General features: G+C 47.8%; 1 long non-coding RNA gene across 1 annotated transcript; it reads right to left on the minus strand.

The window, feature by feature from the left end:
* Positions 1-29,326: 29,326 nt before the first annotated feature.
* On the minus strand, positions 29,327-46,714 carry LOC119958364. Its single transcript, XR_005459017.1, has 5 exons — positions 46,429-46,714; positions 46,083-46,187; positions 40,106-40,210; positions 29,903-29,975; positions 29,327-29,441 (listed from the first exon to the last, which is right to left on the minus strand). It is a non-coding gene; the product is annotated as an uncharacterized LOC119958364 (long non-coding RNA).
* Positions 46,715-65,437: the final 18,723 nt, after the last annotated feature.

The raw sequence follows: 65,437 nt of genomic DNA on the forward strand, positions 1-65,437 counted from the left end.
AGGTGGGAGTGGAGGTGGAGGAGGCGAGAGTGGAGGTGGAGGAGGCAGGAGTGGAGGAGGTGGGAGTGGAGGTGGAGGAGGCGGGAGTGGAGGTGGTGAAGGCGAGAGTGGAGGTGGAGGAGGCGGGGAGTGGAGGTGGTGAAGGCGAGAGTAGAGGTGGAGGAGGCGGGAGTGGTAGAGGCGGGAGTGGAGGTGGTGGAGGCGAGAGTGGAGGTAGTGGTGGCGAGTGTGGAGGTGATGGAGGTGGGAGTGGAGGCGGGGAGTGGTTGAGGCGGGAGTGGAGGAGGTGGGAGTGGAGGTGGTGGAGGCAAGAGTGGAGGTAGTGGTGGCGAGTGTGGAGGTGATGGAGGTGGGAGTGGAGGTGGAGGAGGCGGGAGTGGAGGTGGAGGAGGCGAGAGTGGAGGTGGAATAGGCGAGAGTGGAGGTGGAGGAGGTGGGAGTGGAGGTGGAGGAGGCGAGTGTGGAGGTGGAGGAGGTGGGAGTGGAGGTGGTGGAGGCAGGAGTAGAGGTGGAGGAGGCGGGAGTGGTAGAGGCGGGAGAGGAGGTGGTGGAGGCGAGAGTGGAGGTAGTGGTGGCGAGTGTGGTGATGGAGGTGGAGGTGGAGGAGGCAGGAGTGGTTGAGGCGGGAGTGGAGGAGGTGGTAGTGGAGGTGGAGGAGGCGGGAGTGGAGGTGGAGGAGGCGGGAGTGGTTGAGGCGGGAGTGGAGGAGGTGGGAGTGGAGGTGGAGGAGGTGGGAGTGGAGGTGGAGAAGGCGAGAGTGGAGGTGGAGGAGGCGAGAGTGGAGGTGGAATAGGCGAGAGTGGAGGTGTAGGAGGTGGGAGTGGAGGTGGAGGAGGCGAGAGTGGAGGTGAAGGAGGTGGGAGTGGAGGTGGAGGAGGTGGGAGTGGAGGTGGAGGAGGCGAGAGTGGAGGTAGTGGTGGCGAGTGTGGTGATGGAGGTGGAGGTGGAGGAGGCAGGAGTGGTTGAGGCGGGAGTGGAGGAGGTGGTAGTGGAGGTGGAGGAGGTGGGAGTGGAGGTGGAGGAGGCGGGAGTGGAGGTGGAGGAGGCGGGAGTGGTTGAGGCGGGAGTGGAGGAGGTGGGAGTGGAGGTGGAGGAGGTGGGAGTGGAGGTGGAGAAGGCGAGAGTGGAGGTGGAGGAGGCGAGAGTGGAGGTGGAATAGGCGAGAGTGGAGGTGGAGGAGGCGAGAGTGGAGGTGGAGGAGGTGGGAGTGGAGGTGGAGGAGGCGAGAGTGGAGGTGGAGGAGGTGGGAGTGGAGGTGATGGAGCTGGGAGTGGAGGTGGTGGAGGCAGGAGTAGAGGTGGAGGAGGCGGGAGTGGTAGAGGCGGGAGTGGAGGTGGTGGAGGCGAGAGTGGAGGTAGTGGTGGCGAGTGTGGAGGTGATGGAGATGGGAGTGGAGGCGGGAGTGGTTGAGGCGGGAGTGGAGGAGGTGGGAGTGGAGGAAGTGGGAGTGGAGGTGGAGGAGGCGAGAGTGGACGTGGAGGAGGCGGGGAGTGGTGGTGGAGGAGGCAGGAGTGGAGGTGGAGGAGGTGGGAGTGGAGGTGGAGGAGGCGAGAGTGGAGGTGGAGGAGGCGAGTGTGGAGGTGATGGAGCTGGGAGTGGAGGTGGTGGAGGCAGGAGTAGAGGTGGAGGAGGCGGGAGTGGTAGTGGCGGGAGTGGAGGTGGTGGAGGCAAGAGTGGAGGTAGTGGTGGCGAGTGTGGAGGTGATGGAGGTGGGAGTGGAGGTGGAGGAGGCGGGAGTGGAGGTGGAATAGGCGAGAGTGGAGGTGGAGGAGGTGGGAGTGGAGGTGGAGAAGGCAGGAGTAGAGGTGGAGGAGGCGTGAGTGAAGGTAGTGGTGGCGAGTGTGGTGATGGAGGTGGAGGTGGAGGAGGCAGGAGTGGTTGAGGCGGGAGTGGAGGAGGTGGGAGTGGAGGTGGAGGAGGTGGGAGTGGAGGAGGAGGAGGCGAGAGTGGAGGTGGAGGAGGCGAGTGTGGAGGTGATGGAGCTGGGAGTGGAGGTGGTGGAGGCAGGAGTAGAGGTGGAGGAGGCGGGAGTGGTAGAGGCGAGAGTGGAGGTGGAGGAGGCGAGAGTGGAGGTGGAGGAGGCGAGAGTGGAGGTGGAGGAGGCGAGAGTGGAGGTGGAGGAGGTGGGAGTGGAGGTGGAGGAGGCGAGAGTGGAGGTGGAGGAGGTGGAAGTGGAGGTGGAGGAGGCAGAAGTGGAGGTGGAGGAGGTGGGAGTGGAGGTGGAGGAGGCGAGAGTGGAGGTAGAGGAGGCGGGAGTGGAGGTGGAGGAGGCGGGAGTGGAGGTGGAGGACGCGAGAGTGGAGGTGGAATATGTGAGAGTGGAGGTGGAGGAGGTGGGAGTGGAGGTGGAGGAGGCGAGCGTGGAGGTGGAGGAGGTGGGAGTGGAGGTGATCGAGGTGGGAGTGGAGGTGGAGGAGGCGGGAGTGGAGGTGGAGGAGGCGAGAGTGGAGGTGGAGGAAGTGTGATTGGAGGTGGAATAGGCGAGAGTGGAGGTGGAGGAGGTGGGAGTGGAGGTGGAGGAGGCGCGTGTGGAGGTTGAGGAGGCGAGAGTGGAGGTGGAGGAGGCAGGAGTGGAGGTGGAATAGGCGAGAGTGGAGGTGGAGGAGGTGGGAGTGGAGGTGGAGGAGGCGAGAGTGGAGGTGGAGGAGGCAGGAGTGGAGGTGGAGGAGGTGGGAGTGGAGGTGGAGGTGGAGGAGGCGAGAGTGGAGGGGGAGGCGGGAGTGGAGGTGGAGAAGGCAGGAGTGGAGGTGGAGGAGGTGGGAGTGGAGGTAGTGGTGGCGAGTGTGGAGGTGATGGAGGTGGGAGTGGAGGTGGAGGAGGCGGGAGTGGTTGAGGCGGGAGTGGAGGAGGTGGGAGTGGAGGTGGAGGAGGCGAGAGTGGAGGTGGAGGAGGCGGGAGTGGAGGTGGAGGAAGCGAGAGTGGAGGTGGAGGAAGCGAGAGTGGAGGTGGAGGAAGCGAGAGTGGAGGTGGAGGAGGCGCCAGCGGTAGAGGTGGGAGTGGAGGTGGAGGAGGCGCCAGCGGTAGAGGTGGGAGTGGAGGTGGAGGAGGCGAGAGTGGAGGTGGAGGAGGCGCCAGCGGTAGAGGTGGGAGTGGAGGTGGAGGAGGCGCCAGCGGTAGAGGTGGGAGTGGAGGTGGAGGAGGCGAGAGTGGAGGTGGAATAGGCGAGAGTGGAGGTGGAGGAGGTGGGAGTGGAGGTGGAGGAGGCAGGAGTGGAGGTGGAGGAGGTGGGAGTGGAGGTGGAGGAGGCGAGAGTGGAGGTGGAGGTGGCAGGAGTGGAGGTGGAGGAGGCGGGAGTGGAGGTGGAATATGCGAGAGTGGAGGTGGAGGAGGTGGGAGTGGAGGCGGAGGAGGCGTGAGTGGAGGTGGAGGAGGCGGGAGTGGAAGTGGAGGAGGTGGGAGTGGAGGAGGCGAGAGTGGAGGTGGAGGAGGCGAGTGCGGAGGTGATGGAGCTGGGAGTGGAGGTGGTGGAGGCAGGAGTAGAGGTGGAGGAGGCGGGAGTGGTAGAGGCGGGAGTGGAGGTGGTGGAGGCGAGAGTGGAGGTAGTGGTGGCGAGTGTGAAGGTGATGGAGATGGGAGTGGAGGTGGAGGAGGCGGGTGTTGTTGAAGCGGCAGTGGAGTAGGTGGGAGTGGAACATAGAACAGTACAGCAAAAGGTGGTGGGAGTGGAGCTGGAGGAGGCGTGAGTGGAGGTGATGGAGGTGGGAGTGGAGGTGGTGGAGGTGGAGTGGTTACGTGCTGAGCCAGATTTCCAGATTCCTATCGTGTCCGATGAGGTCCCTTCGTTGGTTTCTGGGGTCGGGAATGAGATGTGACTTGTGGTTCTTGTCATCCTTGTTGGGTTTTCAGGCGTGCCTGTATATATAAAGAGAGATCATTTCCCTTTTAATGCAGAATTGAAACAATTGTTATCCCATTCACCTTCCTGTATGATACACACCAGCTTTTTGTGAGGATAACGTGTGAGAGGGTGGTCTAAATATTAGACATGTATCGATGGCAAAGGACACAATAACCCCTTCAGACAAAGGTGTTTAACTATACTCAAATTCCAGTGCAACAAATTTACAATACACCACAAAGTACGTTTTCTTGGACCAAAATAACAAAGAATTAATCAAATATAAAACAAACACTTCACCATCTGGATTTGCAGGCATGAGCTACAGTCTCAGTTACAAGTGTAAAAGCACAGTCGTTTCCTCCCAACTTCCTTCATTTCTCATCCTGACCAGGTATCCATTTATCTTTTCCACAGCGACTGCTTGCATGGAGTATTTGCCTGAGGACAGCAGCTATTCCGCCACCTCTTCCAGCACCACCTTTTTTTGCAGCCCAGATCCCACTTGTGCACCTCGTTGATCCACAGAGTCAGGACCTGGACATTATATCTTAAACTCTTGCTGATGATGCATTTGACCCCATTGACCTTTTCTCGTTTTGCCCCGATGTATATGCGCTTGTGTCGATTCCACCATTTTTTTCTGCAGCTCTCCGGCTGTTTTCATATCCCCCAAATCTCTCGCCAAACCTCTCACTCAGACATTCCCATCAACATTTTTTGAATATTTGCATGTATCCTGACCATTCATAGGTCAAATATCCGGTTGAGGGTGGGCACAGGTTTTTAAATGTGCACCAGGATGCCAGTGACGGGGCTGTCCATCACACTCTGCAAAGATGTGGAGATGCCGGCGTTGGATTGGGGTGAGTACAGTAAGAAGTCTTACACACCAGGTTAAAGTCCAACAGGTTTGTTTCAAACACGAGCTTTCGGAGCACTGCTCCTTCCGGCTTCACCTGAGGAAGGAGCAGTGCTCCGAAAGCCAGTGTTTGAAACAAACATGTTGGACTTTAACCTGGTGTGTAAGACTTCTTACTACACTCTGCAAAGGGATGGGCTGTACTTACATTAACCCCTTGTGTATCTACAGTGATGCATATCACCACATCCCTCCTTTTTTCGTGTTACGTATTTTCTGTACACTTAAAGAAAATTGAAAAAAAAACAGGTAGATAAGCGATGTTCTGTACAAGTGGCGGCAAGGTAGCATGGTGGTTAGCATAAATGCTTCACAGCTCCAGGGTCCCAGGTTCGATTCCCGGCTGGGTCACTGTCTGTGTGGAGTCTGCACGTCCTCCCCCTGTGTGCGTGGGTTTCCTCCGGGTGCTCCGGTTTCCTCCCACAGTCCAAAGATGTGCGGGTTAGGTGGATTGGCCGTGCTAAATTGCCCGTAGTGTCCTAATAAAAGTAAGGTTAAGGGGGGGGGGGTTGTTGGGTTACGGGTATAGGGTGGATACGTGGGTTTGAGTAGGGTGATCATGGCTCGGCACAACATCGAGGGCCGAAGGGCCTGTTCTGTGCTGTACTGTTCTATGTTCTATGTTCTAAGTTATGAGAACAGTCATTAAACAATAAGTCCAACTCATATGTATGAGTCCAAAACCCATCAATTATCATGGTCGAATGTCTTTCTTGTTGGGTTGGTGAGTTGGTGATTTTGATGGTGGCATGTCCTTGTGAACGCCATCAGTGTCCCTGTGCATAAGGAACCAAGAAGTGGTCAAATCACTTAGTTGTCTGATTTGGAGTCTTTTTTACTTCCGATGCTTGTGATAGCAATGTTGGATGGCATCTGTCCTGAAAGCCATGTTGCCTGTTGGTAGTGCAGCACACATGAATTGGGAAGATGCATCGTCCTGCCTGTCATTGTACTGAGCTGAGCAGTAACAGTGTCCCTCATGGGCAGAGTTGTACCATGTCGTACCAGTCGAAGTTCCATTGGTGTAGTTTTTGTCGTGCTTGCTGTCGACGATGTTTCCGTTGGTACGCGTCGTGTCGTTGTCTTTGATATGGTTTTCATAGGTTGTGATGTTGTGTAGGATGGTTCTGTTGTTGTGTTCACTGCGCTCAAGGACCACACTCTGTGGATAATACGAGTCCTTCACACAGTTACTCGTGTCAGCGTGTGTCGCATCTGCTGTTGTTTTGAGCGTGCCGTCACTGAGTTCGCGGCGCTCCCCGTCTGGAATCAAGTCCGGCTTACATGAATCAGCTTTGGCGTTTGGTTGCTCCCCATCTGGAGTCTGGTCTGTTTCACTTGAGTCAGTTTTGGTTTGTCGATGCTCCCCATCTGGAGTCATTGTAGGTTCACTGGAGTCAGCTGAGGTTCCTTGATGCTCCGCGCAGGAGTCAAAACATTCAGGAATGCATTTGCTTGTGGAGAGGCTCGAGTGAATGAGGTGTGAAGTAACGTGGTGTCACCGGAGTCACCAGTGGTCTCACTGTGATCGTCGAGTGCCTCTGTACACACTAGCTGAGGTCTGCCACATTGCACATCTTGTATGGGAAGTGGGATACTGCCGTCACTTGGCTCACATACAGTGGATAGAGCCTCAGTAGCTTCTTGTTGTTCACTTAAGCTGGGTAGACAGTCAGAGTCTTCTTCTTGTGGCTCAAACAATGTGAGTGGACTGTTATAGTTGCTTTGTTCTTCACTGGAGCATGATCGACTGTCATAGTCTTCTTGCTGTTCACTGGAGCATGATAGACTGTCATAGTCTTCTTGCTGTTCACTGGAGCATGGCAGACTGTCATAGTCTTTCTGTTGTTCACTTGAGCGTGGCAGACTTGCATCGTCTGCTGCTGGTTACTCAGAGGAGGTTGCTAGACCCTCATGGTCTTGTTCATGCAAGGACTGCGCTTTGGAGTCTTGCGTTTCTTCTATGGTGGAGGCTGTCCACGAGCTCGCTGCAGAGGCTTGTGACACTGGAGTCACGTTCTGTGTGGAGTCGTGCAGTTGTCTCGCTGTGGAGTCTTTTATTGCTTCCTGTGTAGAGGCTGGGACCCTTTGTGGTGCATGGAACACTCTCGCTGTGGAGTCTTTTATTGCTTCCTGTGTAGAGGCTGGGACCCTTTGTGGTGCATGGACCACTCTCAGTGTGGAGTCGGGAACACTTAGCGGTGTGTGGACCACTCTCTGTGTGGCAGCAGGCCGCTCTCTGTGGGCTTGTACCGCTCTCTGTCTCTCGGTGTCAGGCCACAGCATAATCCTGCACTCACGAGTCGGGATGTCACATGTGTTGGGCTGAAGATCCTCAAATTTGAAGAACGCATCCGCGTCTGTGTCGGATTCAGTACGGGAGTCGCCATTTCTAATGAAAAAACCTTTGTCTGAATCGGAGTCTTCTAGGACCATATCATCACTGTTTGTGTCGGAGCTGGCATTGGGCTTGTGATATCCAGAGAAGAAATAAAGGTCGGTGTTGTCGTATTCAAGGACTGAATCATCTCTTTGGGCGGTGCTAACTGCTTGTTACAGGGTCCTGCGGAGGTTACTTTCAGTTCCTGGTTGAATTTCAGGCATTGTGCTGTCATTCCAGGTGAAGGAATCTTGTTTTACGGCTTTAAGAAATGTTTTCATGGTTTTGGGACATTTCCCCTTTAAGTGGGCCTGGTCTGGGGCCTGTGACATCATGATGCATGAGACGTAGGTCGTAGAAAGTGACTGAGCATGCTCAGATCGCTGTTCGTTTACTTGGGGCCTTTTTCTCCACTGCGCATGTGCAGCACCTTTACCAAGGTGGCTGCAATTCAAAACTGCAGATTTCTTCTGCAAGCCTACTTTGTGGTGAGTTTTGCTGCTTCTTTAACTGTTTTTTTGTATTCTCCTTGAAGAATTCTTAGAATTTCTTTCAGGACTGCCTGGAAATCGCTCTTGTTTTGCCCCTTTGAGTATTTGAAGGTCTGGAAGATTTCAGCTGTTTCTGTACACGCGATGGGAAGTAGAAGCTTTATTTTCTCTGCATCAGCCACGTCTTCTAGGTCGGACACTACCAGGTAGATCTCGAATCTCTGCCTGAACCAATGCCAGTTTTCACTGAGATTGCCTTGGTACCTGAGCTGCTGCGGAACCGGAATCCCAAACATCGTCTTGCCTGGCTGTTGTTGCTGGTTGTCACTGTTTGCTGAGTTGTAACTATATGGATTGAAACAGCTACTCCTGCGTAACATGTCTTGTTATGCTCTTGGTGTCGCATAAGCGGCTTCCTTGATGTGCACTCTGACAAAGGAAGGTTCAGACATGGAGATAGCTTTAACACGTTTATTAAACTATTTACAATTCTCCTACTCGGGTTCACCACTACTGTTAATCCTTCTATAGCTACTCAGACTGACGGACCAGTCTGCTACAATCCACGTGGTGGGTGTGATGTTGAATCAACCCTGTGTCTGTACTTACTCAGTGTCTCCACTGGAAAGAGTAAGATCATGTGTGCTGTGTCCTTTATACATGGGTTGGTGTAAAGCCCTCCTGTGGTAGTGTCACCTCTGTGTGTATCATGAATGCCCATTGGTCGTGTCCTATCTTACTGACCTATTGTTTGAGTGTCTGTGTGTCATGTCTCTGGTGCTCCCTCTAGTGTCTATCTAGTCTACGTGTACTTACATTAACCCCTTGTGTATCTACAGTGATGCATATCACCACAACTAGCTTTCGGAGCACTGCTCCTTCAGGCTTCACCTGAGGAAGGAGCAGTGTTCCAAAAGCTAGTGTTTGAAACAAACATGTTGGACTTTAACCTGGTGTGTAAGACTTCTTACTACACTCTCCAAAGGGATGGGCTGAAATTAATTGCTGTAAGAATGCATCCGTGGAATCTTGGTCAGTAACTTAACCACACCTGTTGATCGTAATGCAGGCATCGCTCAGGGGCTGGTTTAGCACAGGGCGAAAGAGTTGGTTTTATAGCAGACCAAGGCAGGCCAGCATCATGGTTCAACTCCCGTACCAGCCTCGCCGAACAGACGCCGGAATGTGGCGACTAGGGGCTTTTCACAGTAACTTCATTTGAAGCTTACTTGTGACAATAAGCGATTTTCATTTCATTTCATATAATGCATGATGCCTGCACTAATATGATTTATTCATGTAGCCAGTGCTCCCTAATGGCGGGGTCCTGAAATTGAAGAGGGTGACCTGCCAGGTACTCAGTAAGCTCAGGTTGTACTTTCATTGATATACAGCCGTTCATGAGCCTTTCAAACCCCAAGGCACTTAGCTCACTGGGCTAAATCGCTGGCTTTTAAAGCAGACCAAGCAGGCCAGCAGAACGGTTTGATTCCCGTACCAGCCTCCCCGGACAGGCGCCGGAATGTGGCGACTAGGGGCTTTTCACAGTAACTTCATTGAAGCCTACTCGTGACAATAAGCAATTTTCATTTTCATTTTTCAGTGAATGAGATAGTTTTGAAGTGTGGTAACTAATGTAGTACAGGAAATGCAGTCATTTAGTGCCCAGCAAAACTTTGTAAACATTAATTAAAGTTTGATGGGATCCTCAGTGTTAACTAAAGGATAAATATTGGCCAGGAGACTGTTCAAAACTCTCATTCTCTTGGACAACTTAGCTTTGCAAGCTGCGAGCTCCATCAATCAGGAGCAGATAAATAGAAGGCGAAGTTCAGGCCTTCTTACCTTTGGAAGCCGAGAGGAACTGACTGAGTTTGAAACAATAATCTTAACACTGACTTCACAGGAAAATGGTAAATTGATTGCTTGATGAGTAACTGTAACAAGGGACTATCTGTAAATTGTTGGAAATTAAAAAAAGGGAAGATTTTTTTTAGTAAAGGCAGCTACTTTGCATTGTAAAAATGAGGTGTCAACCCGGTGAAGCTACAACACATGACTACTTGTGCGCCAAACAGCATAAGCAGCAAGTAATGGACTAAGCAGTAAGCAATTCCACAACCAACACATCAGATCGAAGCTCTGCAGTCCTGCCACATCCAGCCGCGAATCGTGGTGGACAATTAGACAGCTCACTGGAGGAGGAGGCTCCACAAATATCCCCATCCTCAATGATGGAGGAACCCAGGACATATGTGCAAAAGGCAAGGCTGAGACATTTGCAACAATCTTCAGCCAGATGGGCCGAGTGGATGATCTATCTCGGTCTCCTCCAGAAGGCCCCAGCATCACAGATGTCAGTCTTCAGCAAAAATGATTCATTCCACGTGATATCAATAAATGGATGAAGGCACTGGATACTGCAAAGGCTATTGGTCCTGATAATATTCCAGCTTGTGCTCCAGAATTTGCCGCTCCCCTAGCCAAGCTGTCCCAGTACAGCTACAACACTGGCATCTACCCAGCAATGTGGGAAATTGCCCAGGCCTGTCCTGTACACAAGAAACAGGACAAACCCAACCCAGCCAATTACCGCCCTATCAGTCTACTCTCCATCATCAGCAAAATGATGGAAGGAATCATCAACAGCGCTATCAAGCGGCACTTACTCAGCAATAACCTACTCATGGACGGTCAGTTTGGGTTCCGCCAGAGTCATTCAGCTCCTGACCTCATTACAGCCTTGGTTCAAACATAGACAAAAGAGCTGAAGACAGAGGTGAGGTAGTTGTGGTGGTTGGAGGTCAATCATCTCAGCTACAGGACATCATGCATGTTATGGGCCAGGGTTTAGAGAACCCCAAAGTGTATCATGGAGTTCATCTGACCCACAACTTTTAATAGATTGTGGTATGGGGAGCACACGGCCCACTCTACAGGTGTGGTACAGCAGAAATGGAAAAGTATTTTTTTAAGCAAAACAAAACAATGTTTATTCTATGAACTGAGGTTAACCTTTTTAAAACATACAGTGAACAACTTAGCAACCAGTAATTCAAACACAACCCCAAAAGAATACAACACTAAGTAATCCTTACTTTCCTTTTAACACCCATAAGACTTAAACAAACCTTTTAACAGAAGCATATCAGGTTTAAATTCACTACTGAGAACAGCAATCAATTTACCATTTTCCTGTGAATTCACCAAATGATCAAGAGACAGTCTTTGCATGGCAGAGGGAACAACACTACACCTACTGTGGCTGACTGCAGCTCCAACACTGAAACAAAACCAAAAAAACAGACACACCCAAGCTTTTCTCAAAGTGAAAGTAAAAAGCAGAGCCAGAGCTCAGCTCCACCCACACTCTGACATCACAGCAGTAACTTTAGCAGACTACCATTTCTAAAAGTGGCATTCTCATGACAGTGCAGGAGTTCCTCAGGGGAGTGCCCTCGGCCCCAACCATCTTCAGCTCCTTCATCAGTGACCTGCCTTCCATCATAAGGTCAGAATTGGGGATGTTTGCAGATGTCTGCACAATGTTCATCACCATTCACGACTCCTCAGATAATGAAGCAGTCCATGTCCAAATTCAGCAAGGCCTGGACAATATCCAGACTCGGGGCTGACAAGCAGCAAGTTACATTCGTGCCACACAAGTGTCAGGCAAAGAACATCCCCTACAAGAGAGGATCTAACCATTGTCTCTTGGCATTCAATAATAATAATCTTTATTGTCTGAAGTCGGCTTACATTAACACTGAGGTTACTGTGAAAAGCCCCTAGTTGCCACATTCGGGTACACAGCGGGAGAATTTGGAATGTCCAATTCACCCAACAAACACATCTTTCGGAACTGGTGGGAGGAAACTGGAGCAGCCGGAGGAAACCCACGCAGACACGGGGAGAATGTGCAGACTCTGCACAGTGACCCAAGCCGGGAATCGAACCCGGGACCCTGGCGCTGTGAAGCAACAGTGCCAACCACTGTGCAATCATGCCCATAATGGTATTACCATCGCTAAAATCCCCACAATCAACATCCTGGGGGTTACCATTGATCAGAAACTGATCTGGACTAGCCATATTAATACTGTGGCTACCGGCAGCACCTTCGAAACCCACGACCACGACCATCTAAACGGGCAAGAGCAGCAGATACCTGGGAACCCCACCACCTGAAGGTTTCCCTCCAAGTCACTCACCACCCCGACTGGGAAATATATCGGCCGCTCCTTCACTGTCGCTGGGTCAAAACCCTGGAACTCCCTTCCTAACAGCACAGTGTATGTACCTACACCTCAAGGACTACAGTGGCTCAAGAAGGCAGCTCTCCCATCACCTTCTGAAGGGCAACGAGGGATGGGCAATAAATGCTGGCATAACCAGCTATGCCCACATCCCTTAAATGAATTTAAATAAACTTAAATTTAATTAAGTGACACATGCAGAAGGAAAGTATCGGCATGGCAGGACAGCTCAGCCACGTCGAAGATGTGTATCACCCTGGATGCTTCCTGTAGCCGAGATGATTCCATGTGTAGGAAATGTGAATTTGGGGCTTTGGAACTCAAACTATTTGGCATTGCAAGAGTTAAGGTGGGATTGGGGAAATAGTATTGTCCATTTTATCATGTAGAGAGTCATATAGCGAGAGCCTGGTAGAAGCCAACAAGATAACAACTAGTTGGGTCTACATCTTGGAGATATGTATATAGTTCTATATTATCTATAAACACGTAATACTCAACCATATAAGCCTCTAAACCACTTTGTGAGATGTACGAACAATCCTTCCAACATGGAGACTGTCATATCCCACATGGGATATTGTGTGGGAATGCTTATCTTCCTTGTGGTTCTTGTGGAATAGGACCTGCACTGCTGAGGAGCAGGGGAACTCCAGTCAGCTATATATAAAAGGTCAGCCAGTAAGGCACTGACCATAGGTGGATCCGGTAGGGATCTACTGGGAGTTGTACATAACTTCCCTGTAAATAAATCTAAGTTCTATAATCTTATTCGGTGTGGACTTCCCGTTTTCTTAGTAAATTGCTGATGAGGAGTAAACTGGTCTGCCATCGACGCTACAACCTACTTGACTGAGCCACCTCCCCGATTTCCTGGACCCAGGTTGGAAACGATTGTTTTGCCATGCCTTGATTGGATGCATTTGACGCCGGTGTGGAATAATGGAACCAGTATGCAGGAAGGATGTGTTACTTCTTCCATGCCAACAACATCACAGAGAATGAGCGCCAGACGGTCATTCTGTTCATGGCCTGCAGGGCATATACGTCCAGAGTGATCAGGAATCTTATATACCCGGCAGCAATAGATATACACTCGTTCGACCAACTTGTGGTGTGACGTTTCAACTTGATCCCATCAGTGATTGTTCAAAGTTATTGTTTAAATACGGTGGAGAGTTCCCCAGTGAGTCCATCACCGAGTTCATATTGTGGCTACTGAAGTTGCTGAGTTTTGTGAGTGTGGAACCACTTTATCTGATATGCTCTGTGATCTTTGGTCTGCAGTATAAATAATACAGAGATATAGAAAAACATTTGGGTGAAACCTCCCTGACTTTTCTTCTTTAAAAGATATATTTTTCTAAATTTTAAGTATCCAATTCATTTTTTTTCCAATTAAGGGGCAATTTAGCGTGGTCAATCCACCTACCCGGCACATCTTTGGGATGTGGATGTGAGAGACACGGGGAGAATGTACAAAGTCCACATGGATAGTGACCCGGGGCTGGGATCGAACCCGGGTCCTCAGCTCCTTGAAACAGCAGTGCTAACCACTGCGCCGCCATCGCACCCTCCTCCCTGACTTTTCAGCAGGCGCTACAGACCTCTGGCCCAAGAGATTGCGGAACGCAGTTCCCAAGAAGTACAAGGGATGGAGGTGAACATTTTGGGGCACCCCCTGGTCTAGACTGACCGCTGCACTGACTCCAGCCTCTGGGAGAAGGGCCTGCAGTCGAGACGTGGGGTATCCCCAGACTCGGCTTAAGGAGATTCCACCCTGTGTACGACTGTGTGGGCGCTGGTACAGATGTAACTGTAGGCAGCAGGAGGGCCAGTGCTCCAGGTGCCTCTGTTGAGATAGGCGTCAGCCCTAGGGCCGGGCCTTACATCTGGATGATTCAGAAGAGGCAGAGGATGAAGCTGAGGTGCAGTTAAACTGTTTGGCAGTGCCCCGTGTGACTCCTCTTCAAATTCTGATGTAGGTGAATGGCCATGTGCTCCAGATGGAATTGGATATGGTAGTTGCCATTTCTGTGGTGGTGCAGAGCACCTTTGATCTTATTAACCGGGGTGTGCAGACTGTGACTTTGGCTGACACTGCGACTCATTTGGCCCCTCCATGTCATTCACCACCCTGACGTGGAATCATATCGCCGGGGTAAAATCCTGGAACACCCTCCCTAACAGCACTGTGGGTGTACCTACACTTCAATGAGCAACATGGTAGCATTGTGGATAGCTTAATTGCTTCACAGCTCCAGGGTCCCAAGTTCGATTCCGGCTTGGGTCGCTGTCTGTGCGGAGTCTGCACATCCTCCCTTTGTGTGCGTGGGTTTCCTCCGGGTGCTCCGGTTTCCTCCCACAGTCCAAAGATGTACAGGTTAGGTGGATTGGCCGTGATAAATTGCACTTAGTGTCCAAACTTGCCCTTATTGTTGGGTGGGGTTACTGGGTTGTGGGGATAGGGTGGAGGTGTTGACCTTGGGTAGGGTGCTCTTTCCAAGAGCCGGTGCAGACTCGATGGGCCGAATGGCCTCCTTCTGCACTGTAAATTCTGTGATAATTCTATGACTCCAGCAGTTCAAGAAGGCAACTCATCGCCACCTTCTGAAGGGAAACTAGAGATGGGCAATAAATGCTGGCCTAACCAGCGATGGCCACATCCCATAAATGAATTTTTAAAAAAGTCCTCACAGAAATACGTCATGATCAATGCCACAAGGGTCTCTATGAGTACACACGACTCCCATTCGGAGTATCCTCAGCGTGTGCAGTCTTTCAGCGCGTATTGGAGATCATCCTGAATGGGTTGCTGCGCGTTGTGGTCTACTTAAACGATGTGTTCGTCATGGGGACCACAGATGAGAAGCATTTGCAGAACGTCGAATCAGTGTTACAGCGCTTTTCTGAGTCCACCTGCACTGGGTGAAGTGTGTGTTTCATGCAAAATAAGTTGTCTACTTGGGATATTGGGTGGACCGAGAGAGCCTTCACCCAGTTGCTGAGAAAGTATGAACCATTCAACTGGTCCCCGTCCTGCTCTATTCGTGGATTGGGCAGTTATTATGGCAGATTCATTTCGAAATTGGCGACTATCCTGGCCATCTCTCCCTTCATTTGCTCCTCAAGATGCACCAGCCTTCGGTGTTGTCATGTGAGAGTACCTTTAAGAAATGGGTTTTTATAAATGGGTGTGTATATAAATAACTGCAGTGAGAGTACCTTTAAGAAATAGGTGTTTATTACTGCAGTGATGTCAGAGAGTGGGTGGAGCTGGGTGTCTGTCTGCTTTTTACTTTCACTTTAGGCTTTTGCTGCAGGGTGGGTTTGGTTTCATTTTAGTTTTGGAGAAGTTGCAATCACAGCAGGATGTGTGTGAATCTCTGCAAGCTTATGCATGTTCATTTGCTGATTTCAACGTGATAACTTTTCTCAGTCGTGAAGTTAAGCCTGATGTCTTTCTGTTTTGAAGGTTTTTTTAAAGTCTAATGATGTTAAAAGGACAGCTTAACCATTACTTAATGCTGTATTCTTTGGGGGTTGTATTTGAATTGATGGTTGCTAAGATGTTCACTGTATGTTTTAAAAAGGTTAACTTGAGTTCATAGAATAAACATTGTTTTGCAATGTGGAGCAAGGCCGAGGATGAGGCGAGGGTGGGAATCGCGCCACGCCGGTCGGCGGGCCCCCGGCATGATTCCCCGCGATGGGCCGAAGTCCCGCCACTGACAGGCCTTTCCCGCCGGCGTGGTTTAAACCACCTCTGGTACCGGCGGGATTGGCGGCGCTGGCGAGCTCCGGGGTCCTGGGGGGGCGAGGGGCGCATGCGTGGACTTCCGCCGGCAGGCGAAGGCCTTTCGGCCCCAGCTGGCGGGGCGCCAAAGGCCATTTGCGCCGGCCAGCGGAGCGGGAACCACTCCGGCGCGGGCCTTGCCCCTAAAGGTGCGGAGAATTCCGCACCTTTTGGGGAGGCCCGATGCTGGAGTGGTTCTCGCCACTCCGTCCCGCCAGGACGCCCCGCCGGGTAGGGGGGAATCCCGGCCCATATCTTCATCATCACGGTTCGCAAACTGTTCCCTGATGACAAGATGGTCCCACGAATTGCTTCTGCATGGATTCAGCACTTGGCCTTGTTATGAGCTACTTCTGAGCACCGCCCAGGGACCCAGATTGTGCATGCCATTGCATTGGGCCATCTTCCTCTGCAGACCGAGTTCACAACTCCTACTTCAGTGGACAAGTTGATCGTTGTCCTGAATTTTATGGACTCCTTGCCCATCACTGCATCATATGTTCACTTTGGACACTCCTGGGTGCCCGTTGTGAAGATCTTTTAATGATTAACTGGTTCTTCGTTGGACACAAATGGACCCTGTCCTTCTCAAGGTACAGCATCTGGTGGCGTTCCTGCCGCAAATGACATTCCCCTTCGAGGTATACACCACCTGATCCGGGGCCTCGGGGACATGGTGTTCCATTGGAGTCGAAGAGGGTCCGACATACCCCACCTGCTCCTTTTTCTCCTCCTGTTTGGCCGTTGAGGGTGCCTTTGGACTTTGGGAAGGAGGAATATCAGATCCTGCACGGGATTTACGGGGTGGGAATGATTATCTTCTCTGTGGTTCTCGTGGAGTACGAGCTCCCCCACTCTGGGGCGGGGGAACTCCAGTTAGCTATGTATAAAAGGTTGGCTAGTAAGGCACTGACCATTGAGAGACCCGGTAGGGATCTACCAGGAGTTGTTTATAAGTTAACCGTAAATAAACCTTTTACTCAGTGTGGAGTCTCCATGTCCTTACTAAAGTGACAGCTGGGGAAGGATCCCAAGGAATGGAAAAGTAAAGAAACTGCAGCATGACCTGTGCGAAATGTGCCTTATTTGAAGACACATCTGGAAGTCACTGGAAGTACAGACATTGCTGACGAGCAGTAGAAAAATCCACCGTGCAGCTGAAAAGGTTTCCACAAACAGCATGTGGAGGTCCATCACCAAACCTGATCAAAGGACCCAGCCAGATCACAAAATAGTGAGCAAATTAATAAAAAAACAGTCTGAATTATCTTTTAAAATCAGCAGCAATTAGGGAGTACTAGCGCACCAATCATTTTAAAGAGTGGCTTAAAGAACCCAGCAGCCTGGGTTCACAGTTGGTGCAATAATACAGAGTGACCAAGTGTGAAAGGACCTTTCATCACCAAACAATCGGACACCAAGAGTACTCTTAAATCCCCAGACTAACCGCCCATCAACCTCACTGCCAAGTAGGATGGGAAAGGAAGACTAACCACCCATCAACCTCACTGCCAAGTAGGATGGGAAAGAATCAGCTGCCCAGCCGAAAAGCCAGTAAAGCTGAGGGGAAGGAAACATCAGCCTCGGAATACTTTGCGGTTGTGGGGCGAAATTCTCCGACCCCCAGCAGGGTCGGAGAATCGCCTGGGGCCGCCGAAAATCCGGCTCCTGCCGTGGCAGAGAATCTCCGCCCGGGAAGTGGCGGCGGCAGGAATCACGCCACTCTGACCGGCGAGGCCCCTGCGGTGATTCTCCGGCCCGCATGGGCCGAAGTCCCGCCGCTGGGAGGCCTCTCCCGCCGCCGAGGTTTGAACCACCTCTGTAACGGCGGGATCAGTGGCGCGAGCGGGCCCCCGGGGTCCTGGGGGGGGGGGGGGGGGGCGGGGGGGCGATCGGACCCCGGGGGGTGCTTCCACGGTGGCCAGGCCCGCGATCGGGGCCCCGCGCTCAGACTCCGGGCCAGTGCCCTGGGTGCACTATTTCTCTTCCGCGGCCGCCACGGCCTCAACCATGGCGAAAGCGAAAGAGAAACCCACATCGCGCATGCGCCGGTGGTGACGTCAACGGCCTTTTGGCCAGCCCCGCTGCCGGGGGCGCTGGTTTTTTGCGCCAGTCTTGTGAGATGCCAACCGCTCCGGCGCGGGGCTGGCCCCCAAAGCTGGGGAGAATTCCCCACCTTTGGGGAGGTCCGACCCCTGAGTGGTTGGCGCCACTCCCCTACGCCGGGACTCTCCGTCATGCCGGGTAGGGGAGAATCCCGCCTGTGATCTCCAACTACGCACCACATTATGCGGATGTGAGATTGAAGACGGGCCAGGCCCAACACCCCCCATGGAGGCTGCTGCAGCGCTCCTCGCTGATAAGGAATTCTGCACAAAGATATCCCAAGCCATCGACGGTTATGTAACTTGCAACCAGAATGGGCAGGTTTCACCCTCAACATTCTGGGAATGCTCAAATGCTGCGATGCTCAGAACTTCTATAACTTGTCTGTGTTTCAGCGGCACAGAAATCCTTTGCCCACAAACTGTGTGAAGAATTCCAGCCTCAGAATTCAACTTTGTAGCAGGCCTTTCATTTCGTCCCCTGAATTACATATTTTGTCTGCAAAATGTTCTTTCTTGTGTGCAGTTCACGCAGGAAACGTTGGGCACAGATTAATTGCGGATCGTGATCTTCGTGGACATTGTCAGGGGACTGGTTCAGTAGGCAGTTAATGAATTTCCCGGTTACTATCTCGGAGTATTGGAAACACAATCCTTACTGATAAGGGGAAACTAATGATTCTGAATGAGCCGAAAGTGTCCCAGAAATCGCTCAACAGTTTGGTGCGTCAACTTTATCTGGTGTATCTGACCAAATAGCTAGACGAACCTGAGGCTTACTAACATCGAGGGAAACCTTCCTGCATTCTCGCTGCAAGCGTCGTGAGTGCATTCCTGGAACCATACACATTTTGAGGCATCTGCCCAATGAGTGGAGAATTGACACAACCTAAAGCTGTCCCATTCCCTGTATGCCGTGCCCGGGAATTGAGTGCATCCCAGCCACAATGGAGAGAAAAATCTATCGCAGTTTTCTGAAATATGAATTCAAAATTCACGTAAAATATCACTGAGGAGTATATCACATTGAAACTCACCTGTAGCAAAAATCAGGCAGCATAAATATATGATAGTCCTCAATTTGTACATTGTAGTTCTTTTAAAATCCCAGTCAAAACAAAACTTGTAAGGGACAAAAATAAATGAGTTGAAATCGTTGAAGTTGGAACATCAGCTGTTTCTCACAGGTATCTTCATGTAAAGTTAAACCCAATTCAAACGGCAGACCAGCCATCTATCAGAGTCTAGCGGAGAAAGTGTTGGGGGCAGTTAAACTGTGGAACTCTAAGACTTTTCAGCAGTGACCTTTGAAAACTTAGATATATAAATACATTTACCAAGCCCATATATTATCTGAGAATTTAGTGCCAATAAACAGACTGAGATAGAGAATAGAACAATCTTTGAACTTTAAAAGCTTTCAGTTTCTTTGCAATCAGTGGTTCCTTTGCAGTTGCTTCAAGTGCCTTGAGGAAGTAGTTATTCTGAGAATGACTCTGTGCACATACAACTAGAATCTTAGAGTATTTCAATGTTATTTTAGTCATCATTTTGATCTGTTCATGTTATGAAATATAATTCAATTGTAACACTTCCTCTCACAGGAATGCCTGTGTTTTGAATCAACGAACCACTTGGAGTTGCATTCAAGGGGTATGTTTTTGAGAAATTTTGACATGACTTGCAAGAATTTTGACCATCTGGAACATATACTGAGTATGTTCAGTTCACAATCACACAATGGATGGAAAATTATAGACACCCAGTCCTCAAATTCATGATATGTGGCCATATTCTGACTTTAAAGTTAACCCAAATAAACGTTCAATCTTAGCTGTTGTTCAGTGGATAGTGCTCTTTCCTTGGGCTGAATATCAAATTCTGCTCCTTCGAGACATGGAACACGTAATCTAGTCCATCAGACCCACTGCAGTAAATCATGCTGCTGCACTGAAAGTGTCAGAACCTAAGAGCACAGACTGGATTCTCTGCAGCATGTTGCTTACCTGACTACCCTGAACTCTCCCCCACTATGATTTGATTTATTTGATAGAGATTTATTGTCACGTGTACCGAGTTACAGTGAATAGTATTGTTCTGTGTTCAGTCCAGGCAGATCGTTCTATACATGAAAAATATAGGATGTACTACAAATAGACAATGTAAATACAAAGTCATTAGGTGAAACATACAGGCCAGGATTCTCCGAGCCTCCGTGCCGCAATCGCCCTTAGCAGGGATGTGGAGAATGGGGCGTCAGACCCACGATTGGAGAATCACCGCCAACTGCACGTGCGCAGTCGCGCGCCACTGGTCGGGGGCCACTGCGGCGATTCTCCACCGACAACTGGCTGAGTTCCCGCCAGCGTGGTTCACTCATGGTTCCACCCGGTGGGAGCTCAGAGTGGCGGCTGTGGACTCAGTCCATGGCTGCCCTGGTGGGGTCAGGGGGGATCCGTCACCCGGGGGGAGGCCCTCAGGACGGCCAGGCTCGCGATCGGGAGCCACTGACTGGCAGGCGCGCGCGATCTGGGGGGGGGGGTGGCCTATATTGTTGGGGCCGGCTCATCGTGCGGGTCTGCCATGTTGCGCGGGACCCGAGGCTGGGAGTGCAGGGCCCTGTATTGGCAGCCGGAGCTGCAAGGACTACTCCGGGGCCCTGCTGGCCCCCTTCAAAACGGAGAATCACTCTGGACTTTCTCCAGGAAATTCCAGGGTGATTTGCGCCCATTTTCTCGTGGACGTGGGGACATAGCCCCATCATCAGAGAATTCCGCCCAAGGAGTATGGTGCTACAGCACAATAGAGAAGTTGCATCGAGAGATCAGTTCAGTCCATAAGAGGGTCACTCAGGAGTCTGATAAGAGTGGGAAAGAAGCTGTTTTTGAATCTGTTAGTGCGTTCTCTCAGGGTTTTGTATCTTCTGCCCAATGGAAGAGGTTGGAAGAGACAATAACACAGGTGGGAAGGGTCTTTGGTTATGTTACCCGCTTTCCCAAGGCAGCGGAGGGTGTAGACATTGATACATATACATAGATACATCGAAGATAGGAGCAGGAGGAGGCCTTTTGGCCCTTGGAGCCTGCTCTGCCATTTACCCTGATCATGGCTGATCATGCAGCTCAATAGACTAATCCTGCCTTCTCCCCATAACCTTTGATCCCATTCACCCCAAGTGCTATATCTAACCACCTCTTGAATATATTCAATGTTTTAGCATCAACTACTTCCTGTGGTAATGAATTCCACAGGCTCGCCACTCTTTGGGTGAAGAAATGTCTCCTCATCTCTGTCCGAAATGGTTTACCCTGAATCCTCAGACTGTGACCCCTGGTTCATACCCACTGGACATACCCACTATCGGGGACATCTTCCCTGCATCTACCCTGTCTAGTCCTGTTAGAATTTTATAAGTCTCTATGAGATCCCCCCCTCATTATTCTGAACTCCAGCGAAACAATCCTAACCTAGTCAGTCTCTCCTCTTGTGACAGTTCCGCCATCCTTGAAATCAGTCTGAGTCAATGGATGGGAGGCGGGTTTGTGTGATGGACTGGGCTGTGTTCATGACTCGCTGTAGTTTCTTACGGTCTTGAGCCGAGCAGTTGCCATACCAGGCTGTGATGCAGCCAGTAAGGATGCTTTCTATGGTGCATCTGTAAAAACTGGTGAGACCCAATGTGGACATGCTGAATTTTCTGACAAAGTATAGGCGCTGTTGTGATTTCTAGGTAGTTGCGTTGATGTGGGTGGACCAGGACAGATTGTTGGTGATGTGCACACCAAGGAATTTGAAACTGCTAACCAGCTCCACCTCGGCCCCATTGATGCTGATTGGGGTGTGTACTGTACTTTGCTTCCTGAAATCAATGACCAGGTCCCTCAATGGCATTGAGGGATAGATTGTTGTCATTACACCACTCCACTAGCTTCTCTATCTCCTTCCTGCACTCTGACTCATCGTTGTTTGAGATCTGACCCACTCGGTTGTATCATCAGTAAACATGGAGTTGGAGCCAGATTTTGCCATGCAGGTAAATCGTGTAAAGGGAGTATAGTAGGGGACTAAGTACGCAGCCTTGCGGGGCCCCGGTATTGAGGACAATTGTGGAGGAGGTGCTGTTGTTCATTCTTACTGATTGTGATCTCTGGGTCAGGAAGTAGAGGATCCAGTGCAGCGGGAGGAGCCAAGTCCTCGGTTTTGGAGCTTTGATATGAGCTTGGCTGGGATTACGTTGTTGAAGGCAGAGCTGTAGTCAATAAATAGGAGTCTGACGCAGGAGTCGTTGTTGTCGAGATGGTCCAAGGATGAGTGGAGGGCTAGGGAGATGAAAATGAAACAAAATGAAAATCCCTTGTCACAAGTAGGCTTCAAATGAAGTTACTGTGAAAAGCCCCTAGTCGCCTCATTCCGGCGCCTGTTCAGGGAGGCTGGTACGGGAATTGAACCCGTGCTTCTGGCCTTGGCCTGCTTTATAAACCAGCCAATTAGCCCACTGTGCTAGATGGCGTCTGCTGCTTACCAGTTGTGGTGCTACACGAATTGCAATAGATCAAGACATCATGCTCTGTAAAAAAAAGCTGCATTTTTAACATAAATATGATAATATTTAGACAGATTGTGTATCCGATAACAAGTGCATGAGATTGAGACAGTTTTTGTGATAATTGTTTCAAGATGTAACTGAAATTCCCCAGAATCTATTGTGAAAGGTGTGATAACAGGACACTGAGGACATTTCAATGGATTTAGACAGTCAGCATGGATTTTCAGAAGTAAAATTACGTTTGACAAAACTGCTGGAGTTTATAACTGTGGTGTATTTGGATTTTTGAAAGATTTTGGTAAAGTTCCACATATGTGCAAAATTAAAGCACATGGGATTGGGGGTAATGTATTGGCATAGATTGAGAATCGATCAGCAGACAGGAAACAGGGTGGGATTTTCCTGCAAATCGGCAAACGGCGATGGCAGGTGGGAAAAGTGGCATTGAGGTCGCTGACGTCGATGACGGGTTTCCCCACCATATATTACAAAACTTAGTGTCAAACATTTTGGCATGGGTTCCACGCCATTTCACCGGCGGGGTAGCCTCTGATTTTCTCACCCTGCCATCACCTCAGCGCTGTAATCATTGGAGCGCCACATTTAAAGGTCACCCCAATGCACAGCAGCAACACTTCAGTTAGTGGTGACTCCTTACCCACCCACCACACTGTCCCAAGCTTTCTTTCCCTCTTTGTGGCCTTTCTAAGAGGCCTGTTGCCCAGCAGTAGAAGGCATCCTATGAAATGGTGCTTTTCACACTTGACAGTCTTCATCCTCCCTGTACCCCCTGAGTCTCCAATTCCACCCCCTCCCCCCCCGCCGCACCCCTTCTCCCAGCCTCTGCCAAATCTTCCCCCAGTATTCCCCTAAGTCAACACCTTGATACCCCCGGGTCACACTCCCCAGTCTCCCCCAGGCCAACCCCCGCGTTTACCCCCCAGTTCCCCCTGAGTCTGAGCCAATCCCCTGTTGCCCCCCCTCTGGTCTTCCCGAGTCAGTCCCCATGTTAACCCCTCGGTATCCCCTGAGTCAATTCCTGGTCTCCATCGACTAAGACCCCCTCCCAGGACCCTGGTCTCCGGTCTCCTCTGACTCGGTCCCGGTACGCTGGAGTCAACCCCACCTCCCTCAATTGTTATACCAGTGTCCCTTGAGTATTATCCTGGTCTCTACTGATGAGTTCCTCACTATCCTGGAGTCTACCCTGAGCCAACCCGTTCTTCCTAGAATGTTACCCTAATCTCACTCAAGTGTTACGCTGGTTTCCCTCAAGTGTTGCTCCAGTCGACCCAAGTCAAAGGCTGGTCAATTCCTCGTCAAGCCTGGTGATGCCCGAGTCAGAGTTGATAACTGTCAAGCCTGGTCACCCCTCCGATTAAGCCCCAATTGCCCCTAGTCAATGTCAGTCTGGTGACCTCCGGTTCAACCCTGTTGGCACCTTGGGTAAGGGTTGCTCACCCTGAATAATGCCTGGTGACCCCCCTCCCCATGTCAGAGCGGTACCCCTGGGGCAACCCCCCTAATACACGGAGCCCCTCTGCGAGCGCAGTGGGCATCTCCGAGCTCCCCTCAGATGTGTGCTTGCCAGGTGCAAACCTTTGAAACCAGTCCTGATTGGCACTGTTAACACAGCCGCCATGGATGGATTTTCCGATGGTGGGGGAGGCTATGATTCTGCCATGTGGGCTAATAATGCAAATATATTACAATGATATTCCTGAGGTTGAATGGCAGGAATCGTTGCCTACCACTGACAGGGGAAGGGGAAATCCTGGCAAGCTTTCACACCAATGTCCGTACAATGTAAATGGGAGCGGAAATCCAGGCCAGACAGTAGAAATTAATGGGTCCTTTTTGAAGTGGCAGTCTATACCTACAGAATCAGTGCTTGGGACCAGATATTCATCATGCACATCAATGATTTTTATGAGGGAACCAAATGTAGTATTTCCAAGTTTGCTGACGACACAAAATTTGGCTGGGGTGTGAGTGGTGAGGACGATGTAAAGAGGCTTCAAAGTTGAGTGAGTGGGCAAATACATGGCAGATGCAGTATAACATAGATAAATGTGAAGCTACCGACTTCAGAAGGAAAAGCAGAATGGCAGAGTAGTATTTAAATGGTGATGGAATGGGAAATGTTGACATAAAAACCGACCTGGTTATCCTTGTACAGCTGTCACTGAAAGCAAGCATGCAGGAGCAACAAACAGTTCAGAAGACAAATTGGCCTTTATTGCAAGTGGACTTCAGAATAGGTACAAAGATGTCTTACTACAGCTGTTCAGGGATCTGGTATGACCACATCTAGGATATTGTATGCAGTTTTGGCCCCCTTATCTAAGGAAAGATATACTTGCCATAGAGGGAGTGCAGTGAAGGTTCACCAGACTGATTCCTGGGATGACGGGATTGTCATATGAAGAGTTATTGGGTCGACTGGGCCTGTATTCACTAGAATTTCGACGAAAAAGAGGGGATCTCATTGAAACATATAAAATTCAGACTGGTTGCAGGGATGTAGTTTCCTCTGGGCCATTTCAGACTGAGCTGAGGAGAAACATCTTCACATAGGATGGTGAACCTGTGGAATTCTCCATGTTAGTTTTAAGGGATTTTTGTTGTATTCGTAAACATTAGAAATAAGTTACAGTGTGAAAAGGGTTGAATATAATGTTTTTGTGAAAGGAAGGATAAAACTATTGTTAGATTCATGCCGCATTAGATTCATACAAACAGTGTTTGTATCTGTTAGGTTTGGTTCAATTTCAACTGTGCTTCTATTGTGCTCCGGTTACGACACGAAGAACAAGTAGTAATATCAGGCCCTGCTTAGCAATGGAGGCCTTGCAAGGAAAAAAATGTTTAAGTCTTAATTTTGCTGAATTTGTTGGTAGTTGGAGACAGGGCACCAGGGAATGATATCTCTCCACTCTGCCAGGAAAGCAGGACAGGAGAAGGGAATTACAAAGATGGAAGCTTCCTAAGGAACCAGTTACAGTCCAGGAAACCAGGGAATTGGGACAAATGTCTTCAGACAAACAGAGACCAAGATATTGTTCAGAAGAATTCAAGAAGAGTAACCAAAGTCTTCTGCGTAAAGAGACAATTGCAGTAACTGGATTTATCATAGAATTTACATTGCAGAAGGAGGCCATTCAGCCCATCGAGTCTGCACCGGCTCTTGGAAAGAGCATCCTACCCAAGGTCAACACCTCCCCCTATCCCAGTAACCCCACCCAACACTAAGGGCAATTTTGGACACTAAGGGCAATTTAGCATGGCCAATCCACCTAACCTGCACATCTTTGGACTGTGGGAGGAAACCGGAGCACCCGGAGGAAACCCACGCACACACGGGGAGGATGTGCAGACTCCTCACAGACAGCGACCCAAACCGGAATCGAACCTGGGACCCTGGAGCTGTGAAGCCATTGTGCTATCCACAATGCTACTGTGCTGCCCTTCAAGTGGGACAGCAGAGTTCAGAGGTAAATAAAATGTTTGATGCCATTTTACCAGAGTCTAGATATCGAGGGGGGAAAGCAATTGTGGACAGTTTGTACAGCAGTTAAAAGAAAGAAATCCTAAAGGGATTGCTGTAAAACCTGGACTGGATTCATTGTTAAAAGTGGAGCGGATGCTTTGTTTAATACTGTAATTTGGAAAACCTGGACTGGATTTCGGAATGCAAACTGCTAATGAAAAGTATTATTAGATTTTATGTGTTTCTGGGAATTGAGTGTGGAAATGTTTTGTGAAGACCACAAAGAATCCAGCACGCATTTGTCGAGTCAAACATAAAGTAACTTTATTTCGAACCATATGTACATAGTACCAGTAGCTCACTACTAGTTCTCTCTCCAGCCAGTACCATACTGGCCAGCTCTATTTGTACAGCTGTACTAATAATGATAGCCCCACTGCCCCCCCCCCCCCATTGGGGGAGCTCATATTCCCCAAGGAACATGGGGAAACCAATTTCTCCCTGCCAAGACGATCTGGACAGGTTATAACAAAACTCCTATGTGGCAATCATATAGGGGAAGTCTGAGGAGGAATCCACGGACATTCATTTGAGGTTCAGAATGGAGGGTGTATTTGACCACAGTCAGCTTGTGTGTTCAAAGGGACACTATTACTGAGACTGTTGTAGATTAAGATATATTTTGCCATCCGTATTAACCTTAAAAACAATGTGTCACTGTGAAGCTAAAGGGGGAGTAAAGGGTTATTGTATCATAATCCATTTTTTCCATGTTTAATAAATGTTTTTTTCTGCAGTCCTGACCGTTCCTTCATGTTTTCTCAAACAAAGTCAAAGTTACAGTCTTTTGAGCCTGGGTTCCATTCTGGAATCTTGGATCATAATACAAGGCACTGAGTGACGGCCCAATGAGATTCTTCAACAGGAAGGCTTCCACTCCCTTAATATTCAATTGATCTGGGACTACAACAAGAGCTTTCTGCATGTAGGTACTTGCTTTCCTGGCAGCTGCCATGGCTCCTTCACCTTCTGAAAGTTCAGGGTATCATTGTTCCTTATTCCACTGCACTTATTTTTAGGATGGATTCTAGGGGCAAGGGTTATCCTTCAAAGAGATTGGTACTTACCCCTTTATGTGACCACGAGACAGAGTCACAAGGGTTTTACACCTCAAGCTATCTGCTCAGAGGGTACTTCAGAGTCTTTCTGGATGCTTCTGGAGAAGGATTTCATGGTTCCCCTCCTTCATTTGATAGACAAGTAAAAATTATTATTTTGTAAGTAAGTAATTGGCCATTTTATGATTTGCGGTGGCGGAGGGGGGGGGGGTCCACTGATATGGAGGGTCACTGATATTGGGTGATCCCTGATGGGGGTTGTATGGGGGGGAGTCTGTTGGGGGGGTTCTGATATGTGGGTCAGATGTGGGGGGGTTATAGAACATAGAACATTACAGCGCAGTACGGGCCTTTCGGCCCTCGATGTTGCGCCGACCCGTGAAACCATCTGAAGCCTATCTGACCTACACTATTCCATTTTCATCCATATGTCTATCCAGTGACCACTTAAATGCCCTTAAATTTGGCGAGTCTACTACTGTTGCAAGTTATGATGGGGGTAATGATGGGGGTCTGAACCAGGGTGATGGGAATGTTTGCTAAGGGGTCTGATGGGAATCTCTGATGGAGATCTGGCTGGGGGGGACGGTGGGGGGGGGGGGGCGGGGTGCCTGCCACCCTCATGTGTGTGCGCTGTGAGGGGTTGGTAATCCAGCAATTCCTGTGGTGGTCAGAGAGGGTGGATGTACCTCTTTATCAGTGGGTGGGGGGGGGCTAAGGATTTGCATTGTGGGGGGAGGGGGAGCCAGGCAGCAGACCTCGCGAGGGGGAGCCAACCAGCAGACCTCTGGAGGGGGAATCGGCCAGCAGACCTCTGGAGGGGGAACCAGCCAGCAGACCTCTGGAGGGGGAGCCAGCCAGCAGACCTCTGGAGGGAGAGCCAGCCAGCAGACCTCTCGAGGGGGAGCCAGCTAGCAGACCTCTCGAGGGGGAGCCAGCTAACAGACCTCTCGAGGGGGAGCCAGCTAGCAGACCTCTCGAGGGGGAGCCAGCTAACAGACCTCTCGAGGGGGAGCCAGCTAACAGACCTCTCGAGGGGGAGCCAGCTAGCAGGCCTGGCTAGGGAGAGAGAATTGCTTCTGGATGTTGGTCATCGACACCAATCCAGACCACGCGTGATTCATATCCAGCAGGAACACTTCGGCCCTTACTCGCCAGAGGAGAAACCGTCGCTTTACTTATCCTTTTCCTTTAAAAATATGAGTAGAAACTCTTACCATCTCCATCTATCTTTACATTCTAACTTCATATTCTAATTTCGCCCCATTTATCATTTTTAAAGTCATTTTTTGCTAGTTTTAAAATCTGCCCAAACCTCTGACCTGCCACTAACCTTTTCAGAATTGTACAATGTTTCTTTCAGTTTGATACTGTCCTTAACTTCCTTATTTATCCGTGGATGGTGCATTTTCCTCAAAGAGTCTTTCTTTCTCACTGGGATGAATCTTTGCTGAGAGTTATTAAATATCTCCTCAAATGTTTACTGTTGCATCTCTGCTATCTTACATTTCAACCTCTTTTTTCATTTCATTCAGCCAATGTTATCTTCACACCCTTATTCAGGATTTACACACAAGGCTTAGACCCATTCTTCTCACCTTCAAATTGAATGGAAAATTCAAACATGTTATGATAGCTGTCACCAAGAGGCTTCTTTACCATGAGGTTATTGTTTAGTTTATTGCACATTACCAGGTCTGGAATAACCTGCTCCTTGGTTGGCACTGGAATATAATATTGAAAGTAATTGTCCCAGATGCACTCTGTGAACTGATTTTCCAGTTTATCGTTGCTAATCTGATTTCTCCAATTTACATCAGGATTAAAGCCACCCATGATTATTGGACAACTTTCTTAGGCCCCATTTCTTCTTCCTGTATACTCTTTCCAACAGTGGTGTTACTGTTGGGGGCCTATAAACTACTCCCGCAAGTGACCTCTTACTTTTCCTACTTCTTATCTCTCATTACTGTACTAATGTTACCTTAATTAACAGTGCTACCCCACCACCTTTTCCTAGATTTCTGTCTTTCCAAATTGTCAAATAGCCTTGAGGTCGCAGCCTTGGTTGCCTTTCAGCCATGTCTCCATGATGTCTCTCTGATCATACATATTAATTTGTGCTAACAATTCATTCATTTCAAATGTTTGTGTGCATTCAGATATAGAACCTTAAACTTTGTATTTTAGTATTTTTGCAATCTCCGGCCTTATCTGCTGTCCATTCCTGCCTCACTCTGGTTATCATTGCCCAATGGTACAGGTGAAGACCATCTCATGGATGGACAGGAGGACATTATTAAAGACTGAGGTGTTATTTGAGCAGTTCCAGTATAAATGTGGACATAGGAATTGATAACGGCAATAAGAAAAGGACAGAACGTACATCTTTAAAGCGAATATTTTATTACATCCATTTGCTCTGGTCCATTAACCCTCACCCTCGAAGTACAATTCACCTGAAGACGATATTTGGTCTGGACTCTTTTTGCATCACCACTGAAAATCAATCAGCATTATATTAAAGTCTTGTAAAAGCATGCATTTCCTATTTACAACTTCACTTCCTGTTGTCACAATTTTCCAGTCCCATTTTTATTTTCAAGTTTAACATTGGGAATGGCCATGTTATCCTGTATGATGGGAACTCTCCATGTGGTTCCAGTGATAATGGGAGCAGACTGTGTTCTTTACATCACCCTCCATCACTGTGTCCTCTGGCACAGCTAAGGAGACACCATGGACTGTCTGATTGTTGACGGAACAGTTTGGGTTGCATTATCGCACGTGCTCTGACTTTTTTGAAAAAAGCCAATAATTTTGTGTTGTTTTTATAACCTGTCCTCTTCTGAAAGGGTTATTAGCGGAGGCCAATCTGAGATCACTTGCATCAGTGTGGCCGGGGTATTTTAACCAGCCTATTATTTTATCCTCACCAAAATAATGGTTTAACCACAAACCTCTTCAGTTAAAAGACAGATTCTAGTCCTGGCGTCACATCTATAGTGTACGATTCTCCTTCATTTATTGGATCTGCATTACAAACATAAAGGAGCCATTAAACCAATAAAGAATAAAATATGACACATTTCACATTCTGAGTGTCTCAAAGTAAATCATAGCAAATGAAATACTTTCCAAGTGTTGCAATGTAGGAAACATGAGTCATGTTAAGTTTGCACAAATAAGTAATAAATGACCAAATCTGTTAATGTTGATTCAGGAAGGAACATTGACCTGGACATCAATGAGAACCGACAGCTCTTTTAATAGTACCATGGGTTCCTTTATGCCACCAGAACTGTTGGCTGGTTTATTATAAACTACCATAAACAGGGTAACAAAATATAAAGAGCATTGAACTGTTACCATGTTATGTAAGATTGGCAATGAGATCCATTCATCCCGCTTGTTAAAATAGTGGATGTGCGATCTTAATCAAATATGCTCATGTGTTTCATTTGTAGTATCTCAGTAGAACATCAACCGCAAGGCCTCTGTCAAAGCAACTATTAGGTTAGCAACTGAATTTTGACTTTTCAATTTTGGAATACTATCTGTACTTTGTTACCACCATCATGCCGAAGGGCCTGTGTCTGTGCCGTACATTCTATGATCCTATTGCACCAAATGTAGGCAAATGGGGTCAGCTTAGATCGGCTTTTTGGTTGCCATGGACCAGTTTGGGCCGAAGAGCCTGTCTCCGTGTTGCAGTCTATGATTCATCCTGTTCAGGGTGAACAGAACTGGTATACTGATGTAACCATCCTCCTCCCTCAGACCTATGGAAACTGGGTCAGTAATCTTGTGTTTAATTCAGAAGAGAAGAAGCTAGAAGTGATTCTGGTATTAAATTATATTCCTCAGGGTACACACATTACTGGACGCTGGTTTCACAGGAGACTCTGGAATGAGGAGCAGCTGGCTAAGGCAAGTTATATGTGACCAATTGCACACAATTCTCCACCCAACAAAAAAGGAGCTGGCAGGTAGAAAGAGAGAAAAAGACAGACACAGTATAGCGTTCTGTTTTAGATATTTCAGTTCAAGGTTTTATAAATGTTGCAGATACAAAATACTACGGATGCTGGAAATTTGAAGTAAAAACATAACATGATAGAATATTAAATGATCAGGCAGAATCTATGGAATGAAACCAAACTAAATGGCCAGATTTCCAGAGTTGGAAGAATATGGAGCCATTTAAGAATGATGGGAGTACCCAGATTCCAGACTGGTGCCTCCAATTTTCACTGGTATGAAATAAGGTTGCATGTAGTGAGCTTAAACCCTGCACTCTTGGCTTGACTATCTTTATTGTGGAGGTAGGAATCTAATGAACCCTGCAATTTGAAAAGACGCAGACTAGTTTCTGGTTCACTCATTACGCATGATTGGGTTAGAGTCCAGACTTATATATGGATTAACACTGTTTATAAAATTGGAGAGAAGGGTTGACTATATTTAATTGAGAGCTATATGAGGTTATAATATGCATTTCTGTGACCTCTTTTGTCAATGTCTCAGTGTTTTTATACACAAGGTTATGAGGTGTCAAGTGCTCCTAGCTTATGTATTAATTTTTTTTCTTTAAAAACAAATTCTAATTAAGGGGCAATTTAGCGTGGCCAATCCACCTATCCTGCAAATCTTTGGATTGTGGTTGTGAGAACCATGCATACACGGGGAGAATGTGCAAACTCCACACAGACAGTGACAGGAGACAGGATCCTTCGTGCCAGGAGGCCGCAGTGCTAACCACTGTCCCACGGTGCCACCCACGGCTTTAGTTATTAATGCTATAATGGTCTTTCATTAACATTTTTAGAGGGTGCAGCAGCACCAGTTTTTAAAATTGAAAATAAATTATGAATGGGGGTTTGTCAAGCAGTTTCACACACGTTACTGAAGTGTTAATTTGTACTGCACATTATGTATACTGGGTGAACATGCATGAAAAGACCTCGAGTAGCCATGGAGGATATGGGGGGTCTTTGGTGGGGTGTGGCAGGAATTAATTGGCATTGAGTTGACATCTGGGCTTCATTCATTTATTTTTTCTTTGATGGGATGTGGGCGACACTGGCTGGCCCAGCATTTGTTGCCCATTCCTAATTGCCCTTGAACTGAATGGTTTGCTCGGCCATTTCAGAGCACATTTAAGAATCAACCACATTGCTGTCGATCTGGAGTCACATGTAGGCCAGACCAGGTAAGGATGGCAGATTTCCTTCCCTAAAGGGCATGAGTGAACCAGATGGGTTTTTATCACAATTGACAATGGTTCCACGGAAGTCATTAGACTTTTAATTCCAGATTTTTATTGAATTCAAATTTTATCATCTGCCGTGGTGGGATTCGAACCTGTGTGCCCAGAGAATTACCCTGAGCCTCTGGATTACTAGTCCAGTAACAACAGCACTGTCTCCCCTAATGGGGCCATGGGGTGGTTTTTTGCATGAGTCAGCAGGGAAGGCACTGTGATTGGGGTGATGGAATGTGACGGGTGAGGGATAGCAAGCCTGAACTATTATCCAAAAACTGGGTTGAAATCCCATTTTGCCCATGTGGGCCTTTTAACCAGTGACTACTCGGCTATCTCTGTGGCCACCTCCAATTTGTTTTGTGGGGTGGTGAACCTTACTCTATCCCACCATCCCCCCATATCAAATACCATGCCACTTGTGACACTTTATACTGAGATGGATCTGTTGAGTTGTGAAATTGTCTGACTTGCGCTACCTGCCTCGTTAGCGGAAATGTGACCCAAAATTTCAGATTGGTGACCTGTTATCAGAAATGAGGAAATATAGAAATGTTTTTTTTTAAATTAAAATACCCAATTCTTTTTTTCCAATTCAGGGGAAATCACCTACCCTGCACACAGACATGGGGAGAATGTGCAAACTCCACTGGAACCCAGGTCCTCAGCACCGTGAGGCAGCAGTGCTAACCACTACTCCACCATGCCGCCTGAAAGATAGAAATGTAATAGGTTCCGAGAAAGTGCAAGGGTGGAAGGGGATAAAGAACAAAAGGGAAGGTGCCCGATAGGTTGCAGGGCAGGACAGTTGATGCCAAAAGGTTTTATGGAACAAAAGCCAAGTAAATGGTAATGTGTACAATAAAGAGACAAAACATCTTTCCAGGTGAAATGAATGAAAATCGCTTATTGTCACAAGTCGGCTTCAAATGAAGTTACTGTGAAAAGCCCCTAGTCACCCCATTCTGGCGCCTGTTCGGGGAGGCTGGTACAGAATGAGGTGTGGATGGCTGAATAGTAGCTGTCCAAATACAAATTGAAGGAATAAATAGTGAAGGAAATGAGAAAACTGATCAGATCCTACCTCTGGGTCCATTTTCTTACGATTGTTTTTGCTGGTTTGGTTTCTTGTTTCTATTCTGACAGGTTGGGCAATAGGCACCCTGCCTGTTAAATCCAGAATTGAGGCTTAAAATGCCTCTAAATTGGCTTTCTAATTAATTTTTTCCAATTTAATTGTTTTTTCAAACAAGGGGGCACCCTTCTTGTCTACAATCCCACTCAGATACACCTGGAAGAGGAATATTCCAACACCCTGCCTGCACCCAAATCTGCTTCCCTTTCCTGGGAATGTTTTGTCCACAAAGTCCAAATCAAGGTAAGCAAGTCACAAATATTTAATTCAATGGAAAGTCATGTACAGAAAGTGAAATAAAGGGATGGAAAGAGAGAGAGATAAAAGCGGCAGGAAGAAAAAGTTAAAAGAAAGTTCATTTTAGCTTTTTGTTTTAAAATATCCAACACTAATTAAAATCTTAAGAAATGAGAGTCTTGTTCAAGTTAAATTTCAGTATCACAGATGGTATTATTAAGACATAACAAGCCAGTGAAATGTACTTGCAGTCGAATAACAAGCCCTAATATATTTGGTAATTTCAGTGGGGATCTATCATGTAAACATCTCACATTTGCCTGCGATTGCTTGAATGCCCAGTCACTTCACAAGATAATGTTGAAGCAAAACTTGTGCAGGAGTTGGGCAACTCAGATAGCAACATCCTAATTCCCACATTTAACTCAGATAGCAACATCCTAATTTCCACATTTAACTCAGATAGCAACATCCTAATTCCCACATTTAACTCAGATAGCAACATCCTAATTCCCACATTTAACTCAGATAGCAACATCCTGATTCCCACATTTAACTCAGATAGCAACAGCATAATTTCCACATTTAACTCAGATAGCAAAATCCTAATTTCCACATTTAACTCAGATAGCAGCATCCTAATTCCCACATTTAACTCAGATAGCAACATCCTAATTCTCAGATTTAACTCAGATAGCAACAGCATAATTCCCACATTTAACTCAGATAGCAACATCCTAATTCCCACATTTAACTCAGATAGCAACATCCTAATTCCCACATTTAACTCAGATAACAACATCCTAATTCCCACATTTAACTCAGATAGCAACATCCTAATTCCCACATTTAACTCAGATAGCAACATCCTAATTCCCACATTTAACTCAGATAGCAACATCCTAATTCCCACATTTAACTCAGATAGCAACATCCTAATTTCCACATTTAACTCAGATAGCAACACCCTAATTCCCACATTTAACTCAGATAGCAACACCCTAATTCCCACATTTAACTCAGGTAGCAACAGTATAATTCCCACATTTAACAAATAGCAACATCCTAATTCCCACATTTAACTCAGATAGCAACAGCATAATTCCCACATTTAACTCAGACAGCAACACCCTAATTCCCACATTTAACTCAGATAGCAACAGTATAATTCCCACATTTAACAAATAGCAACATCCTAATTCCCACATTTAACTCAGATAGCAACACCTAATTCCCACATTTAACTCAGATAGCAACATCCTAATTCCCACATTTAACTCAGTTAGCAACATCCTAATTCCCACATTTAACTCAGATAGCAACATCCTAATTCCCACATTTAACTCAGATAGCAACATCCTGATTCCCACATTTAACTCAGATAGCAACATCCTGATTCCCACATTTAACTCAGATAGCAACATCCTAATTCCCACATTTAACTCAGATAACAACATCCTAATTCCCACATTTAACTCAGATAGCAACATCCTAATTCCCACATTTAACTCAGATAGCAACATCCTTATTCCCACATTTAACTCAGATAGCAACAGCATAATTCCCACATTTAACTCAGCAACATCCTAATTCCCACATTTAACTCAGATAGCAACATCCTAATTCCCACATTTAACTCAGATAGCAACATCCTAATTCCCACATTTAACTCAGATAGCAACATCCTGATACCCACATTTAACTCAGATAGCAACATCCTAATTTCCACATTTAACTCAGATAGCAACATCCTAATTCCCACATTTAACTCAGATAGCAACATCCTAATTCCCACATTTAACTCAGATAGCAACATCCTGATTCCCACATTTAACTCAGATAGCAACATCCTAATTCCCACATTTAACTCAGATAGCAACATCCTAATTCCCACATTTAACTCAGATAGCAACATCCTGATTCCCACACTTAACTCAGATAGCAACAGCATAATTTCCACATTTAACTCAGATAGCAACATCCTAATTCCCACATTTAACTCAGATAGCAACATCCTAATTTCCACATTCAACTCAGATAGCAACATCCTAATACCCACATTTAACTCAGATAGCAACATCCTAATTTCCACATTTAACTCAGATAGCAACATCCTAATTTCCACATTTAACTCAGATAGCAACAGCATAATTCCCACATTTAACTGCACATATACAGATGTTGGACGTGCTGTCAACATTACTTTTTAATGAGAGAAGCAAAGGCCACAACACCGGCCCCCTTCCCCTTCCTCTCCAGCAACTCCGGCATGTCCGATATCCCAAAGATCGCCACCATTGGCTCCGGCCTGACCTCCACCCCCACAACCTTAGATAACGTCCCAAACACTGCTTCCCAGTAACTCTCCAATTTCTCACAACCCTAGAACATGTGTGCATGAATCACCAGCCCTCACCCACACTTCTCGCACTCATTGACCACCCCTGGAAGAACCCACTCATCCTCGCCTGGGTCATATGTACCCTGTGCACCAGCTTGAACTGAATCATGCCCATCCTGGTGCAAGAAGAGGTTGAATTCACCCTATGCATCCTGGACATGTCACCTGTGATGTCACCTGGACATCCCTGGTGACTATGAGGCAATTTATCATGGCCTGTCCACCTAGATTGCACATCTTTGGACTGTGGGAGGAAACCGGAGCACCCGGAGGAAATCCACGCAGACACAGGGAGAATGTGCAAACTCCAACCGACAGTCATCAAGGCTGGAATTGAACCCAGGTCCCTGGCGCTGTGAGGTAGCAGTGCTAACCACTGTGCCACCATGGATGAGTTAGTTTAGAAGAACACCTTGAATTTTGTCTGATTCACTTAACTTTTATAAACTACTTTTTTTCTACAAAAAAACTATGTACGGGAATGGATTTGTCAGACATGACCTCCCCTTGACAAATCCGTGCTGTCTCAGTCCTATTTTACCTTGCACTTCCAAGTACTCCACAATCTCATCTTTAATAACAGACTCTAAAATCTTACCAATGACCGAAGTCAGGCGAACCAGTCTATAATTTCCTGCCTTCTGCCTCCCTCCCTTCTTAAACTGTGGTGTTACATTAGCCACCTTCTAGTCCTCTGGGATCCTTCCTGCCTCCTGTGATTCCTGAAAGATCACCACTAATGCCTCCACAATTTCCTCAGCTATCTCCTTTAGAATCCTGGAGTGTAGTCCATCTGGTCCAGGTGATTTATCCACCTTCAGACCTTTCAGTTTCCTCAGAACCTTCTCCTTAGTGATGGCCACTGCACTCACCTCTGCCCCCTGGTTCTCCTGAAGTTCTGGTAATCCACTGGTGTCTTCCACTGTGAAGACTGATGCAAAGTAACTATTCAGTTCCTCTGCCATTTCTTTATTTTTTATTACTACTTCTCCAGCCTCATTTTCCAGTGGTCCAATGTCTATTCTTGCCTCTCTCCTACCTTTTATATATTGAAAAAAAATCTTGCTATCTTCTTTTATATTGCTAGCTAGCTTACACTCACAATTCATCTTCCCCCCCCCCCCCCCCCCCCCCCACCCCTTATTGCTTTTTTAGTTATTCTCTGCTTGCTTTTAAAGGCTTCCCAATCTTCTGGCTTCCCACTAATCCTCGCCACTTTGTATGCTTTTTCTTTTGCTTTTATGCTGTCCTTGACTTCCCTCATCAGCCATGGATGCCTCATCTTCCCCTTATTTCCTTCTCCTTGGTATGAATTTCCATTGTGCCTCCTGAATAACCACCAAAACCTCCTGCCATTGCTGTTCCACTGTCTTCCCTACTAGACTCCCCTTCTAATGAACTCTGGCCAGTTCCTCCATCATGCCTTTGTAATTGTAATCACGTTACATCTGATTGCAGCTTCTCCCTCTCAAACTGAAGGGTAAATTCTATCATATTGTGGTCACTGCTCCCTAAGGGTTCCTTCACGTTAAGATCCCTAATCAAGTCTGCCTCATTTCACATTACCAAACCCAGAATTGTCTGTTCCCAAGGCTCTACCACAAGCTGCTCCAAAAAAACATCTCTTAGACAGTCCACCAATTCCTTTTCTTGGGATCCACTACCAACTTGATTTTCCCAGTCCACCTGCCTATTGAAGTCCCCCATGATTATTGTCATATTGCCTTTCTTTTATGCCTTTTCTATCTCCTGATTTATTTTCTGCACATCCTGACTACTACTCGGGGGTCTGTAGATAACTCCCATCAGGGCCAACTCTACCAACAGATTCTATACCTCTGAATTTGGCCGTCAAAAACACAGAAAGTTGAAGGCGAGGCACGAGGATGAAGTGAGGCAAAAACTTTGAAGTATGGAGCAGTGCCCAAACTGCAACAACAACATCCACCAAAGTTTTGGTGACTTGCCTGATGACTTCGTCCTGCCGATTTCCGGAGACAATAAATCACCTGAAAACCTTGAACAAGAAGAAGTGGACTTTGAAATGGGAATGGGGCTACAAGAAATTGCTCAAGCTCATTGTTCTGCATCTGAAGTGAGGGAAGAAAACTATCCTGAAGACATTGCCCTATAGCCAAAATCTGCTCTACTGGGTATGATTGAATATTTTGTTATAAATAGACCAGAGAACATAGGTAACATAGAAAATCTGAGAAGAGAGATTGAGGTTCGAGGCTGAAAGCAGGTTAGACGTCTCCATGAGTCCCAGTTTCTGAGGGCAAAACAAAATGGCATGATGGAAAGGAGAAATTGGTTGATTTTTTTTCAGCAACCTCTAAGGCAATCTACTGTTATATTTGTAAATGATGCACGGTGGCCTAGTGGTTAGCACAACCGCCTCACGGCGCTGAGGTCCCAGGTTCGATCTCGGCTCTGGGTCACTGTCTGTGTGGAGTTTGTACATTCTCCCCGTGTCTGCGTGGGTTTCGCCCCCACAACCCAAAAATGTGCAGAGTAGGTGGATTGGCCACGCTAAATTGCCCCTTAATTGGAAAAAATAATTGGGTAATCGAAATTTTTTTTAAAAAAAATATTTGTAAATGGTTCCCTGACCCTAGTAAAGGGAAACAATCATTTGTCGATGAGTACTCTAATTGGAGAAATGTTGAAAGAGATATTGTTGGTCATGCAACTTCCAAAAGTCATATTGACGCGATGTGTGCGTTCGTTCAAAATGTAAATTGTCTATAAGCATTATCGGCCCAGTTTGCAAAGGAACATTCCGATTGGAGAAAAGAGCTGAGATGTGTTGTTGGCACAGTCAAACTTCTGTCTTCCTTGGGATGCTCTTTTGGAGGGTCGGTGCAGACACGATGGGCTGAATGGCCTCCTTCTGCACTGCAAAAATTCTACGGTTCTAATTGTTAGTCTTAGTTAGAAAATTTGTCATGGAGGTTCAAAATGACGATACCTCAGTGGAAGGAGAACATAGAACATACAGTGCAGAAGGAGGCCATCTGGCCCATCGAGTCTGCACCGATCCATTAAAGCCCGAACTTCCACCCCATCCCCGTAACCCAATAACCCTTCCTAATCATTTTGGTCACTAAGGGCAATTTATCACGGCCAATCCACCTAACCTGCACGTCTTTGGACTGTGGGAGGAAACCGGAGCACCCGGAGGAAACCCACGCAGACACGGGGAGAACGTGCAAACTCCGCACAGACAGTGACCCAACGGGGAATCGAACCTGGGACCCTGGCGCTGTGAAGCCACAGTGCTATCCACTGTGCTACCGTGTTGCCCTCATTGGAGTATTTGCTCCTGCATTCGACTTTTTCTGGCTCATCCTGTTCTGGTCTGTGTTGTGCTGTAGTCATATCATCGGCTGATTTCTCCATCCTGTTGCTTATCAGCCAGTTCATGTTTGCTCACCTCAAGGCACGCAGATCTCTATTGTAATGTTGACAGCAGGTAAGCTTGGATTTCAATTTATCAATTACAATATAGGCTTGTTGTCGTCATAAGTTAAAAAGCACTTCAGCAGTTAAGATATGATTTTGGGTGTCTGTGCATTGTGCATTTAAAGTTATCAATTACAGTTCAGGCTTGTTGTTGTTATAAATTAAAGAGCAGTGACACCATGGGGAGGGGGGGCTTGATATAATTGGGGGTGGAGCTTGACATCATGGTGCGGGCATTGACATCATTGGGGGATGCCCACCATGTCACCAGGGGGCGGGGCATGAAGTAGAGGCCATGCAAAGAGAGAGAGCACGGGCTCCCAGAACTGTGAGCCCTCCTCTGTCCTTTGGAGTAAACCAAATTGAGGGGTGATTTAATCAAGGTGTTCGTAATGTCAAAAAGAAGTCAAAGGATAAATATCTATCTCCTCTGGTGGACAACCCTGAATGGTGCATCTTCTTCAAATTCAGATGAAAAATCAGGAAGCAGTTTTTCAGTCAAGGACATTAGAAATCTGGAAGTTTCTTGCTGCGGGCGGGTTGGTGGGCATTGTGAAAACTGATACAGACAGCTTTTTATCAGCTAAAGATATCAAGGGAGCTGGAGTAAAATCACAAAACAATAGCATCAAAAAGTAAAATTAGTCTCAAAGTAAACTCACCAATTTCGATGATATCTGCTAAATATTCACATAATGGCCCATTGTAGTTTTCCTGACACTCACATTTCTCTCCATTCCAGCTTCCTCCGTTCTTACATGGATTTGCTGCTTTATCAAGAGATAATAATAGTATTTCAAATAATACACGGGCTATTGAAAAGGTTCATGGAAGAAGAACATTCAATGTTTTGTATTTTCCTATTTTTGTCTCTACTATAGGGATATATTTGCATTGGGGTCTAGCTCAATGGTCACTCTATTCATTCTCTACCAACTAACCATTCTTCACAAGGAACTTGGACATTAGCTTGAACTGGCTTTTTGACACTGGATGGTATCAGAAAATATGGACAAACTGAATGAGCTGAATATTTGGAGGATATGGTGTGTGTGTGCCTCTGAGTGGAACGAAAGATACCAGACCACAGGGAGTCTGGGAGTTCTTTAAATGTTTTTGAAACACAGTAAAACCAGCTTCTACAATTAATATTGAGGAAGCAAAACACAAATCTGACCAACTGCCCAATCTTCTGTTGCCATTCCATTTTTTTTCGAAGCATGCAACTCCATTTTGTGGAACCTGCAGGATGAATTCTCCCACCCCTTTTGTTGGCAGGTGGGAATGGAGAATCCAGCGAGAGCTGAAAAGTTGAAACCCGCTGGCATTAAAATAGTTTGCAAATCTTCCAATAGCAATTTAATGGCCGATTGGTATCCCCACTGCCTCGTGGCGTGAATACCATTTGCATCCCATGAATGTTCATTAAAAGAACGGGTTGCTGGAATCGCCCCACACCTTCCAATCTTGCATCATGCCAGCAGGAAATTAGGCTGGCTTGAACCCAATTGACAAAGAGTGGTATGCACAAGTCGACATCAGCTCAAGGTGAATGCAACATACATAGCCTAGCTGCCATAGTGCTGCACCACTCTGCCAGTGCAAACTGTGGTATTATCATAAATGTAAGAACTGCAAGGGTTAATTAAATGTCTAGATCAGCCACTAGAGGGAGCTAGAGTCACAAGTACATAAAACATTGATGCTAAGCCGTGAGGGGCAGAGAGGTGAAGGGGTGAGCTAGAGTACAGACTGAAGGAAAGGTAGTGTGAGTGAGAGCAAATCATAGTTTATAATAGTGTAAAGATTAGTTGTAGGTGAGTGTAGATTATATGTTAATTATCAACTGTATTATTTAGCAGTGCATGTCAAATCCAAATTAGTAGTGTTAATAAATGTATAGCTTTTTTCAAGTTAAAACAATTTGTGGTCTTTGTGAACATTACACCAACCATCTTGAATTTAGCAACACAAAGAATACCACATGGTACCAGGAGTTTATTTCTACAAATTAGAAGCAGTTAGATTACACAAATTAGCCATAAGAAGATTGAAAGAAACAATCAAGCTGTGACACGGATCAGAAAATCTACACAGTGTCTCAAGAAGCCTGACTACTGGAGGACAAACGGTAAATGATGTCAAAACTGGGCATTCTTTAAACAGCAGCTAATAAATTTATAGCTTTGTTCAAGTTGAAGCTATTTTGTGGTGTTCTATTGGCAAAAACTCACCACATCGTCTTAAGCAGGAGGCAGCAAGGGAAGCTGCACAAGGACCTATGGATAATTGATGCCACAATGCAGGAGCACAGTGTGGAAGATAGGATCCTCCTGTGGGGGACTGGCATTGTCGTCCCGAATTAGGGCAGACACGCCATCCTTGAGGATCTGCACAACCGACATTCAAGGCTGTTGGAAATGAAGATGCTGGCCTGCAGCTATGTGTGGTGGCCAGGCCTGGATGGCACTATCGAAGGACTGGCCCAACAATGCACCACATGCCAGGAGCAGCAGAAGCTCCCCCCAGCCACCCCGCTGCATCCATAGGAATGGCCAGACCGGCCTTGCATGAGCCTACATGCTGATTTTGCCAGACCATTTAAGGGTCCATGTATTTACTTGTGATAGCTGCCCATTGTAAGTGGCTGGAAGTCCACCAGATGTCGTCCACCGGGTCGAAGGCAACAAGAGAAGCTCCGGCTCTTCTTCAGCTCCCATGGCATTCTGAAGGTACTGGTCTCACACAACGGCACCCACTTCACTAGTGACGAGTTTAAACACTTTGTGAAGATAAACAGGGTGCGTCACATCCTCACGACCCGTATCACCCTTCCTCAAACGGACTGTCCGAGCGAGCGGTGCAGACATTCAAAAGAGGGATGAGAAAACTGATCACAGGTTTCATGGATAAGGTTAGAGCGATTTCTGTTTAGCTACCGGACCACGCTGCACGCCGCAACCGCCTAGCGCCAGCAGACGGCCCGGAGACTCCGCACCCGCCTCAGGGTCACGTTTTCTGATATTAGCAGAAGAGTGCAACGTGATCAGGCACAGCAGAGGCAGAGCCAAGGTAACCGGGGGTGTGGTGTACGCCCAAAACCTTGGACTGGCCCTGAAGGTGCGCGAGCGGACGGTACAGAAACACTTTGACCACCTCAGGAGAAGAGACCAGAGTTGGGGGAACGCCCCGCTAGAAGAACCATCGTCCAGCCACATCGCCCCGGCACATGGGGGCCTGGGAGTGTCACTCCTGGGTCCCCGACACTGAAATGCGAGACGTGGTGGGCTTCACCTCTGAATTGGTGGCCCAGGTCTCCAGCGACCTGGGTCATGATGAACCCAGACAGTCATCACAAAAGCTTTGTTCCCCAACAGCTACACCCCGACCGAGCCAGCCTCGCAGCCACTGAAGGTACAAGCAAAGAGAAGGCTTCCTCCTACACTCCCTTCTTCAGAGGAATCTCGGGGGACGGGGAGGATGGATGTTATAACCCCAAGAAACCCACGAGGATGATCCTATTAATCTCTCCATGAGCCTCATGGAGTACGAGGTCCTGTGCTGAGGGTGGAGGTCACTCGGCGGGCTTGTAAATTCATAACCAAAAAAGCTGGTCCAAGTAGGAGCCGGGCTGCAGAGTGGTCTCGACAGGGACTGGGACTGTTACTTGCAAATGCTTTCCTTTAGAAATAAACTTTATTTTGACCCTCCTTTCTGGACTCCTTCATGACGACTAAACCCTAGCCCGTGTGTAATTAATGAAGCTAGAAGTGCTGAATCGGGCTGGTTTACGCCATTCCAGCGAGGAGGAACAGAACTGCCGGAACTGTCCATCACTACATAGAACATTACAGCGCAGTACAGGCCCTTCGGCCCACGATGTTGCACCGTCCCGTGATACCCTTCTAAAGTCCCTCTACATTATTCCCTTATCGTCCATATGCCTATCTAATGACCATTTGAATGCGTTTAGTGTTGGCGAGTCCACTACTGTTGCAGGCAGGGCATTCCACGCCCTTACTACTCTCTGAGTAAAGAACCTACCTCTGACATCTGTCCTATATCTATCTCCCCTCAATTTAAAGCTATGTCCCCTTGTGCTGGTCTTCACCATCCGAGGAAAAAGGCTCTCGATGTCCACCCTATCTAATCCTCTGATCATCTTGTATGCCTAAATTAAGTCCCCTCTTAACCTTCTTCTCTCTAACGAAAACAGCCTCAAGTCCTTCAGCCTTTCCTCATATGATCTTCCCTCAATACCAGGCAACATTCTTGTAAATCTCCTCTGTACCCTTTCCAATGCTTCCACATCCTTCCTATAATGTGGCGACCAGAACTGCACACGATACTCCAAATGCGGCCGCACCAGAGTTTTGTACAACTGCAACATGACCTCATGGCTCCGAAACTCAATTCCTCTACCAATAAAAGCTAACACACCGTACGCCTTCTTAACAACCCTCTCAACCTGGGTGGCAACTTTCAGGGATCTATGGACATGGACACCGAGATCTCTCTGCTCGTCCACACTACTAAGAATCTTACCATTAGCCCAGTACTCTGCCTTCCTGTTATTCCTTCCAAAATGAATCACCTCACACTTTTCTGCATTAAACTCCATTTGCCACCTGTCAGCCCAGCTCTGTTGCTTATCTATGTCCCTCTGTAACTTGTAACATCCTTCTGCACTGTCCACAACTCCACCGACTTTAGTGTCACCTGCAAATTTACTCACCCATCCTTCTACGCCCTCCTCCAGGTCATTTATAAAAATGACAAACAGCAACGGCCCTAAAACAGATCCTTGTGGCACACCACTAGTAACTGGACACCAGTCAGAGCATTTCCCATCAACCACCACTCTTTGCCTTCTATCAGCTAGCCAATTTCTGATCCAAACTGCTAAATCACCCTGAATCCCATGCCTCTGTATTTTCTGCAATAGCCTACCGTGGGGAACCTTATCAAACGCTTTACTGAAATCCATATACACCACATCAACTGCTTTACTCTCATCCACCTGTTTGGTCACCTTCTCGAAGAACTCCTTAATTCCTTAATTGGAAAAAATAATTGGGTAATCGAAATTTTTTTTAAAAAAAATATTTGTAAATGGTTCCCTGACCCTAGTAAAGGGAAACAATCATTTGTCGATGAGTACTCTAATTGGAGAAATGTTGAAAGAGATATTGTTGGTCATGCAGCTTCCAAAAGTCATATTGACGCGATGTGTGCGTTCGTTCAAAATGTAAATTGTCTATAAGCATTATCGGCCCAGTTTGCAAAGGAACATTCCGATTGGAGAAAAGAGCTGAGATGTGTTGTTGGCACAGTCAAACTTCTGTCTTCCTTGGGATGCTCTTTTGGAGGGTCGGTGCAGACACGATGGGCTGAATGGCCTCCTTCTGCACTGCAAAAATTCTACGGTTCTAATTGTTAGTCTTAGTTAGAAGATTTGTCATGGAGGTTCAAAATGACGATACCTCAGTGGAAGGAGAACATAGAACATACAGTGCAGAAGGAGGCCATCTGGCCCATCGAGTCTGCACCGATCCATTAAAGCCCGAACTTCCACCCCATCCCCGTAACCCAATAACCCTTCCTAATCATTTTGGTCACTAAGGGCAATTTATCACGGCCAATCCACCTAACCTGCACGTCTTTGGACTGTGGGAGGAAACCGGAGCACCCGGAGGAAACCCACGCAGACACGGGGAGAACGTGCAAACTCCGCACAGACAGTGACCCAACGGGGAATCGAACCTGGGACCCTGGCGCTGTGAAGCCACAGTGCTATCCACTGTGCTACCGTGTTGCCCTCATTGGAGTATTTGCTCCTGCATTCGACTTTTTCTGGCTCATCCTGTTCTGGTCTGTGTTGTGCTGTAGTCATATCGTCGGCTGATTTCTCCATCCTGTTGCTTATCAGCCAGTTCATGTTTGCTCACCTCAAGGCACGCAGATCTCTATTGTAATGTTGACAGCAGGTAAGCTTGGATTTCAATTTATCAATTACAATATAGGCTTGTTGTCGTCATAAGTTAAAAAGCACTTCAGCAGTTAAGATATGATTTTGGGTGTCTGTGCATTGTGCATTTAAAGTTATCAATTACAGTTCAGGCTTGTTGTTGTTATAAATTAAAGAGCAGTGACACCATGGGGAGGGGGGGCTTGATATAATTGGGGGTGGAGCTTGACATCATGGTGCGGGCATTGACATCATTGGGGGATGCCCACCATGTCACCAGGGGGCGGGGCATGAAGTAGAGGCCATGCAAAGAGAGAGAGCACGGGCTCCCAGAACTGTGAGCCCTCCTCTGTCCTTTGGAGTAAACCAAATTGAGGGGTGATTTAATCAAGGTGTTCGTAATGTCAAAAAGAAGTCAAAGGATAAATATCTATCTCCTCTGGTGGACAACCCTGAATGGTGCATCTTCTTCAAATTCAGATGAAAAATCAGGAAGCAGTTTTTCAGTCAAGGACATTAGAAATCTGGAAGTTTCTTGCTGCGGGCGGGTTGGTGGGCATTGTGAAAACTGATACAGACAGCTTTTTATCAGCTAAAGATATCAAGGGAGCTGGAGTAAAATCACAAAACAATAGCATCAAAAAGTAAAATTAGTCTCAAAGTAAACTCACCAATTCCGATGATATCTGCTAAACATTCACATAATGGCCCATCGTAGTTTTCCTGACACTCACATTTCTCTCCATTCCAGCTTCCTCCGTTCTTACATGGATTTGCTGCTTTATCAAGAGATAATAATAGTATTTCAAATAATACACGGGCTATTGAAAAGGTTCATGGAAGAAGAACATTCAATGTTTTGTATTTTCCTATTTTTGTCTCTACTATAGGGATATATTTGCATTGGGGTCTAGCTCAATGGTCACTCTGTCGATTCCTGGTTAATTTGCTGTCAGTCTAGATTCAATAAAATCTGAGATGGATTTGCAGGTATCATATCATTTAATAATAACTAACTTGCAAGGCTGACTCAATCCATAGGACCTCAGGACACACACACTGTCTTCTGAGAGCCCAGAATAAAGAGAGACAGAATACAAAGAAGCTTCTGCTGATATATTCAAAATCACAGTAAGATTCACATATAAGCTTCCCATTGGTCATTCTATACACCTCCTGACCTGGCCCTATATCCTAATTGGTCACTTTGCATTGTAACCCCAGCATCTTTTTCAAACTTCTGACCACGAGGTTACCATCCCCCGCGAGCCATGAAACTTCTGCTTTCCTTTGTTCTGTCTGTGACCACTGTGCCCTCAGGGTCCTAGTGCCTAATTTTATCACATTCATTTATTCATTTCCTCAACTCTATTCATTCTCTACCAACTAACCATTCTTCACAAGGAACTTGGACATTAGCTTGAACTGGCTTTTTGACACTGGATGGTATCAGAAAATATGGACAAACTGAATGAGCTGAATATTTGGAGGATATGGTGTGTGTGTGCCTCTGAGTGGAACGAAAGATACCAGACCACAGGGAGTCTGGGAGTTCTTTAAATGTTTTTGAAACACAGTAAAACCAGCTTCTACAATTAATATTGAGGAAGCAAAACACAAATCTGACCAACTGCCCAATCTTCTGTTGCCATTCCATTTTTAATCTTCTACCTAACTCCCTAAATTGCCGTTGCAGAACCTCGCTACTCTTTCTACCTATGTCATTCGTGCCAATGTGGACAATGACCGGTGTCTGACTTCCCTCCCGTTTTAGGATGCTTTGTACCCGCTCAGAGACATCCAGGACCCTGGCACCAGGGAGGCAAACTACCATCCTGGAGTCCCTTTCACGGCCACAGAAGCGCCTATCTGTGCCCCTGACTATTGAATCCCATGCCACTATTGCTTTTCGGCACTTTGTATCCCCTGCCTGTGCAACAGGGTTAGTTGTGATGCCCTCGCTCTGGCCACTGATGATGCTGTCCCCTGGATGGACCTTCCCCCTCATCAGTATCCAAAACAGCATACTTGTGAGATAGGGGGACAGCCATAGGGGACCCCTGCACCGTCTGCCTACCTCGTCTGACGGTCACCCATCCACCTTCCTGTAACTTGGGTGTGACCACATCTCTGTAGCTATTATCTATCACAATTTCAGTTAATTGTGTGCTCCTCGGTGCTTCCAGCTGCTGCTCTAACCGATCTATGGAGGCCCTGGGACGGTTTTGGTTTGGGCACGAATTTGTGGACTGGGTCCGGTTGTTGTGCCAGGCACCGGTGGTGAGTGTGTGGACAAATTGGGTGAGTTCCGATTATTTTAGACTGCGCTGGGGGACGAGGCAGGAGTGCCCACTTTCCCCACCGCTGTTTGCCTTAGCTTTGGAGTCGATGGCAATGGCACTGAGAACGTTGGGGGTCTGGTAGGGGATAGTATGGGGGGGGGGGTGGAGCACAGGGTCTTGCTTTACGCGGATCATTTACTTCTATACATTTCAGACCCGCTGGGGGGATTTTGGAGATATTAGAGAAATTTGGTCAGTTTTCGGGGTATAAATTGAATATGGGTTGGAGTGAGGTCTTTGCGATTCAGGTGGGAGGGCAGGAGAAGAGATTGGGGGAGATGCCATTCAAGGTGGTAGGAGGAAGCTTTCGATATTTGGGTATCCAGGTGGCACAGGAATGGGAGCAGCTGCACAAGCTGAATTTTAGGTCGGCTGGTGGGACAGATGAGGGGGGATTTTTGGAGGTGGGATGCGCTCCTGCTGTCATTGGCAGGGCGAGTGCAGACAGTGAAAATGGTGGTCCTTCCAAGGTTTATGTTCATCTTTCAGAGCCTTCCAATTTTAAACCCCAAGGCGTTTTTTAAAACAGTAAATTCAGTGATCTCGGGATTTGTTTGGGCAGGTAAAACCCCATGGGAGAAGAAGATGCTGCTGGAGCGGGAGTGTCATTGGGGGGGGGGGGGGGGGGGGTGAGGGGGGGTGCTAGCCCTTCCGCATTTTATAAATTATTATTGGGTGACGAAGACAGCAATGGTCAGGAAGTGGGTGGTGGGGGAAGGGTCGGTTTGGGAGCGGGTGGAAACGGCCTCATGTAAAGACACGAGTTTGGGGGCATTGTAAACGGCACCTCTATCATTCTCATCGGCCAGGTACACTACACGCCCGGTAGTAGTGGCAGCCCTAAGGGTGTGGGGGCAGTGGCAATAGCACATGGGACTGAAGGGGGCGTCGGTGTGGGCACCGATATGTGATAACCATCCGTTCGCCCAGGGGGGGCTGGATGGGAGGGTTCCGGAGGTGGCAGCGGCCGTGGATCGAAAGATTTGGGGATTTGGGGTTTCCCGAGGTTGGAGGAGCTGGAGGAGGAGTTTGAGTTGCCAGGGGGAATGGATTTCGGTATCTACAAGTGAGGGATTTTGTGCGGAGGTAGGTTTTGACCTTCCCTCAACTGCCGCACCGGGGGCTACAGGATAAGGTAATGTCGAGAACAGGAGTAGGAGAGGGGAAGGTTCAGAGATCTATAAGGAGCTCATGGAGTGGGAGGGAGCCCCGATAGGGGAGGCGAAGAGAAAGGCGAAGGGAGTCAAGTAAGGTCAGGAAAACCATTGGAAAGAGGGTTGGGGAAGGAGGTCCTGTTTGTGTAAACCATGTTGGCTGGGGTTTGTTACGTGGTTGGGGGGGGGGGGGGGGGGGGGGGGGACAGTGGTGGGGTGGTGTTGGTTATATTGTTTTGTTCTTGTTGAAACCTGATGGTTAAAATTGTTAAAATTATAAATGCCTTAAGAAAATATTTTCTGGAAAAAAAAGAACTTTGTTAAAAATTCAGCAACCTGTTACTTCACTATCAGCAGATGATGTGAAAACTTCTGTCTCTCCTAATCAAGAATCAAGTGTACAACCTGAAGATGCCCAGAGTAATGCAGTTCCAACTGACGCATCTTCAGAGCCACTGGAATGTCAAGCAGATTCGGCGGATCAACAAAAGCTTTGAAGGTCAAAGAGACATGGAAAGAAGCCTGACAGACTGAATCTGTAGTGGAAACTGTCATTGTAATTAATCTGAATTGTGCATATCAAATGATAATTGGTTGAAATTATGTCTATTTTTTTTTGTCAAAATCTAAAGGAAAGGGGATGTAATAACATGCATAAGCAATTCCGTATGTTAATATGTTAGACCTCCAACCAGCAGGTGGCAGTACAACTACACCACGTGACACTGCAACCTTGGGAGTCTGGGTGAGAAGTAATTGTGGATAGTTGTGCTTAGTATTAGCTCTTCTATTCTCGCTGTTATGACCGAGCCAGTTCTGTATCCATCTTGCCAGTTCACATCTGATCCCATGTGATTTCACCTTCTGTACCAGTCTATCATTAGGAACCTTGTCAAAGGCCTTACTGAAGTACATTTGGACAACATCCGCTGCACTACCTTCAATCATCTTCATCGCTTCCTCGAAAAACTCGATCAAATTAGTAAGACACAATCTCCTCTTCACAAAACCATGCTGCCTCTCGCTAATACTTCCACTTGCTTCCAAATGGGAGTAAATTGTGTCTCGAAGAATCCTCTCCAATAATTTCCCTACCACTGACGTAAGGCCCACCGGCCTTTAGTTCCCTGGATTATCCTTGCTACCCTTCTTAAACAAAGGAACAGCATTAGCTATTCTCCAATCCTCTGGGATCTCACCTGTAGCCAATGAGGATACAAAGACTCACGTCAAGTCCCCAGCAATTTCTTCCCCTGCCTCCCTTAATATTCTGGGATAGATCCCATCAGGTCCTGGTGACTTATCTACCTTAATATTTTTCAAGAGGCTCAACACCTTATTGATCTCAATGTGACCCAGGCTATCTACACACCCTTCCCCAGACTCATCATCCACCATGTTGCTCTCTTTGGTGAATACTGATGCCAAATATTCATTCAGTACCTCGTCCATTTCCTCTGGCTCCACACATAGATTCCCTCCCCTGACTTGAATGGGCCAACCCCTTCCCTGGGCTACCCTATTGCTCTATATATGGGTATAAAAAACAGTGGGAGTTTCCTTAATCCTGTTTGCCAATGACTTTTTGTGACCCCTTTTAGCCTTCCTGACTCCTTGCTTAAGTTCCTTCCTACTTTCCTTATATTCCTCATGGACTTCTTCTGTTCCTAGCCAACTTGCGCTTACAATGCTTCCCTTTTCTTTTTTGATTCGGCTCACAATATCGCACGTTACCTAAGGTTCCCAAAATTTGCCCTTACCCTTCTCCCTCACAGGAACATGCCGTCATCGATTGATGACCTGATGCGATATCCAGGTGGCCCTCAGAATTGGTGAGCAGCCCACTTTGTTGAAACAATCTGCAAAGGAGAATGATCTGTATCCATCCAAGGAACAACAGTCCAGAAAAGCACTTGGGGCAAGAAGTAACTGGTGAATTTGGCTTTGGAAAACCTCATCTCACTCCACCCCCACCACACTCCCCTCTCAAATAAACTCTGGCCCTTCACCAGTTTGACGATATCCGCAACCCAACACCCTCCTCCCCAGTGCCAGGTTCTGTCCCACCCCACCGTCAGCCTGTGAACAACTGATTTCCTGCCATCCAAGTTAAAAGCAAATTACTGCGGATGCTGGAATCTGAAGAGAAAATGCTGGGAAATCTCAGCAGGTCTGGCAGCATCTGTAGGGAGAGAAAAGAGCTCAGTCCAAAGATGTGCGGGTTAGGTGGATTGGCCATGCTAAATTGCCCGTAGTGTAAGGTTAATGGGATTGTTGGGTTGCGGGTATGGGGTGGATACGTGGGTTTGAGTGGGGTGATCATTGCTCGGCACAACATCGAGGGCCGAAGGGCCTGTTCTGTGCTGTACTGTTCTATGTTCTATGTTTCGAGTCCAGATGACCCTTTGTCAAAGCTTTGGACACTTGATACTTGAATATTTTCAATGCTTGAAACGTGCCCTCCTCTGAGACTTTTGTAATGTGGAACAACTTTGTAAACATGCCAGGGTAACATTTCTTCAGGGGAAATGGAAAAAGGGTTTGAAACCAGTACAAAAGCACCTGCAAAAACACTTCACAAATCAAATTTAGTGAGGCAGTGCAACAATTAAATGAATTTGGAATTCATTTAAACTTGAGATGAATTTAACAGCAATTCACTTAACAAATAGAACTTTCATGGGAAAAAATAGCAAAGGAATTTGTTCATATTGAGTTTATACATTAGGGTGCGATTTAATGGCCTCATCACACCCGACCAGGCTGTTCAACCTTGAGAGAGGTCTCTTACGAGATTCGCAACGCTCAAAACGTTTTGCAAAATATAATGGAATCTTGCAAGATGTCACGATCTGAATCTCGCCCTCGCTGGGTGAAAATGCTGGATAAACTAAGTGGGCAGGATTCACTGGCCACCCAGCAGCAGCAGGCGGTTCATGGTTTGTTGACAGTGGAATTCTCTGCTCCTGCCGCTGTCAATAGGAATTCCCATCAAAGCCGCCAGGATAGCCGCAGGTGGGGTTGTGCTGCCGGCAGGACCAGGAGTATCCCACCTACAACGATCCGGCCAGCAGGTCTGGCAGCATCTGTGGAGAGAAACCGAGTTCTGGTCAAAATTATCCTTCTACAGAACTCTATTCCACGCTGCTTCAAATTGAGTGATTCAACAGCCTCGCCGTGCCCGACGTGTTGGGATGAGCTGTTGAATCTTGTTAGAGGCCTCTCATGAGATTTGCGACGCTTTAAATGTCTCGCGGGATTTGATGGAATGTCACGATCTGGATCTCATTTAAATATTCATTAGCCGGATTCTGCTGGGACCTGGGATTCACTGGCTGTGTCTGGGAAACCTCACCAGGGATTCACTGGCTGCGTCTGGGAGACATCACCAGGGATTCACTGGCTGTGCCTGGGAAATCTCACCAGGGATTCACTGGCTGTGTCTGGGAGACATCACCAGGGATTCACTGGCTGTGTCTGGGAGACATCACCAGGGATTCACTGGCTGTGCCTGGCAGACTTCACCAGGGATTTACTGGCTGCGTCTGGCAGACATCACCAGGGATTCACTGGCTGTATCTGGCAGACTTCACCAGGGATTCACTGGCTGTGTCTGGGAGACATCACCAGGGATTCACTGGCTGTGCCTGGCAGACTTCACCAGGGATTCACTGGCTGTGTCTGGCAGACATCACCAGGGATTCACTGGCTGTGTCTGGCAGACTTCACCAGGGATTCACTGGCTGTGTCTGGGAAACCTCACCAGGGATTCACTGGCTACGTCTGGGAGACATCACCAGGGATTCACTGGCTGTGCCTGGGAAATCTCACCAGGGATTCACTGGCTGTGTCTGGGAGACATCACCAGGGATTCACTGGCTGTGCCTGGGAGACATCACCAGGGATTCACTGGCTGTGCCTGGGAGGCATTACCAGGGATTCACTGGCTGTGCCTGGGAGGCATTACCAGGGATTCACTGGCTGTGCCTGGGAGGCATCACCAGGGATTCACTGGCTGTGCCTGGGAGGCATCACCAAGAATTCACTGGCTGTGCCTGGGAGGCATCACCAGGGATTCACTGGCTGTGCCTGGGAAATCTCACCAGGGATTCACTGCCTGTGCTTGGGAAATCTCACCAGGGATTCACTGGCTGTGCCCGGGAAATCTCACCAGGGATTCACTGGAAGTGCCTGGGAAACCTCACCAGGGATTCACTGGCTGTGCCTGGGAGACATCACCAGGGATTCACTGGCTGTGTCTGGGAGACATCACCAGGGATTCACTGGCTGTGCCTGGGAGACATCACCAGGGATTCACTGGCTGTGCCTGGCAGATGTCACCAGGGATTCACTGGCTGTGCCTGGGAAATCTCACCAGGGATTCACTGGCTGTGCCTGGGAAATCTCACCAGGGATTCACTGGCTGTGCCTGGGAAATCTCACCAGGGATTCACTGGCTGTGCATCACCGTTTGGTACTGGTCCGCATCAGCGTAGGTGCCTGGGGGTGCCTCCGAGGGCATTAGCAGGGTGGTACCCTATCAATCCCGCTGGCACCGGGGCATCATGGCACTGCCACCAGGCACCTTGGCACTTCCACTCTGGAAGGGGGCTCAAGGACTTTGGAAGAGGTATGTTGGGGGGGGGGGGGGGGGGTCCGGAGGCCGCAGTGGGGTCACTAAGTGGGTCCGATCCGCGGGTAGCCTTCGTGCAATGAGCTCACCAGTGCAGGAAATTACATAAGTGGGGCCTCGGCGTTCCTTACCAAGGCCAGAAGAATCAGCAAAGTGCCGTTGGACAACGTGGTTTTTCCCAGAGCTGCAACCTGCGAAAGACACCCGAAACCGGACATAGAAATATTCTGCATGAATCGCGCCCAAAGTCTTTTTCACCTCATCAGATGTGAATGTTGAAACTGGGCGATCGGTCTAGCTTTCCTGGGTTTCAACAGCACAGATATCGTTTGTGCACAAAAGGTGCCAAAACGTCTGGTTGCAAAATTCAACTTTGTAGAAGCTGTTCTATTTGGTGCCATGAGATACATTTGGCTCCAAAATGTATTTTGCACCTTGCCTGTATTGGAAGCATTGAGCACGAGTCTATCGCACATCGTAATCCCCAAGACTCTAATATTTGATGTGGGCACGGAGGTGGTTAATGTGTCTCTGTGAATAACGGAAACACGAAGATTCTTTACCCTTGCTGATAAGGTGGAACTAATGATGATGCTCCATGAGTCTAAAACCTCCCAGAGTGAAATCACTAAACAGTTTGGTGTATCAACTTTATCTTGTTGATCTTATCAGTAACTGGAAGACACTGAAACTCAGTCAAGTCAGGTTGAGGGGGACATTTCTTCATTCTCACAGCAAACATCTAGAACATAGAACAGTACAGCACAGAACAGGCCCTTCGGTGCCATTCCAAGGTACCTGCCCAATGGGAAGAGAATTGCCACAACCTAAAGCTGTGTCGTTCCCTCTATGCTGTTCCTGGGAACTGGGGAGGGAAATCTGTTGCACGTTTCGGAGAAATATCAATCAAAATTTTCAAAAAATATGACTGAAGATCATATCGAGACTCACCTGACACTGTGGCGAAAACCAGGCAGCATAAATATAGAACCATCCTAATTTTGTAATTGTGCTTTTCCTTTCCAAAATCCAATCAAAAGGGAAGAGCTAAAAATAAACAATTTAAAATAGCTGAAGTTGGAACAGGTGTCTTCATGTAAAGTTAAACCCAATTCGAAAGGTTGCTAGTCATCTACTGCAGTACGGTGGAAGAAGTGTTGAAGGTAATTAAACTGAAGAGAGATAATGCCTTCCAACAGTGACGTTTTGCTCTGCAAATCCTTATACCAAGCCCATTTTACTGCCCCATAAACACAGTAGCAGTTTCTCATATCTTTGGCACACTCAGTGGCTGCTTACTGCTGATTGGTGTGTCTTAATGAAGGAGTTAGACTGAGAATGACTTTCAGTGCAAATTATCTTTCATTACAATACCTTGGCGGTGAAATTCTCTGCTGTGTTTTGTGGCCTTGCTGTAGCAATGATACTCACAGAACTGCTGATGAGTTACTTAGAATGATGATTTATTAGTTAACACGTGGAAGGGTAACATACAATACAGTTACTTAGAATGATGATTTATTAGTTAACACGTGGAAGGGTAACATACAATACTATACACACTAGGTTACTCTGGAACTACCCGATGTGTCACTGTCCTTGTGTACGCCTTACTACCAACTGATGAGTCTGCCATCATGTGACCAAGGTTTTACGCCACCAGCTGGTTGGAGGTCGTATTGCTATCTGCGTACAATCTTATTCACAGACATATCACCACATTCTCCATTTCAGAAAGTTGATGCTGGGACAGAATTGGTAGACTTCCACTTCAGCAAAATTGCTCCCGGAGCAACTCAACAACCGTTAATGGGCTAGCGCGGGCACCATGTGTAACATGATCGATTCCAATGAGAAACGGTGCTGGGTTCGCCTGGGTTAGGATTGACACTCGAGAGGCTAACACTCCCCACACACATTCATCCCAGCCAATAAGATGGCAGAATGGAGAGCGGCACCCCAGTTTGCGGACGCCAAGCAGAGACTGAAAGATGCCCTGGACGACAGGTGGTCCACCCTGTACCCAGGGGTGGAAAGGAGGTTGCCAACCGCCAACGCACACCGGGCCAGGTCCTAGCTGTCGGACTTCTGGAAAAGGCGGTAGCGGGGATGGGTCAGAGCCAGGGACTGCATGAGGGGTTATCAGCAACCATCCAGCAATTTCACTTGCAGTTGGATTAGTCCAGCCACCTGCAGGAGGAGGGGGCAGTGCCGAACATACATCCCATCCAGATCAACACCGCATAGATGATGTCCACGGTGGAGGCCTTGGGGGATGAAGGTAACGGCCATGGGTCAAGATGACCAAGGTCTTGGGCACTCTGTGCAGGTGGTGGCCGAGGCCCAGGGCAGGGGTGCCCTGTCACCGGACACATGGACCTTGCAAAGGTGCTCCAGAGTGTGGCCCAGTCACAGTGGGTCATGGCTGAGGACATCGGCGGCATTGCCCGGGCGTTGGCTGACGTGAGCTAGGCACAGAGAGAGGTGGCACATCCAATGGGCAGTGGGCAGAACAGGGTGGCCCCCTTCCACCTATAACACCTGAGCAACAGCTGAGCCCATCCAGGCCCAGTCGCCCCAGAAGACGGCCGCCAAAGATATTATGGGCCAAGGTTCAGAAAACTCCAGAGTATATCATAGAGTTCACCTGACCTACAACTGTTTATTAACTTTGGTTATGATGAGCACAAAGGCCTGCCTTTCAGGTGTTATTTAACAGAGTTCTTAGGTGCTTTTAGTCAAAAAACACGCTTTATTCTACGAATTTAGTTAACATTTATATAATCACACACAATAAGAATTTGTATCAACTACAAACACAAAGACCTTTCACAGCTACAATAATCTATGTATAACTCTTAATGAATTCCCCCTTAACTGTTCCAATTCAATAACAAAATCCAAGTAAAACCATATTTTTTACTTGTATGGTTTTCAAAGGTGTGGCCCAGTAAACGGCACTCTTACTGGTATAAGACTTGTTATTGATACCCTTGTTCCCCTTTCCAAACAGCAGGATTGAATTCCTTCCAGAAAGCAATTATCTCTTTAACGTTATCAAGTAGTCTGCAAATAGCTTTTAAAATGAAGATAGAGAAACACTTCTTTCAACCTGGATAAAACCTGGAAACATCCTCACCTCAATGAATCCTGGCTCGACATGACGTTGAACTATTCTTTTGTCACCTTCGTCTCCGTGCCCACTTCTTTGGGCAAGAGTCCTCCTTCCCCCCCCCCCCCCCTCACAGTGGACCTTTCAGTGACCTGTGGACCTGTACACCTAGATCTCTCTGACTTTCAATACTCACCTTCCAAACTTTCTGCTCTTCACCATGTCAGGTCGAACCCCGACTTTGTCATCAAACCTGCCGACCAACCTGCTGTTGTTGTCTGGCGCACTGGCCTCTACCTCATCTTCCGGTTAGGCACGCTACAGCCTGAACATCGAATTCAACAACTTCAGATGATTAGCTCAACCCCACCACGACCCATTTGTTTTGATCCCATTTCATTTTAACTGTCTTTTACCATTTCTTTCTTTCTTGTCTTTCTTTATATATATATTTAGCCCCCCCCATCTTATCCACCTTTCCTTACCCTTTCTCCCCTTTGTTTCCCCCCATCCCCTCCCGCCACATCGACATCTGTCACAGTTTACCCTCTGATGTTAATTTCCCTGCTGTTTGACCTTTCACCCCTTTTGTTCTCTCTGGGGACTGCCATTAGCACTCTGTTCCCTTGGTTTCTGTGGCCATTAGCACCCGGTTTCCCTGGGTTACTGTGGCTATGACTCATCTTTCATTCTCACCCCACTATAAATATTTCCCACTTTCTCTGCCTTTTAGCTTTGACAAAGCGTCAGCTGAACTCGAAACATTAGCTCTTTACTCTCCCTAAAGATGCTGCGACCTGCTGAGATTTCCCAGCATTTTCTCTGTGGTTCCATCTTTCTACCTGTGCAGTTCAAACCAGTCCAAACTCAGAGCGAAAGTAAAACCTCACAGAGCCACAGCCCAGCTCCGCCCACACAATGACATCACTGAAGCCATGTTCTAAGCCAAAAATCATTTCTTTGGGCAGCACGGTAGCATAGTGGTTAGCATCAATGCTTCACAGCTCCAGGGTCCCAGGTTCGGTTCCCGGCTGGGTCACTGTCTGTGCGGAGTCTGCACGCCCTCCCCGTGTGTGCGTGGGTTTCCTCCGGGTGCTCCGGTTTCCTCCCACAGTCCAAAGATGTGCGGGTTAGGTGGATTGGCCATGCTAAATTGCCCGTAGTGTCCCTATTAAACTCCGACCAGGGAGGTCCCTATATCCTAGTGGATTCGGATTGTATGTCAGTCCCACCCACATGGCCGCCTGTTGCTCGCCCAGTTCGACGCCTGCTATTTATCCTGGAACTTATGGAGCTTTGCTATGATCGCCTGAAGGACCTCTTTCTGTGCTGTATGACTCTTATGAGAAAGCTGGCCGACCCATCGATGGAGCAGTTGATGGAGAAGGACAGTCGAGGTATTGAACTTCCATCAGCTCCAAGACACGGACACAGATTGCCATTCCATCAATCCAGGTGAGGTCAAAAGCTGGGCACTCACTATTAGAATTAGAACAGTACAGCACAGAACAGGCCCTTCGGCCCTCGATGTTGTGCCAAGCAATGATCACCCTACTCAAGCCCACGTATACCTATCCCAGTAACCCAACAACCCCCATTAACCTTACTTTTTAGGACACTAAGGGCAATTTAGCATGGCCAATCCACCTAACCCGCACATCTTTGGACTGTGGGAGGAAACCGGAGCACCCGGAGGAAACCCACGCACACACGGGGAGGATGTGCAGACTATGCACAGACAGTGACCCAGCCGGGAATCGAACCTGGGACCCTGGAGCTGTGAAGCAATTATGCTAACCGCAATGCTACCGTGCTGCCCACTATCTAACAGGACCACGGAAAACATTCTCTTGTGATACAGCAGTGGTCCAAGCAGAAGGCTGACCACCACCTCTGAAAGGTAACAGAGGGTGGTCAATGAATGCTGGCCACAGCAGAAAAAAGAATAAAAAAGAATTGCAAATGGATATTCCAATAAGAAAGAATAAAGCAATTGAGTTCCCGGCTTTCACAAGCTGAGTAACTCGGGCGATTATGCTGCATCTTTGGAAGGCACTGGTCATATTACACTATCTGCTTTGACACTGAGCGTTGAGACAATAAAATCCCCTATTGCTGCTGTGCTCTCTGAGTTAACTGCACTCAGTCTGGGGAAAGAGGGCAATCTTACAACACCTTGTGTTATGGAGGGAATGTCAGCCAAGGATCTCATTCCTGGGTTAAAGTCCAGACGTCTTCTTTTTCCACAAAGTGCACATTTGTGGAAGTGGGACGAAGATAATATTGGATTTTATTTCTTTTAAATATTGTTCTTTGGGAAACAGATGACACGAGTAAGGTCCAACAATGCCCATCCTTAAATGTCGCAAAGGCACAAGAGGAGTCATCACTTGGAGTGATGGAGTTACAAATAGGCTAAGCCAATACAGAGGCAGGTTCCATTCCCTGAAGAGCATTAATGAACCAGTTGGATTTTATATGATAATTTGCCCGCAGTCATGAGAATTTTCTGGTACTATCCCACAAATTACCGGATGCCAATCAATTCCTCACTTGCCATCCAGTGGGATTTCAGCTCATAACCTCTGCGTTTCTTGTCCCATTCGAGAACCACCATGCTAAATACCCATTCAACTTGTGATTGATTTCCTCTGGAGTCTAATAGCCAACTATTAGCCAACAGGGCCAACAAGCCCAACTAATAGCCAACTATTAGCCAACAGGGCCAACAAGCCCAACTAATAGCCAACTATTAGCCAACAGGGCCAACAAGCCCAACTAATAGCCAACTATTAGCCAACAGGGCCAACAAGCCCAACTAATAGCCAACTATAGCCAACAGGAAGGCAGATTACTACCTGAACGGGTGTAAATTGGGAGAGGGGAGTGCGCAGCGGGACCTGGGTGTTCTTGTGCACCAGTCGCTGAAGGTGAGCATGGAGGTGCAGCAGGCGGTAAAGAAGGCTAATGGTATGTTGGCCTTCATTGTGAGAGGTTTCGAGTATAGAAGCAGGGATGTGTTGCTGCAATTGTACAGGTCCTTGGTGAGGCCACACCTGGAGTATTGTGTGCAGTTTTGGTCTCCTTCTCTGAGGAAGGATGTTCTTGCTCTCGAGGGAGTGCAGCGAAGGTTTACCAGACTGATTCCAGGGATGGCGGGACTGTCATATGAGGAGAGATTGACTAGGTTGGGATTGTTCTCGCTGGAGTTCAGAAGAATGAGGGGGGATCTCATAGAGACTTATAAAATTCTAACAGGACTCGACAGGGGAGATGCAGAGAAGATGTTACCAATGATGGGTGTGTCCAGAACCAGGGCTCACAGTCTGAGGATTCAGGGTAAACCATTTCAGACAGAGATAAGGAGACATTTCTTCACACAAAGAGTGGGGAGCCTGTGGAATTCATTACCACAGGAATTAGTTGATGCTAAAACATTGAATATATTCAAGAGGTGGTTAGATATAGCACTTGGGGAGAATGGGATCAAAGGCTATGGGGAGAAAGCAGGATTAGGCTATTGAGTTGGATGATCAGCCATGATGGTGATGAATGGTGGAGCAGGCTCGAAGGGCCAAATGGCCTCCTCCTGCTCCTATCTTCTATGTGTCTATGTATCTCACAATCTCTAGCTAGCTCACAGTTCCCACATTGAGTGAGGTAACTGCTGCTTCCTGTAAGACTGATAGAGTCAGAAACTTCTGAAAAAGATGGGAGCAAACGGAAAAGTTGGTGAAACGTGCTACTGGTTAAGATGTTGGCCATGATTTAGCGGTACCTCTCTTACAAGTTAGAAGGCCACGAGTTGAAGTCCAACGCCATGAGACTTGAAGAAACAATCCAGGCTGCCATTCCAGTGCAGTAATGTGGGGTGGGGGGGAGGGAGGATATAGCACCAGGGGGGCGCTCAGTAGGGATCTGGCCCGCGATCGGGAGCCCCCTGGGGGTGAGAGAATAGGGGGTGAGGAGCGGCCTCCGATGCCAGAGCGAAACACTCCGGTTTTCACTCCGGCGTCGGCATTTAGTCTTCCGATGGGAGAATTTTGCCCGTCGGGTTACTTGGAAACACGTTCATGTGGCAGTGGTGTCAATCACAAAACTCCGCTTAACGTGAATTTGTGGGCAGAACCCTGAGATTCAACTCATGGGGATTTTTGTACTAAGGGAATTGTATTGTATCAAATCGAAGTTATTGGAAGAAAGCATTTGATTAGTTTCAGATTCCTCCATAGAGGGCGATTTCCTGTTCATGTGAAACAAAACCTTCAGTCTCATCATCGAGAATGAATGTGATTAGTTAACTAATCTCGATAAGAAACAATGTCACCAGCTACCTTTGAGCTCTTAAATGCTTTGTACAAATTGTTTTATAACCTATTCCCTCTGATTATGTATCCAAACGATACATATAGATTAACCTATTATCAGCTGGACAGGATATAGTGATCCCAGAACACTCTTAAAACAATATCAACAATATGTTGGGGTTTAATTTATATTCCCCAGAACTCTTGTCTAATTTCCTCCTTAGATAATTCATCATTTTAATTTCAGCGCTCTTCCGATTGTGGAGTAAATTCCTGTTTCAGCAATTGCACACAATCTCAGGGATTATCCTGAAGTCATGTCTTGGATTTGTTATATCATTGTGAGCTGGAGAGGGTTAATTAAAAATGGCTCAGTGAGAAGGAGCATGGGAGTTGAATCTCCACTGGGGTCAAGGTTCAGAGGTGGCTCCCAAGTGGCTCAAATGTCGTTTCACAATTATTAAAGTCTATGGGCGCGATTCTCCGCCCCCACGCCGGGTGGGAGAATAGCGGGAGGGCCTCCCGACATTTTTCACACCCTCCCGCTATTCTCCCCCCCCCCCCCCCCCCCCCTTCCCCCACGCCCGGCCCACGCCACGATTCACCGCTCGCCGTTTTTTACGGCGAGCGGCGATTCTCCGAGGCCGATGGGCCGAGCGGCCAGGCCTTCACGCCCGTTTCAACATGGCAGCAAACACACCCGCTTGCTGCCGTGTGGAACGGGCGGCAGATGCCCGTTTGGGGCATCTGGGGTCCCGATTGGCACGGCAGTACCACAGCCATGCCAAGGGGGGCATAGGGGCGTAACGGACGCACTCTTTTCCCTCCGCCGGCCCGCAAGATCAAGCCACCACGTCTTGCGGGGCTGCTGAGGGAAAAGGCGGCAACTGCGCATGCGCGGGTTGGCGTTGTCCAATCTGCCGTCATCGGCCGCGTCAGCCGGCGTGATGCTTGGCGTGCGGCCTTGACGACCGTCGTCAAGGCCGCGCCGCCGTGACGTACGGGGCCGAGCTCCTAGCCCTGCCTGGAGGGGGGGGGGGGGGGGGGGGGGGGGGGGGGGGAGAATCGGCCCCGGAAGTGGGCGTGAAGGCTGCCGTGGGTCACGGCCTGTCCCACGGCAGCCTTTACGATTCTCCACATTTGCGGAGAATCTCGCCCAATTTGTTCGAATAAAGAAAAGACAAATGCACATGAACAGGGCTACTCCATACTCAGGCAATCACGGTATATGAATTACTAAACACGCATAATTTTATGGAGAGTGTACCCCTTATTCCAAAATATACCTACAGTAGCTGAACTCCATTAGACTTTCCCTTTTCCCCAAATAACATCCAAATTAAATAATTAAATTATAGTTACCACACACATGCTTTCTGAGACTATTAGGTGTTAACTGTCTGCCTGAGTTCCGATCATCTGGCTGTCCGCTCCTATCAACTTCCTTGCCCATCTTGGGTGTGCCTGATCCTTCACGGTGGAAATGGCTGACTTGAGGGGGAAGGGGTTGCGGGGGAGACTCCCGGTTAGATTGGTCACGTCGAATGGTCAGGGCTTGCAGGGGGGGGGGGGGGGGGGGGGTGGGGGCAGTGAAGCGAGCGAGAGCTGTCTCTCATTTGAAGAATTTAAGGGCCGATGTGGTGCTTTCGCAGGAGTCCCCACTGCGGGTGACGGGCCAGATTAGGCTTCGGAAGGGTTGGGTGACGGAGGTTGAGGGGCGACCTGATAGACGTCTACAAAATTATGAGGGGCATAGACAGAGTGGGTAGTCAGAGGGTTTTTTCCCAGGGTAGAGGGGTCAGTTACTAGGGGGCATAGGTTTAAGGTGTGAGGGGCAAGGTTTAGAGGAGATGTACGAGGCAAGTTTTTTACACAGTGTAGTGGGTGCCTGGAACTCGCTGCTGGAGGAGGTGGTGGAAGCAGGTGTGCCTCACGGGCTTTCATAGTAGAGCCCAGGAGAGCAATTTTAATGAAGAAAAGAGTCCAGTTGTAGATGGGGAAGGTTGTGGCACCTGTAATAACGTAATAGTTACTGGGACATTAGAAGGCAAGTCAGTGGTGTTGGTAAATGTGTTTGCTCCAAAAATGGGGCAACGTAACATTTATGAAGAGGATATTGGCCACCATACCTGACTTGAACACGCACCAGTTAATCTCAGGGCGGTGGGGGGGGGGGGGGGGGGGGGGGGGGGCGGGGGGGGGGGGGGGGGGGGGAATGGGGGGGGGGGGGGGGTTTGAACTGTGTTTTCAATCCAAAGTTACACCAATCTAAGCCAAAGTTTCTGGCTCCTTATTGGATGCGGGGCTGTTGGCAAATCTGGGGTTTTGCGTAAGGGTATTAAGGGCGATAGGGAATATACAGTGAATGGTAGAACCCTAAAGAGCATTGAAAGTCAGAGAGATCTAGGTGTACAGGTCCACAGGTTACTGAAAGGGGCAACACAGGTGGAGAAGGTAGTCAGGAAGGCATACGGCATGCTTGCCTTCATTGGCCGGGGCATTGAGTATAAGAATTGGCAAGCCATGTTGCAGCTGTATAGAACCTTAGTTAGGGAGGGAGGTGGCACAGTCTTGGCTGATGTGGCGCAGACCCAGTTGGAGATGGCGCAGTCACTGTGTGATGTGGCGCACACCCAGAGGGAGGAGGCACAGTCTTGGCTGATGTGGCACACACCCAGAGGGAGGTGGCACAGTCTTGGCTGATGTGGCACACACCCAGAGGGAGGTGGCACAGTCTTGGCTGATGTGGCACACACCCAGAGGGAGGTGGCACAGTCTTGGCTGATGTGGCGCAGACCCAGTTGGAGGTGGCACAGTCACTGTGTGATGTGGCGCACATCCAGAGGGAGGTGGTCCACCCTTTGAGCTCCATGCCCACAGACACTGGCCTTCAGTCATACCCATGACATAAATCTAGGCCCTATCCCGCACCCCTGGCCCAGTCGATGTCTGGCACCGTAGAGTCCATCCCTGCTGCCATGGGTATCGCCAGCTGGTGCTGCCCATGCCACCGGGACATGCCATGCTCCATGGCTGATCATCAAGTTCAATACCCTGACCCTGCCTTCTCCTCATGTCCCTTGATCCCTTTAGCCCCAAGAGCTGTATCTAACTCCTTCTTGAAATTACACAGCAGTAATGGGTGGGCCTGGCCCACTGATCACTGGTTGTTCCTGTTCCTGATGCCCATTGTGAGGGGTTGGAGGTGGGCAAACCAGTCGAGCCACCCGTCCTTGCCAGGGCCTGGCCTTCAGACTGCCAGGATATTGGCGAGACGGCATGGCGGATGTAATGACATCATGTTCTTCGATTGTCCGCATTCTGGAGAGATCCTGAAGAGGGCTCGTTGATCCTGCTTATTCCTTATTCCTTAGCTTCCATCGTGCGACCGGGAAGGTGACTTTATCCTGAGGACTGCCCTGCAGCTGCTCTCTTATCCTGAACGTTACTCCCTGGTGATCATGTTGCCCTTTTCTTGATGCTGTCTTTTTACCGATAGGGGAGTGTGAAATATGGGTGGAATGGCCTCTATCGCTGATTATCCTGATTTAGCAAATCGGAAGTGGGATTCCCACTCACTCCCAAATCACTGAGTGTCTTTAAAACAGAGATGAGGAGGAATTTCTTCAGCCAGAGGGTGGTGAATCTGTGGAACTCTTTGCCGCAGGAGGCTGTGGAGGCCAATTCACTGAGTGTCTTTAAGACAGAGATAGATAGGCTCTTGATCAATAAGGGGATCAGGGGTTATGGGGAGAAGGCTGGAGAATGGGGATGAGAAAAATATCAGCCATGATTGAATGGTGGAGCAGACTCGATGGGCCGAGTGGCCTAATTCTGCTCCGATGCCTTATGGATTTGTGCACAGTTTCACTCCTAATTTCAATTATGTCTTGCAGTGTCCTTGTGATTGAGGGAAGGGAATGGTCTTCATTATCACCCCTCTCTCATTTAAAAGGAAGATGAGTAAATAGTGAGGAGGCTAGCCTCTGATTACAGGAGGATATCAACGGGCTGGTCAGATGGGCTGATCAGTGGCAAATGCAGTTCAACCCGGATAAGTGTGAGGTGATGCACTTGGGAAGGACAAACAAGGCGAGGGAATACATGATAAATGGCAGGAATCTGGGAGCACTGAGGATCAGAGGGACCTTGCTGTGCATGTACACCCGTCCCTTAAGGTAGCAGGGCAGGTGGATACAATGGTTAAGACGGCAGATGATATATTTGCCTTTATTAGCTGAGGCATTGAGTTTAAGAGCAGGGAGGTTATGCTGGAACTGTGAAAAATGTTGGTTAGGCCACAGCTAGAGTATTGTGAGCAGTTCTGGAATCCACATTACAGGAGGGATGTGACAGCCCTGGAGAGGGTGCAGAGGAGATTTACCAGGATGTTGCCTGGGCTGGAGGGTTTTAGTTATGAAGAGAGATTGGATAGACTGGGATTGTTTTCCTTGGAGCAGAGACTGAGGGGGAACGTG

Source organism: Scyliorhinus canicula, chromosome 29, assembly GCF_902713615.1.
Source record: "Scyliorhinus canicula chromosome 29, sScyCan1.1, whole genome shotgun sequence".
In the NCBI taxonomy this organism is placed as follows: Eukaryota; Metazoa; Chordata; class Chondrichthyes; order Carcharhiniformes; family Scyliorhinidae; genus Scyliorhinus; species Scyliorhinus canicula.